General features: G+C 50.7%; 1 protein-coding gene across 1 annotated transcript; it reads left to right on the top strand.

Moving 5' to 3' along the window:
• The first annotated feature begins 18373 nt into the window (after positions 1-18373).
• PTGIS (prostaglandin I2 synthase) lies at positions 18374-50494 on the top strand. Its single transcript, XM_045529246.1, has 10 exons — positions 18374-18497; positions 24251-24374; positions 26224-26402; positions 28923-29066; positions 32830-32981; positions 38007-38188; positions 43474-43642; positions 44626-44807; positions 46271-46422; positions 49116-50494. The coding sequence occupies exons 1-10, from the start codon at positions 18424-18426 to the stop codon at positions 49258-49260; spliced, it is 1503 nt and encodes a 500-aa protein (XP_045385202.1). The 5' UTR covers positions 18374-18423; the 3' UTR covers positions 49261-50494.
• The last annotated feature ends 506 nt before the right edge of the window (positions 50495-51000 follow it).

Genomic DNA, 51000 nt, shown 5'->3' with positions numbered 1-51000 from the left:
CCAGCCAGACAGCCCCAGGCCCTTCTCACGGGGCTTCACATGCTAGTGGTCTCAGCAAACTTGGGTGACTAGTATTTCATGCGTTGTCACTGTTCCCAGCGCTTTCTATAAATGAACTCATTTGATTCTCTTAAAGGATGAGGTGTGGGCCAGTATTTTTTCCATTTAGAGATAAGGGCTAGGGAGGAGCCCTCGGATGGCTCAACTGGAAGGAAATTCCCTCCAGATCAGCTGCTGCTGGCGGACAGGAGGGAGGGTGGGTCTGCGCTGCCCCCGGGGCTGCTGCAATCCTGGGAGGGAAAGCGGTAGGGGCCACGATCTTGCAGCTTTGGGGTAGTTTCTGGGGGCAAGGGGATGGGCCAGCCTCAGGTGGGAGCTGGCCTGCGTGGACACCGCTCAGACACCTGCCAATCATTTTTTATTTTTATTTTCAAATTTTTAAAATTTCAGAATATTATGGGGGTACAAACTTTTTGGCTACATAAACTGCTTTTGTACCATTTAAGTCAAAGTTGTAAGTGTGCCCACCCCCCACATAGTCTATATTGTGCCCATTAGGCGTGAATATTTTTTTCTTTTTTTTGAGACAGAGTCTTGCTCTTTTGCCCTGGCTAGAGTGCTGTGGCGTCAGCCTAGCTCACAGCAACCTCAGACTCCTGGGCTCAAGCGACCCTCCTCCTCAGCCTCCCAAAGTGCTGGGATACAGGTGTGAGCCACTGCACTGGGCCCAGAATCTGCTTTTCAACAAGACCCCCAGGTGATTAAAGATCGAAAAGAATGGGTTTTGGTTTATAAATATCCAGGGACACATTTTTTACCCTTTAAGGGAGAAGAGCAATTGAACTGCTGTTTCTCTCTGTTTTCACGTCTCTTTCAAACACCTTCCAGCACTTTCTACTTTGGTGGGAGAACAAAGAGGGAAAAGAAAATGCAAACACATAGGCAAGTGCGTGCGTGCGTGTGTCCATGCACACAACGCTGGCGATGTCATGTACAATCCGAGTGATTCAAGTGATGGCTAGCAGGCACATGTGTCTTTAATAAACACCATTTCCTACCAAAAACATGCTCAAGGCTCCGTGCAATTCTCCCACCAAGATTTGCAAGCTCTGGGGTCATCGCAGCTTAGAGGTTAGAGGTGATGCTTCAGACACCGAAAGGACAGTCTCCGCAGTAAAACTGTCTGACGGGCCCTTATTGCTTTTTGTCACCTGGGAGAAAGACCCGTCAGAGGGAGCCTGTCGTTTTTGGTGGAGCTCGGAGCCAACTGTGGCTCAACCTGGCAGGACCCTGACTTTGATGACTCGACTCACCCGGGCGCTGCCTCCGTCATAAATCCACCTTCTTTCTCAGCTCAGAGTCAGGCCTTTTTAACAGCAACCATCTGCATAAACAAAGTATTCTGGGGTCTAGAAAAATGGTTTCCTTTCTGGGCAAGACTTTTTGATTTAATTGTCCCCTCCCCTCCAACTCCCTTGCTTACAAAGATCAAGACTGGGCAAAAGAAACATATAATTTTATTCCACATGTCTCTTGGGAAAGCAAAAACACGTTTTGAATTCCATGCCTTCCTCAGGGAGAGGGCTGCGGTGGCGGTGGGTCCCGCTCTGCGAGGCTCTGCACTCCAGCCCGCGGGGACGGAGGGTTATTCCTGTCCTGTGACTGCTTTCTCCTGACCTCTGATCCCGCCTCTTTCCCTCTCCCTGGGTTCTTTCTCCCCAAATTTCTTGGACCCACCTCTAGGCCTCCATCTGCCCACGCAGGAAGGAAAAGAGAGTTCACAGCATAAATATTTAGCCTGCAGGTCTTGGAGAGTGTGTTTGGGAGGCTCCTGGTGGCGGGGGTCCGGGTTCCCTGACCTCACCCAGCTTCTCCTACCGGCGCTATCTTGGTCCTTCCCGCCTGTCCTCGACATTGCATCTCCCTGGGCCCCGCTGTCCAGGGCAATTGGTGGTGGCCCCTAGAGGAGTCCTGGTGTTGGGGGGTGAATTTGGCTCCCCTATAATTTCTGTAATTGGCTTCACAGCCACCCTGAGTAAACGTATAATCCACAGTAATGCAGCCCATCTGCTTAGCAGGTATTTCCGGCTGCCCCTTTGGACCAGATCGCTGTCCCTAAGCCCCTTCCATACAGGACATTGGGTCCTGCCACTGCGTAGATCTGACCTCCTTCACAGCAGAGGTTAGTATCCAGGGCTCTGACAGCCCTGAGTTCAAATCCTGCCACTTCTCAGCGGGGTGACTGTGGGCAGGGAGCTGTGGCTCCCAGAGCCTCCAATTCCTTTCCTGTAAAATGAGAATGACACTGTGGTTCTCATCTAGGGGTGACTCTGGGAAACCTTTGGCAATGTCTGGAGACATGTCTGGTTGTCACGACTGGAAAGGGGGTTGCTGCTGGCATCTGGTGGGTAGAGGCCAGGGGTGCTGCTAAATACCTTACAGGATTCTCCATGGGAATATCAGTGGTGTGCAGGTTTCTCAACCGGGATAAAGTGACACCCACACTGTTGGGTTGCTGTGAGGATAAACGGCACGAAGCCGCCAACACAGGGCCTGGCACCCGCGGAGCACCCAGCCCACGGCCGCTGATGTAGAGTTTCTGATCAATCTCTGCTGACTCTTGTGTGCATCGTAGCACACAAGAATGGCACCCCCTGGCTTTGTGCACAGAGGCCACCCTGCCCGTCACCACTTCCACATCCCAACCACAGGCTTCTGCCCGGAGTCCTGTAGTGACCTCCTTGCCGGCCTCCCTTTCTCCATCCCTTTCTCCCCACTGCCGCCAAAGGGGATCTTTAATGACCAGTGTTTTTTGAGCACCAGGAGCACCTAGATCTATGTTGAGTGCTTTGCTTTACATACATTATCTTCTTTAATGCTTGGAACAACCCAGTGAGGCAAATACTAAGATCGTCTTCATTTTAGAGGAGGCAAAACTGAGGCTCAGAGGGGTGCAGTAACTGGCCTAAAGTCACACAGCAAGTAAGTGGCAGAGCTGGGATTTGAAACCAGGTTTGTCTGAGACCAGATCGTTTGATTGGAGTCTTAGCAGCATCTCTCGCTCACTAAAACAGCGGGTGTGCTTCAGAATCTTCTTGGAGGGGGCCACATCCATGGTGGACCCGAGGAATCTGCATTTTGGCAATCTTCCCCAGGGCCCACTGTAGGCAATTCTGATGCTGATGGTCTATGGAACACGCTCGGAAAATGACTCTCAGATCCTGTTGCTCGTCTTCCTAAAGCCATCAGTGGTTTCCTTTTTCCCCTCAGAATTGAGTCCAAAGCCCTGGGCATGTCACCCCCTTTTCTCAGTCACTGTAGTTTTTGAACTTGTGTCTGGACTCTTTTGCCCCCGGGCATTTGCACATGCCATACTCCTTGCAACACCCTGCAAGCCTTCCTTCTCCCTTCACCTGGTTGGTTCCTGCAGGTGCTGGGCTGGGAATTAAGACTCCTGGGTTTTAGCCTCACTGATCAGTGTATCACAGTATAACCTTGGACGTAGCCTTCACTCCCTTTGAGCTTCGGTATCTCCACTTGAGCCATAAGGATTTTACTAGATGCCGGCTCTGGGAACAGGGACAGCAAGAGCAGGCTCCAGCCGCTAAAGCCAGGCATCTGGGCCACCCCATCTGGTGTCGGGTCAGCAGCCTGTGTTCCTGGCAGGTGCTAAGTGCTAACTCACGCTGCTGAGAAAGTCCAAGGAAGTCCAGCCCCGGCGCCTGGGCTGCAGTTGCTTTGGCCAAATCGTTTCCCCACCTTATCTCTAACGGGCTCACTCATAATATTTAGACACTTGGCCTCAAGTTGAGAAATCTAGTGACTCAGAGAGAGAGCAGCTGCGGCCGGCTCCTGACCCCTGAGCCTTCTACCCCCAATAGGGACGTGCCTGTCCAGAAAGAGAAATGGACTTTCCCTCCCAGCAGCTCCTTGTGCAGGGAGAAGGAAACTGAGGACCAGAGAGGAGAAACAACTTGCCCAAAGCCACACAGCCATGGCTGTGTGCATTAAATATTTACTGAGCATCTACTATGTACAAGTCCCTGCGCAAGTGCTGGGAAGAGAGGGATGAACAAACAGGACAGAGAAGGGATCTGTCCTTGTGGGGATTTTAGTCAGCCAAGACTCTTGCTCCCATTAAAGGTTAACACTTACAAGTTCTTACGTCCTGGCCACCATTCTACGTGCTTTATCTGATTATTTACTTAATCTTCATAATAACCCAATGACACAGCTGCTGTCATTTTACAGATAAGGAAGCTGAGGCACAGTGAAGTTAAGATACTTACCCAAGGTCACACAGCTGGTGTAGTGGGCTGAATGGTGGGCCTCCAGGATTTCAGGTCCTAATCCCTGGAACCTGTGAATGCTGCCTTATATGGCAAAGTCTTTGCAGGTGTGATTCAATTAAGGGTTTTGAGATTGGGAGATTATCCTGGCTCATCCAGATGGGCTCTAAATGGCATCCATGTGTCATTGTAAGAGGAAGGCCAAGGGAATGGTAGAAGTAGACAGACACAGAGGAGGAAAAAGCAGCATGAAGACTAAGGTGGAGACTGCAGTGATGAAGCTACAAGCGAAGGGATGTTGGCAGCCACCAGAATCAGAAGAGGCAAGCAGAGATTTCTCCCCGGGAGCTTCCTGAGAGAGCGCAGCCCTGCTGGTATCTTGATTTCAGCCCAGTGAAACCGACGCTGACCTTCTGGCCTCCAGAACTGTGAGGAAATAAATTTCTGTTGTTTTAAGCCACCAAATTTGTGGCAACCTGTTATGACAAGAAACTAAGACAGCTAGTAAATGGTATGCCAGGATTTAAACCCTACCAGTCTTCCAGTTTTCAGCTTTACAGGTGTGCTTTACTCCATTCCTTTGGCCTCTGTCAGTCCTAGTCCTGTAAGGTAGATAAGATCACTCAAACGCAAATTCTTGCTTTTTCCCACTTTCTGCAGGCTGGGAGGCAGGTCTGAAGGCAGGAGCTGGAGCAGCCACCTTGCACCCAGAGATCGAGGTGGCATGTTGGGAGTGGCTGAGCCACCTCACCAACCCTGAACCAGTGATCTCTACACTGTAATACTAGAGAACGAAATAAACTATGTTCTTAAAAAAAAAAGAAGGAAAGAAAGGAAAATAAAAGAAAAAAGACCTCATTATCTGAGTGTCTCCCAGAAATGCCTGTGTGTGTTATAGGCTATCTTCAACTTTTATAGGGAACGAAAGGAGCAGCACTTGTCTCAACAGCCATTTTTCTGCTAGATTCCTCATGTAAGGACCCCTCACTGCTCCAGACAAACTTGTATTTACCCTCTTTTTCTTCTTTAAAATAATAAGTAAACAGGCTGATGCGACCCAGCACATTTCCCTTTTCACCTTAGCTGCCAGGAAACTCAGCTAAAGTCATCACCCAACCATCATGACTGATTACTCTCAGGTGCATGGTAACATCTGCATCTGTGCTCCATTAAATGAGGTTGATCACTTAACATTTTTAGTTGTCCTATGAGACTTGGTAGGACAGACCAAGATTCAAATTCATTTCTCTGTCATTTACCGGCTAAAGAAACTCTCTGAGCTCCAGTTTCCCTACTTGAGAAATGGGGACAATAATCATCCAGCAATAAATCCTCAAGATGTCTTCTGCCCTATGGTAACAGAATCCACCTCTTATTTTAGAAAGCGCCCTCCCTATGCAGTCATGGGGATTTGGTGGACTGATCCCTGTATCTGTCAGCTATTGCTGCATAACACATTGCCCTAAAACTCAATGGCTTACAAGAGCAAGTATTTATTCTTGCTTATAAGTCACTGGATCCACTGGGCAGTTTTGGTCCCAGCTGGTCACGCATCTGTGGTCAGCTGTGGGTTGGGTAGGCAGCTCTGCTGGGCTCGCTCACAGGCTGGGAGGTCAGCTGGCTGTTGCTGGTCTGGGAGTCTCTGCTGGAGGACTGGGCTGTCTTTCACGTGGGTTTTCCTCCTGCAGCAGACCAGCCCGGGCTTGTTCTCATGGGGGCTATCCAGAGTTCCGAGGGAGGGGGAGAAATTGTGAGGACTGCTGAGGCCGAGGCTGGGAACAGGCAGAGCATCACTCCCCGTGTATTCCATTGGCCAGAGCAAGTCTCCAGGCAGCCCAGATTCGGATCATGTGGAAATAAATTCACATGGCAAAGGGCTGGGGAGCAGGGAGGCCATTAATTAGGGCATCAATGTGGTAAAACTGCCCCCGTTTCCACCTCCAGCTCCAGCAGTGGGCAGGAGATCTGGGCCTGACCGATACAGGCACCTCACATGGCTAAAGGAATAAGTAAAGGGATTTGCATCTGACTTAAATAAGGCCAACCTGAGTCAGTGCCAAACTCTCACTAAGACTATTGACCAAAGACTCCCCTTCCACTGGTGTTGCCAAGCTGGAAGAGTGGAAGGGCTGATACAAGCCATCTCGACAAAACACGGGGAGAGGCTGCATGAGGGGGAAGCCAAAACAGAGAAAAGCATTGCTGAGAAATGGAGAGAAATGAGTCTTGACAACATCCTTGTGGCCTCTGGATCCTGCTGTACCTGAAGCTGTTTTTCCTCAGTTCCCTGAAGCCAGAATTTCATCCCTGGACTTTCTCTGTTTCAGATGGTCAATGAAGTAAAGAGAGAGACTTTTTCCTTTAGGGATTAAGTGACATGGGTCAATTGGAGCATAGAAGCCTCTGAATCTTGTGTCATTACCGGGAGTGGGAACACACAGTTAACAGGAGCAGAGAAGAGCCAGGCTTCCGAGGTGGGCATCCTGGAGTCTAACGCTGCCTCTGTGGCCCGAGCTGCACGAGATCAGTTGCGGGAGTCCTGATTCCTTCTACCCAGGGCTGTTAGGAAGATTCAAGGAGCTTGTGCACCTAGAAAGCTTAGTGCAGAGGCACTTACTAACCTTGACCTTTCTCCTTGGAGCTCAGTTTCCCCGTGACCAAGATGGGGTCCAGGCAGAGGTGGTCTTAGACAGCAGCGGAGGAGGGAGGGAAACTGAACAGCTGAGCTTGTCCCTGAAACACCCAAGTGAAGCCTGTTTTACCTGAACAGACAGTTTAAATTCTCAGCCTGGCTTAAGGTTTGTATTTCCTCCCTTGTGAGGGCTCATGACCGAGATCAGACGAGGGCCTGAGACCAGTCGCAGAGACCTTCGTGGTACTTATTATATGCCAGACACTTGCCTACGTGTGTCCCCCCAGCGAAAACGGAGGCCTGGAGAGGTTAAGTGACTCGCCACAGGCCACACAGTGGCAGAGCCAAGATTTAAACCCAGGCCCTCTGGCTCCAGAACATCTCTCGCTCCTGATGGCTGCTCTAGATGACCTCTGTGGGAAATGTAAAAGGCTCATTTTTTCCTTGCATATCTGAAACCAGAGGAAATCTGCAAGCCCAACACACCGGCGTATCTATGTAAACGGGGCCTTAGTTTTTGTGTGCAGAAAGGAACATTCCAGGACTGACAAACTAGCCATGCTTGGGCTGCCTCCAGGCCTGGACATATTTTATTTGGTCCACACAGTGTCTTACATATCAGGAAAATGCACAGTGGAAAAATAAACCTTTCCCTGCTAGCTCCTCTGAAAAACCATAGGGCTGGAGCTGAGGGGTGAGGCTGGATTTGAAGTGGGTGTCTGTTCACTGGAGGGGGAGGGAGGGGAAGAGGCCTCGACCCCTGAATGCAGCTCAGTCTCACAGGCGGTTTCCTGTCACTCATTCCTGCAGGGAGAACAATGCCCTCCTGTTCTTCTGCCAGCCCGGGTCCCAGGAGGGCAAAGGCAGCCGGGACCTCTGGTTGAAGCCCAGACTCCACTGTCCCCAGCTCTGTGGCCTTGCCAATTTCTGTCTGGGCTTCCCTTTCCTCACCTGTAAAATGGGCACACAGCCATCCCTGCCCACCTTTCAACCCTCCCACTCCACTTTCTGCTCCTCTTTCAGGGAATCATCCTTCCCACCTTGTTTGGCTGTCCATCAAGGTCAGTGGGCGGGCACATGACCCAAACTCAGCCAATCCGGCTTTCTCTTGGGAGAATGGGCTATTTAAGGGGAACAAGACTAAGACAGAAGGAGCCCTGAAGACCAGCCCTCTGGTTCCTGCTTGCCATACCTCTGGCGCCTGCTCTCCATGTCCCTGGAGCCTCTATTCCTGTCCTTTCCAAGTCCTGGCTGGTCAACTTTTCCTTTCCATACCCTGCCTCCCAACCTTTTTTCCCCCTTAAATTAGCCAGGGTTGGTTTCCGTGGCTTGAACAAACCCAAGTACTCTGGTGCCAGGGTGAAATCTCTGCTTCTAAATTTGGTGTGAGGGTCAAATTATATGCACTGGAGTGGAAGGCAGGACTTCATGCCCCCCAAACATGATAAATGGTTAGGGAAACAGTTACAGAACTCTCTCCAGTCCCCTTCTGTGTGTCTGTTACCAGTGGAGGAAGGTCAGAGGCAGTGATAATAATGCTAACAGCCTGCATTTATCCAAGGTTTCCAATATTTCCAGATATTAACTGTTTTCATCCTCACAACCATCCCCATTTGACAATGGGAAACTGAGGCATAGAGACGTTAAGCAACTTGCCTGAGGCTACACAGCTTTTAAGTTTTTAAGCCTGAGTCCATGCAGCCTGGCTCTGGAGCCCAAATTTTACTCTAGCCTTCTGTGGAAACTCAAGACATGTAGACATTTGGGCTACCTGATTGCTGATATGTCAGAATCTGGAGCTGTGAACCACGAGCTGAACAGCCATCTGAAGGTTTTCAATTTTTTAAAAAAGAAATGGAATGTTTGTTTTTTGAGATGAGATCCTATGTAAATATGGAACAGACCCAGGAGCTGATGTCTGGTGAAGGGGGGCTGGGAGTCCGTGCCCATTGGAGGTTCTGGGGTGGATGGGAAGGGAAGAGGGGAACCAAACAGACTCATTGCATTGTGATCTGAGATGATCACTTGTCCTTTTACTCCGCTTTCAAAAAAATTATTGAGGTGTTCTTTGTAGCCTAATAGGTGGCCAGTGTTTGTGAATGTTTGTTATGTTATTTTGACCTTCTAGATCCTTGTACTTTGTCCTCTTGATCTTTCAAGGGCTGAGAAAAGTGACTGAAAGTCTCTTTGCTCCATAACTATTTCTAGCTGGGTTATTTGGTGCACACATGCTCAACCTTTATATTTTCAATGACAATTGTACTCTTACCATTATAAAGATCTCTTCTCTGTCTTATTAAATGCTTTCTTGCTCTAATTCCCACAGAGAGAAGACTGCAACTCCTCCTTTCATTTTGTTTGCATTTGCCTGATTTTTGCCCCTCCCCCTTTCACATGTTTGATTTTTTTCTATTGCTTTGTTTTAGATGAGTCTCTTAGTCTCTGCTATACAACATCAAATCAGGTTCTGCTTTGTGATCCAATCAGAAAATCCCTTTCCTCTTCTTCTTATAAGGCCACGAATCCTACTGGATTAGGACCCACCCTTATGACTTCATTTGACCTCAATTACCTCCTAAAAGACCTGTCACCAAATACAGTCAAATTGGGGGTGAGGGTTTCAACATATGGATTTGGGGGGGGGGACACAATTTAGTCCGTAGCACTATCTCTTTAAGTATTTGTTCTTTATAATGATTTTGTATTTCTTTCTTTTTTTTTTGAGGACTCTGATTATGCGTATATTGGCTCTCCTCTGCCTGTCTCCTTTACCTACCATTTTCTATCTAGTCTGTCTTTACTTCTGTCTCATTTTTTCTCTTTTCTCATTTCTTTCAACTGTGTTCCTCACTGTATTTTCTTCAGGGTATATTTCCTTCATGTTCCTTCCAGTTTTGTCTTAATTTCTGTGTTTTTCTCCCCATTACTTCTTTCTTGAGTGCTACCACTTCCTATCCTTTACCTCCTTTTGCCAGACATCTCTTTTCTGAGTTCTTCAATTTCCTTATTGTCTTTCTTCATAGAGGCAACTGCTTCCCTTTTATTCTTTTTTTTTCTTTTTTTTAGAGACAAAGTCTTACTCTGTCGCTCAGGCTCAAGTGCAGTGGCATCATCGTAGTTCACTGCTGCAGCCTCAAACTCCTGGGCTCAAGTGATCCTCCTGCCTCAGCCTCCCAAATAGCTGGGACTACAGGCACACGCCACTACATCCCACTAACTTTTTAATTTTTTGTGGAGATGGAGTCTCACTATGTTGCCCAGACTTGTGTCAAACTTCTGCCCTTAAGTGATCCTCCCACCTCGGCCTCTCAAAGTGCTGGGATTACAGGCATGAGCCACTGCATTTGGCAATTCTTTTTTGAATTAATGCCAACATGATTTGGATACAATTTTCATCCACTTTGTGTTAACATCCTTTCATCTCTTGGTAGATTTTTCTGCACAACTTATTATAATATCTTTGTATTGAGGCTTTTACACTTTTTTTTAAACTTGTAACTGTAAGGGCTTGTGTTCCTGGGTCAGCTAATTGCTGATAGTTTCTGTGGATGTGGGGAAGACTTAGGGTAGCTTCCTGGGCTTCTTTTTTTCTTCTGCTTCTTTTTGGAGATGTGGTCTCACTATGTTGCCCAGGCTGGTCTAAAACTCCTGGGCTCAGGTGATCCTCCCACCTCAGTCTCCCAAGTAGGCAGGATTTACAGGAGTGTACCACCCTGCCTAGTTCCCGAGCGTCATGACTGAAAGGTTCTCCCCCCTGCTGCCACAGAGACAGACTGCTTCCTGCAAATATGTCTTCTGTCTGTAATTCTCTGTTACATCTCATCTGTTTTCTCGGAACAAAACCAGATTCAGGAGAGCTGCTGCTGCTAACACTCCTCACCCAAGTTCCCCCACTCACTTTTGTAAATAAGGAATGTAAGTTTCACCTCAGGGCAAGGCCTCATCCCAGGAAGGGTATTTTTGCTGAAATCTCTGAGATTTGCCAGCACTGAGCCCACTCGTACTCTCAAGTCTGTGGGTTATATGTTTCTCCGGGCTTTGTTAAGAACTGAGTTTGTGGTTTGGTTTTGTCTGTTTTTCTATTCTCCTTGATGCTTTGGTATAATTTCTAGAAGGAGAAGGGGAAATGTTGCCTTGCGCAGCCATTTTCCCACCCCCACTGTCCTACTGGGTGTTCTTCAGAAACTCTGTGACACAATAAGCAAAGCAGTTATGATTGTCCCATTTTCTACAAGAGAAGTCAGGTTCTGAGGGTTTTGGGGTGCTGTGGGGTGGCAGGAGGGCTGGCACCGGGTGTCTGTCTGGGCAGGGGGTCGACTTGGGTCTCTTTTCTCTTTTTCTCTTTGTTCTTCATGCCAGCCTGGCTCTCAGGCAGGTCAGCAGGGATGGAGGTCTGGCTGCATCATGTTTTCTACTCCAGAGTGTCAAGGCAGCTGGTTGGGAGCCATGGGGACGCCTGTACCTTGGTCCTGGGAAACCAAAGGATGGAGGCCTGCTGGAGCCCCCTCCTGTAGCTCCCGCCCCCCTGGCAGACAGCCTGGGATGAGGGGCAAGACCACGCCTGAACATCATCTCACGGCCCGAGACGAGGTCCAAGTGGAGTTAGCTTGGGAAAGCAAAACACAAGGCCACCCAGCCCAGCCCTGTGTGCACCGCGGTAGCTGCCCCAGCCTCTGGGCACCTTGCCAGCCACATTCCCTACATAATCCCGGATCTGCTGGGGGACGGATGCTGGAGTATGGCATTATTGCAGCTGGAAACCTTGCTCGTTGGAGACCTTCAGCCCTCCCAACACACGGGTATGTCCCCATCCTTAGAGACCATCAGTAGCAGGCCTACACGTCAGAAAAGGGGTCATTTGTTCCATCCCTCTGCCTCTGATCCAGACACGCTTCGTCCACTCCTAGATGAAAAAGACCAGATAAGGAGGTTTGTCTTCTTTTCTTTCTCCTGTAAACTCTTTTTTTTTTTTCTTCTTTTTTTGAGACAGAGTCTTTCTTTGTTGCCTGGGCTACAGTGACATGGCATCAGCCTAGCTCACAGCAACCTCAAACTCCTGGGCTCAAGTGATCCTCCTGCCTCAGCCTCCTGAGTAGCTGGGAGGCATGCACCACCACGCCTGGCTAATTTTTTCTATTTTTAGTTGTCTGGCTAATTTTTTTCTATTTTTGGTAGAGACAGGGTCTCACTCTTGCTCAGGCTGGTCTTGAACTCCTGAGCTCAAGCGATCCTCCTGTCTCAGCTTCCCAGAGTGCTAGGATTACAGGTGTGTAATCCATGCCCGGCCCCTCCTATAAAATTCATGATCAAGAGACCAGCACCGTGCTGATAAAAAGCTCAGTGAATGTGTGCTGAAAGAATTACACTTCTTCCCTTTCTTTCAGTGCCTGCTGCATGTCCTGGACACGACCTAGCATCCTTCCAAGCACCGTGGGAGGGGGGCCCTCTCATCATTTCCTTGTACAGATAAGAAAACCGAGGCTCCAAGAGTAGGAAGTAGCCTATTCTGTATCTAACTGATAGGATGAACATCCGACCACAAAGGACTCAAAAAAGTTCAAAGATAAGGCACACATGAGTCAATTTCTGTTGCATAACAAATCTCAAAATCTCCACGACTTGTGAGAACAAATGTACATTTGTCTCCCGCGGAGGTCTGTGGGTCAGCTGGGGTATCTCCGCGTCCACCTGCAGGTTGAGCTCAGGTTCGCCCTGTGTGTCCGGGCTGATGGCAGAAACCAGGCAGGTCAGATGGCAGTATGTGACTCCTCTTGAAACCTCTACTCAGAACTGGCACACGGTCATTTCTTCACCCTCCACTAGTCCAATCAAGTCCCATGCCTGCGTCCACCATCACTGGGCAGGGAGATGTCCTCTGCCCGTAGTGGAAGGCACCAAAGTCACCCGGCAAAGGGGCTGAGTGTCTAATTCCCACACAGGGAGAGGGTAAGAATTGGAAACCGTGATCTAATCTGCCACGGGACAGTTGCAGGGTGGGTCGATGAATTGTGTGACTTAGCAATGACTCTCCTCAGGCTGCAAGGTGGTTGCCACAGCTGTGAACCAATCTCTGGCCAGACTCGCCCCCTCACATGCCGCAGATGTGTGTCGATAGCGTGACCAACCTTCCTGGTTTGCCCAGGACTGAGGGGTTTCCTGGGACGTGGGGCTTTCAGTGCTAAAACCAGGAAAGTCTGAGCAAACTAGGAGGAGTTGGTCACCTGATATGTATAGCAGATCATTTCTGAATATTTGGGGAGCCGGGGTAACATGTGTGTGTGTGCATGCGTGTGTGTGCATGTGTGTTGCTATGTCACAGTCCAATACAGCAAACAACTAAACGCTCAGCATCACCGATAGAAATGGTTGATTGCTCCTAATTCCATGGGGATTTTCACACTGGCTGATTGTCTGCATACGCCCCCAATCTGCCTTCATGTCAGCCTGGTCTTCACCCCCTCTCTCCAAGCCTTCCTCCTAAAACTCTACTCTTCTTCCTTAATTCTACAGAGCAATTTTGTTCAGCATCCCAACTGCAGATCTATTTTGCTTATCCCAAATGTCTAAACCACTAGCCCTTGGCACTAGACTCCAGGGCTAAAATCAGAGTGCAGATGTTGTTGATCTAACACAGTGTTTTAAAATACACTGAGCCATTATTTCTGGCTTCTCTTGAATCAGGAGACCTGGCCACACTGGCATGCGTTTCTGCATGGCCACAGCGGGCTGGAACAGAGCAGAGGCTGCTTCCTTTTGGATGGGCAGCTCTGTCTAGCTTCCCGCTGTCTCACCCCTTCCCCATTGCCTTCCTGATAGGACTGGCTCGCTCCATTCATTCGCAAAACTTGCTTGAAGACTTGAGTTCGCCACCCTCTCTTTAGGAGCACAAAAACAACCGAAACTTTGCCGTTTTGGTCTTTTCTTCCCTCTACCGCTCAACCCGGTTCCACTTCTGTAAGTGGAAGGACTTACTCTTGCACTGATACGATCTGTGCCTGCAGAAGCAAGTATAGTCAGCTTGTTTGGTTTCAGATTGCAGCTGTACTTCCTGAAACTGCAGCCGCCTGACTACGCACCTCTGAGATCTCCTGTGGGGGGCCCTGGTGGACAGAGGGACGGTGCTTCCCAGGGTTTGTTCCCAGCTAATCCCTGAGGGAGGCAGGCCTGTGACTGGGGCACACAGGGCTCCTCTGGGGGCTCAAGGACATCCTGTTAGCCTTGCCGAGCTTTCTTGGAACTGCATTGCAGCCTCCATCCCTTTCTCTCAGCCCCCTCTGGCTCCCTCCTCACTTTCCTGCCTGGCATTTACCCCAGTAAATCTCTCCTACTACATCTCATCTCATCTTGGCCGTCTCAGAGGACCTGGGCTAACGCACCTCCCCACGACAGATGCGCATAAACGGAGAGGAAGAGAATGAGGGGGCTTCCGGGCAGGCCACCAGCATGAGCCAAGGTGTGGGGGCCTAAGGTGTGTGTGTTCATAGCACAAGGGAGTAAGGTAGCTCGTCCTACGAAGATGTCAAGTTCCCATGCTCTGGTTTATCAAAGGAAGTACTCGGCTGAGTTACTGACCCCCTCTGGGTTTTGGTTTCACCATCTGCAAACTGAGAATAATAATAGTATCCGTTTCACAGGATCCTTGTGGGGATTAAATGAGTTACTACAAAAAAGTGTTTCAAATGGCGTCAGTTACCAACTAAAGTTAGAGCTATCATTGCAACAAATGTTGAAAACTGCCCCTCTCTAATGGGGCTGGGTTTTAGCTTTAAAGAAGGCAACCCACACAATACTCTCCTTTCCTGACACAGTTTGTTTGTAGCCTTTACAATGCAGACATGAATCAGACCTGTTCCCCGGAAGGCAGAAAGCAGGGGCGCAGGGAGGAGAGGGCTGCCCTTTCCCAGGCAAAGTCCCCTGCTCTGATTGGGTTGGGTCTTGACATCGTCATGACCCTGCAGCAGCCAGATAAGAGGGCAGAGGCTGGGCGGAATGGGAGAGTTGCCCAGATGTCATGTTTCTACTGGACAGTGGACATCTGGACACACTGAGCCTCCTACAGGGGAACGTCCGGATGCTTGTCACTGGGAGGAATCGTCCTGGGAGTCCACTTGACATGTGGGCTTCGCATCCCAGATGAAGGCTTAGATGCCGCAGTTGGAACCCCACGGGGTGACTCCTTACCACCACTGCCACCGCCACTGCCAGCTACACACCCATTGCACAAACGAGGTAGCCGAGGCTCAGAGAGGTGAAGTGACTTGCTTAGGGTTATGTGCAAGGCTGAACTTGGCTCCACTGTGGGCTGGAGGGGTCACCTTGGGCCAGTCTTCTCCATAGCAGCCCTGCCCTCAGCAGGGTCCTTTCAACCCTCTCGGGGCAGGGGAGTTTGGAATCTCTGCTACTGCTCAGAGCCTGCCTGTTCCTGCAAGATGCCGCAGCCAGAGAGCTGGATACCCTATTAGGCTGATAAATACATGAACAGAAATCCCGTCTGGTAATAAAGTAAAAATAATAAGACAAAGCAACATTTTTTGAATTATCACCAGGGGCCAGGCCCGTGGCAGGCACTTTGGGTGCATTCTTAGCTCACGTAGGCCTCTCACAGCCATAACTGGAAGGCCGTCTCGGTTGGGAATGTTTTTGGCTATAAGTAAGAGAAAATCTGAGTCATGGTGTCTTAACACAGACATTTGGTTATCTCATCAGCTGAGAAATCTAGAGGTGGGCGGTTCCAGGGAAGGTTAATCTGCAGCCCTGGGCAGGGGGTCTACAGTTTTCCTGAGCTTCCCTCCCAGCAGCACTGTGCCCCTGTCCCATCACATCCTCGCACAGTGGCCCCCAGAGTAGAAGAGAAGACAAACAAGGAACTTTCCAGAAGCCTCCCACAGATGTCCAGAAGGTGCCCACCTTTGGACTTGTCACCAGCAAAGAGGGATGTCCCTGACTGGTTCAGAGCAGTGACAGTTTATTCTCTGGAAAGAGGGTGGGGCCACCTTCCTCAACACCTGCTGACTCCTGAACAAATTCAGGACAAATCCTGAAGAAAGCCCGAGGCACCTTCTCTCTTTGGTGTGTAGGTAGCCACAGCTCCTGGCCTGGGAGCATTCTGCCCCTGGGGTGGCATGGGAAGAGGGTATTTGGGAGAGATTCCTACGGAGGTGCTGCTCTGCACTAAAGCCAGGAGTGGGAGTAGAAGAGCTAACATTTATTGAGCACCTACTGTGTGCCTGGCCCTGTGGCTGGGTGATTTCATTCTCTTGTCATTTAACTGATCTCACAACAGCCCTGTGAGGAAGGAACTGTTCTTCCCGTTCTTCCAAGGAGAAAACAGGCTGAGCCCTGATTACAGATATGGTGAGAAGCTGAGCTGCAAAGAGCACGAGTAGCTGTTAGCTTTCGTTAGGGCTCACCGTGTGTCAGGCACTCAGACGACTGTGTCACCTGCCTTAGGTCATGTGCTCCTCACCTCGACCCCCTAGGTTCTCTCTTCCCCAGCTTGGAGCAGACGGCCTGGGGTCACAGCTGTGTACAGGCTGAGCAGGGCCCTGAAGCCCACTGCGGGAGACAGCCCCGTGGAGCTCCCCAAATTTGGAGAAAACCCTCCAGGCCCGTTCTGCAGCCTTTTTGGGATTGTTGGCTTCACTGGTGGATAAGCTGGATAAATAAACAAGAGGTTCAGGAAACTCCTTTCGCCTCTTGCTGCTCTGAATCTGCTGAGGATACACGAGGGTCATCTGGCTGCCTTGACAGCTGACATTAAGCAGGCAAATAAATGAATGTCTCATAGGATAGCAGGATGTGTGAAGTGCTGCCAAAAACAAACAACAACAAAAACCCAAACCCAGCCCAAACAAAACAAACGCCTTAAGGCAATAGAGTGATGGAGTGACTGCTTTACACCAGATAGTCAGGGAGGGACTTTGAGGATAGTTGAGCAGAGAGAGAGGGACAAGGGGTGTGACAGAAAGAGCAAGCTGTGCAAGTCTTCCAGAGAAGAATCTTCCAGGCTGAGGGAATAGCAAGTGCAAAGGCCCGGGGTGGACGTGAGGTTGGCATATTTGGGGAAAGATGGGGAGATCAGTGTGGCTGGAGCAGAGGGGACCAGGGAGGGGGGGCGCTGAGGCCAGGGAGGTAAAGGTGGGATGAGGCAGACCACACTGCTTCCTACGGGACCTTGGAAGGACTTTGTGCTCTGAGTGAGGTGGAGCCAGAGAAGGTTCTGAGCAGGATTCAGTGACAGGATCTGATTTAGGTTCTAGCAGAAGGCTTCTGACTACTGTGGGGAGAATGGTAGGGAGATGAGGGCAGGAGCCAGGAGACCAGGGAGGAGGAGCCTCCTCCACACTATTGGGAAGATGGAACAAAACCTGCCTATGCTCACCCAGAGTATTGAAAGTCAGTGGGCAGATACAGGACTAGAACCAGACTTCCTGGGTCCCAGCTCCATGTTCAGCCCATTGTTTCATAAAACCTACATGTCCCAAGCACTCAACAGTTTGCAGTTTCCTTTTACTGCCAAGTTCTCATCAACTCCTCACTGCAACCCCTGGGGTGAGTGCCACTCTGACCCCTCTGTTTCCAGGTAAGGAACTGTGTTCAGAGAGGTTAAGTTACCTGCCCAAGGCTTCCCAGGGTGTCAGTGGGGAAGGGGGAGGACAGGGGTGGGAGGCTCGGGTCTTCCAGCTGGGAGCCGGGTTTTCACCAGCACCCTGGGGTGGCCCTCTGCAGAGCACCTGGCACAGGGGATGGCACCCTCAGCACCGGATAGTGGCGCTAATATGCTCCAGCTGCAGGGTGGGTGCTTCACACTCAGTCTGTCCCTACAGCAGGTGACGAAGGCGGGTACTCAGAGCAGAGCCCCAGTGGCTCTTCTAGCGCCCGCGGTAGTTACTGAAGATGCCATACAGTGCGATGTAATCCAGCCCAACCCCCCCAGCCCAGACCGACGGGACAGAAAACTCAAGGTCCGTCGTCAGGGCTGGGGGACGGGCTGGGTGCTGGGGTGGAGCCGTCAGTTTAGGAGGAACGTGGAACGTGGTGGGAAAGCCCCTCTCGGCCCCCTGACACTCCCCCTACGCCCACCCACCACATGCCCTCCTCCCACACTGCCCCTCCCGCCCCAGGGCTCCTTCCGGGTCTCCCCTCCGCCTCCCCACATTCCTTCTCCTCCCCTCTCCCCCAGCCCTCTCCCCTCTCCCCTGCACATCCCCTCCGTCCCTCTCCCCTCCATCCCTCCTCCCAGCCCCTCCCAGCCCGCTCGTTCCCCCTCCATCCCCCTTCCCTCCATCCCACTGTCCCATCCGCACCGGGAGGTGGGGGCCTGTCCCGCCCCGGCTGCGGGGAGGGGTGCCCGCGAGCGCCGCGCCCACCGCCCACCCCGCGGACCCGGGAGGCCCCGCCCCCGCCCCGCGGCCGCCCGGGCGGCGGGTGGGAGGGGCGCCGGCGCGGGGGCGGAGGGCTTTACCTGGGGTGGCCCGCGGTCGCCAGCCCCGCCGCCCCGCCATGTCCTGGGCCGCGCTGCTCGGCCTCCTGGCCGCGCTGCTGCTGCTGCTGCTGCTGACCCGCCGGCGCACGCGGTGAGTGCCCTGCCCCGGCGCGGCACACGAAGGGGGCGCCTCGCTCCTGCCCGAGCTTGGGCTGGGGTCCCAGTGCCCCGCACCGGGGGACCGTCCGGGCCGAGGCGCAAGGTGGGAAGTTGCGGGGACAGGGGTAGGTCCCTGGGGGCTGGACACCCGCCGCGAGACGTCCAGGTCTGGCCCTTAGCGCGATGGCTGGGACCTGGGCAGGGATTCGGGTGAGGACGGGGGTCTGCGAGCGGGGAGTGGGTGCGCGGATAGCCTCGGCGTGACCCGGGTGGCAGAGCCTCTCCTGCTCTTGAGCCTCCGCTGGCGCCCAGCACCCACCCACTCGCTGTCACACTCTGCCTCGCTCTGCGCAGCCCCGTGGGTGGCCTCGCTCCTCAGCCCGTTACACTGATGGGACAGTTGAGGCTGCGGAATGTAGGTGCCCTGGGGGATGTCTTTTTCACGCCCTGGAACCACCTGTCGCCGTGTTCCTCGTCTGGATTGGGGTGGGGGGTCGGTAGGCTTCAGTGTTTTCATTTGGCAGGGGAGAAACTGAGGCCACTAAAGGGGTCCCCTACTGGGGCCAGACGTCGCCACCTCCTGGGCCCTAAGGTTTTCCTGCTCCATTGAGAATCTGTGATTTAGGAGAAAACCCAACACTCCTATGCCTCCAATCAGGGTGATCACAGTTGTTCTTCTTTTCATAAAATATTTTAAAAATTAATTTGAATTGCACAGGGAACAGCAGAATACATTTGACTTAAATATTCATGTGTTATAGATAAGACTGAAGCCCTTTAACCGTCCCCCTGCCCCAGGATTCTAGTCCTCTCCCCTCTTCAGGCCTCTCCTGTTTCTCAGTTTGGGTGGAAACTTCCAGATTCGAAAAACAAAAGTTTTTTATTTTAGACTAGGTTGAGATTTACAGAAAAGTTGCAAAGATAGTACATAGAGTTCCTGTATTCCCCTCGCCCGGTCTCCCCTGTTGTTAACATATTGTTACGGTACATTTGTCACAGCTGAAAAACTAGCAGTGGCCCCGTTACTATGAACTAAACTTCAGATTTTACTGGGATTTCTTCAGTTTTCCATTAATGTCCTCCTTTCTTCCAGGATCCAGTCCAAGGTACCACATTCCTTTAGTTGTGATATCTCCTCAGTGTTCCAGATGTTTTAAAAATTACTCTACAGACATGAGCTTGTAGATAAACCAGAGCAGTGTTAAGAGTGTGTGTGTGTTTACGTTAGAGTGTTTGAAAAATCCAGAAACATCAGGAACTTTTTGGTTTTGAAACAATATGTTAGTTGAATTTTCAGACAATAAGCTCACTGTATTTTTCTTCAGCCTCCAGACACCTTTTCAGGTGAAGTTAAAAATGATGCATTCAATCATTTGCCTGAAGAAAAGAAAAAAAGACAACAAATTTCTTGATGAAGAAATGAATTATTTTTCCTAAGTTGGCAGGCTCTTTCAATACTCAGTAGAGAAATGTTTTCAGACTGTACAGTTCTTTTCTTCACCCAGATTTTAGTTTTGACGTCTATTCAATGTTGCTGCGTGGAGACCTAATCCACTGTTTTGATATTCCATAATAGGAGTAAGTTGCAGATTTCTTTTTCCCTTTTCATTTGTGTTCCTATCGATGGACTTTTATGTTGTTTTCAATGCTTTCACTATTTCAGACAATGAGCTGTGTTCTTCCTGTGGGTGTCTCGTGGTCTTCGCTTTCCTCTGGGGTAGGCGGGGGCAGCGTGTGCCCGGTGCATGGGAGGCGGGTACCTGGGTGCCCGGCATTCTTGGCATATGGAAATTCCCAGCCTGTGGAAATATGGTCAAGTTGAGTACTGCTTTCTGCCTCAGTTTCCCAGTGTTTAAAATGGAGACGATGATAATAGTAGCTAAGAATGGAACTGCTGGGTGAGAAGGAATGCCAATTTGACGTTATTTTGGCCAATTCTTGCTGACTGTCAATCTGAAGAGCAAATTTATCTTTGGGGATGAGCCTTTGATTTTTATGCCTGTGAGTGTATTGGAAGGGTTAACAAGTGAATACTGGGGAGAAGTGTGGGAATAGGGGGTCACTGGCAGCTGGAGGGCAGTTACATGGACTCTGGGGACCCCAATTTAGGTCCCCAATCTCATTTTCCCTTCCCAGCTAGGGGGGCACTTTGGTTACCCCCATTTTACAGAGGAGGAAGCTGAGGGTCAGGGAAGCCAAGCAACTTGTTCAAGGTCTGCCTGGATTAAAACTCTGAACTGTAAGAATTTTTAATTCTCAGGAAAAATGAATTCTCACTCTTCCACACATTATGTTGGTAACCTGACCACTCAAAAATCTTAGAACCGTGGGACCTTAGATAATAAAAGATGTAGCCACAGCAGAAGATTCTTAAGGAAGGACAATCCTGTGGAAAAAGAGGTGGATGGTGCTGTGTGGACAGTGACCCAAAGTTTGGGCTCCCTGCCTCTCTCATCTCATTCCTCTGCTGACCAAGCCCCGGGGTCATTTTCATCACCCCCAGTGTACAGCTGAGGCTTAAATATGTTGAGTGACTTTCCCAGGGTCACACGGAGATTATATTCCACCTGTAGCCAGCTCCACAATTCATGCTTGGCCCAGTAAGAAAACAAAAACCAAAAAAACACTACTTCATTCATTTAGCAACTCTGTCTTTACTTAATGGTATTTTTTTTATATTTGAAACTTTTTAATTATGAAAAATTTCAACTGTACAGAAAAAGAAAAAGAATAGTATAAGAACCCCCGTGTACCCACACCTTGATTTGACAGCTGGAGGGCAGTTAACGTTGTTTTAAAAATTATAGACATCATGATATTTTACTATTTCAGAATGCATATCCAAAAACAACGAACGATACAGTGAGCTATGGTAGTGCCACTGCACTTGAGCCTGGGCAACAGAGCGAGAGCCTATCTCTAAAAAAAAGTGACAATCACAATTCCATTATCTTGCCTGAGAATAAAAAATAATAATAATAATTCTTAATGTCATCTCGTTCCCCACCCAAATCCAAATTTCTGTAATTACGGCAAGATTTTTAAGCCTAGTTTCTCCCAGGAAAGGATAGTGAGCTGAGAGTTAGCCGTGTGACTTCTGGGTCCATTGAGGCTAATGATTTGCCTCGTGGGTATCAGAAACTTTCTTCTTGCTTTCCAGGCCTCAGTTTCCCTATCTGTACTGTGAGGTGGCTCATAGAGGTGGCTCTCAGGCCCCAGCAGCGTCATCAGGCTAGTGCACCTCTCTTCCTCTTTGGGCTTGTGTGGCTGCTGCTGGGAGCATCAGGAGAGGTCTCCTAGGGAGGAGACCCCTTTTCTGGGGGTCCAGAAGCCACAGTGGCATCCCCTGTGGCTCAGTGACTGGTCTGGGCCACTGCAGGATGCAGAATTCCTAGGCACAGATAAATCTATCTCATTCTAACATGCACTAACCAGATGGACCAGATGCTGGTCTATGGCTGCATTCAGCCCTGCATGGGTCTGGTTTGTGCTGCACAGTACAGGGGAGAAAACAGAGGGATTCCACATACAGAAATCCAGATCGCCAACTTGTGAAAAATTAGAAGATCTAGCAACATTTTCCTGGTACTCAGTAGTAGAGCCCTCTTTAAACCTTGCCACAGTCCCCACTACTCCCTATTGCCTCTCCAACATGCTGCTATTCTGTTTATCACTGTACTTCCTCTGCTGTTTTTTTCTTATGGTGAGAAATAATTCTCTGAGTCTATGTCTATTTCAAAAACAAGAAAACAAAAACTAGAGCAAGAGGGTTTTTTCTACACAGCAGGAGGCAATGGGGGGAGGTTTGGAACAGCATCTGGGAGACCCTCTGTTAATGGCAGACAGAAGACCCTAGAGGCCTGTGGGTGAGCCCTGGGGGAAGTGTGGATTAAATAGGTTAAACAGAAGCTCAGGTTGCTCCAACTCAGCTAGGCAACTTGGTCCCCTTTTGTTCCCCATCAAATCCTCTCAGAGCCTGAGGCCCTGCATTAAGTTGAAACTATGGAACAGAGAGGTTGGGCAATCTGCCAGTATTGCACAGCTAAACGATGCCAGCCTCTGCTCTGGGCAGTCTAGAACATGGACTCTGTGTCGGGTTCTTAACTGCGTTGGCTCCCTTAACCCTCTCGGCAGCACTGGGAGGCACGTGCTATTCGCTGGGCACCGACCTCGCACATGATTCACTCATCTGACACATACTCTGTGTCGGGCACTGTTCCAAGGGCTGGAGTGAACAAGGCCCTGCTCTCGCGGACCTTGCACGAAGTGAGGATGCGGTACGCTACATCAGGGGGCACAGAGGCGAGTGAGAGCCCACCCGTGACTCCCTCCCGCTGGCTGCAAAGGGTCAGGTGGGAGAGGGAGATAGGGCAGGTGGCAGGGCTGGCAGTGGGGTCTGTGAGTGAGGAATGGGCAGTTTTTAGAGGAACCCACATCATGGGCATTAAAGCTCTTAGGGGAGAATCAGAGAAGATGTCTTGGTGTCTGGACCAGGATGGGCAGGCAGTGGTGGGCTGAGCGTGCAGGAGCCCCGGACAGGAAGGTCGAGCCTTCCCTCCCCGCCCCGCAGAGCCTGGCAGTGCCTTAAAACAGTGAAAGTGTCAGTGGGCGAGGGCGGAGCCCTCAGACCTCAAAATAGAGCCTCCTTCGCCCCTGCCGGCTGCTGGCTGAGTCACCCTGGAATGTGGCCGGCCAGAGTTGGATTGAGGGCCAGAGTTGGATTGAGGGCCAGAGTTGGATTGAGGGCCAGAGCCTACCACCAGCCCCGCCAACCCCAGCCGGCCAACCGCCCACCGCCCACCGACCGCATCACGCGCCTGGGCTCCCAGCTTCCGGCCTTTGTCTGCGTCTCCTTGGGATGTGTCTGGGGAAAGAGGAAAGCGGCCAGAAATAACACCTGGCTCACTGGGGAGCTGGGGCAGCAACCCGGATAGAGGGCCGGGACAGGAAGCCCCTCCCACCCGCAGAGATGTCTTAGGGAAATTCTCAGGCCTTGCGTTTGGGCAGATGGCTGAAATCTCTCAGTTTAGTGTCCTCATCTGCAAAGTGGGGTGTAAATGTCCAGTTGGGGTGACTGAGGGCCAGGGTAGTGTCAAAAGCATGGACTCTGCAGACCTACTCGGGTTGGAAACCCAGCTCCTCTAGGGTGGGCCCCCTGGCAAATGCCTCAGCCCCTCCACACCTCAGTTTCCTCCTCTGTAAGATGGGCCCGCAGTAATAGTTCCTTCCTCGTCGGGTTAGCGGGAGGATTTATGGAGTTAGTGGGATCCAGGGCTTAGCGTGGTCACCCCACACTGCCAGGGCTCATTCAGTAGGTGTTGGCCGCTGTGACCAAGCAAGGAAACATTCGGAAAATGCCAAAGCATAGTGCCTGCTGTGTGGTTGGCGCTCCGTAAATGGTGTCCAGGAGTCTAACTGGTCCTGCATCTCAGCTGCTGCCCAGCCAGCAGGTGCCAGGTGCTCTGCTAGGTGCCCTGTAACCCCTCTCATCCTCACCACAGCCCAGTGAGGACACACCAGGTGTGATCCAACCTCAGGGCCTTTGCACTTGCTGCTCCCTCTGCCTGGAAAGCTCTGCTCCCAGATACCCCTGTGTCTCCCTCCCTCACCACCTTCAGGTCTGCCCTTACGTGTCCTCAGTGAAGCCTGCCCTGACCTCTCCATTTAAAGTCACACCCCATGACATACATTCTTCATCCCCTTCCTTGACTTATCAAAGAGTGATAAGTGCTGTGGCTTCTGCAGGAGACCTGGAGAGCCTCCCCTGGACCTGGGCAGCATCCCCTGGTTGGGCTACGCCTTGGACTTTGGAAAGGATGCTGCCAGCTTCCTCACTAGGATGAAGGAGAAGCATGGTGACATCTTTACTGTAAGTGCCTCTTGTGCCTCCTGGGAGGGACAGGGATGAGAAACTGGGCCTCGAAGCTGGTGTCTACCAGTTCCTTCCACGCCTGTCCATACGCTGATCCCCTCATCCAACATCCATCTTGTGGTCCAGCCGACTTCCTATCCATGTGTCTACCCAGCTGCATGTCCAGTGCTGACCCAGTGTCCATCCCTTCAGTATCCCTCCAGCCTCTTCCACCATCCAGCTACGCAGTCGCTCAACATCTATCCAATACTGTACCTCCACACAGCCAACCTCCCCACATTCATTCAACTTCCATCTGTCCAGCATTCATCTGCCCACCTAACACCTGTTCTTCTGCCTGTCCACCCAGTGTCTACCCAGCACCCTTCCATCCTAGTATCCATCCAACATTCATTCATATATTCTGTTTCCATCAAACCTTCATCTGTCTACTCATCCATCCACCTTTCCACATACTCATCCAACACCTGTCTATTCATCCACTTATCCATCATCTATCCCTCCATCTATCTACCCATATTTACCCCATGTTCTTCCATGCATGTAACCAACATCCATCCAACTTTCATCCGTGTGCAGTCGGCCCTCTGTGTCCATGGGTTGTGGATCTTTGGATTCACCCAACCATGGATCAAAAATACTTGAAAAGAAAGTTGCATCTATACTGAACATATATGGACTTTTTTTCTTGTCATTGTACCCTAAATAATATAGTATAGCAACTACTTAGGTAGCATTTACATTGTATTAGGTGTCATAAGTCATCTAGAGATGACTTAATTTACATGGGAGATGTGCCTAGGTTATATGCAAATACTATGCCATTTTATTTCAGGGACTTGAGCGTCACGGATTTTGGTATGTGTAGGAGATCCTGGAACCACCCCCCACAAATACTGAGAAATGACTATTCACTTTCTACCAACTTCCATTTTTCCATGTATCTACCCATCTCTCTATCCACCTGCCACTCTCTACCCAACACTTAGCTATATTCAATGTCCAATGTCTGTCCACCCAATGTACATCTATGTATATCTCCATGCATCCATCCCTCCACCATCCATTCAAACAACTGCCACCCATCCATCTTCCATGTATTTGTCCAACTTCCACCCAACCATCATTCATTCTTCAATCTGTTTACCCAATATCTACTTAGCATCCTGTTATCCATATACCCAACATTCATACGTACATTTAGTTTCCAACCAACCTCTAGCTGCCCTTCCATCCTTCTTTTTGTCCAACATAGATGCACTGATCTGTCCTTCCATTTAACCACGCATTTAACATTCCATCCACTAGCATTTACCCAACAGTTCCCTCCCTTCCTCCCTCCCTCCCCTCCCTCCCTCCCTTCCTTCCTTCCTTCCTTCCTTCCACCCATCTACAATCCATCCAGTGGCATTTATCCAACAGCATCCTTCCTTTCATTCATCTGTCTATCCTTCCATCCATCCATCCACCCACCCGTGGTGCACACGACATCCGTCTGCTATCTTCTGTCAGCCTTCCCTCTGGCTGCTGGACATATGGCAGTAACCAAGATAACAATGGCAGGTGCCATTGGTGGTAAAGAACACAGCCTTTGATTTTAAAAAGCCCTGAATTCCAGTCCCAGCCCTGCCACTTGTCAGCCGTGAGATCATGGATACATTAGTCCCTTTTCTTAGCCTCCCTTTTCAGCAATAAAGGGTGAGTCCCTGCCTCACAGAGTGGCCATGAGGGATAGGTAAGAGAACATTGTCTCTTAAGTGCCCAGCGGGGACAGGGCCCTGGACCACTGGGAGCGGCTGCTGTTCATAGTGACACTTCTCACTCCACCCCTGCCGACTTTGCACAGATGCTGGTGGGGGGCAGGTATGTCACCGTCCTCCTGGACCCGCACTCCTACGACACGGTGGTGTGGGAGGCTCGCACCAAGCTGGACTTCCACGCCTACGCCGTCTTCCTCATGGAGAGGATTTTTGACGTGCAGCTTCCGCATTACAGCCCCAGTGACGAAAAGGCCAGGATGAAGCCGTGAGTGGCCGTGCACGGCACCGTGGGCGGGCTGGGCTGGGCAACCTGCTTCTACCTGTGTGGCCCAAGTCTTGGGTGGGCCATGCTGGCTCCACACCGTGTCTGGTAAAGACATTTTGTCTTGAGAACACAAACAAAAGCAAGACAAAAAGAGCCCAAAAGAACTGGACTAAAAAAGAACTCTTCCCCTCCCGTGTCTGTGTCCTTGAGGAGGCAGCCCTGATTTTAGCAGGAGGAGACCAGGCTTTGGGTCCATCAGACCCAGATTCAAGCCCCAGATCCATCTCTTTCCGGCTTTGTGACTTTGGACAAATCACTTCCCCACTCTGAGCCTCTGTTTCCTCCTCCGCAGAGTGAAGGAGAGTAGGCCGGGGATGAATATTTTTGATCTGTACCCTGTGCCAGGCGTCACCTACCAGCTCATTAGTCTTCACGACAACGCTGGAGGCTACGTCACTTACAGGCTCATTTTATAGAGCAGCACTGTGGGGCTCAGAGAAGTGACTTGCCTTAGGCCACATTGCTAGGAGGTGGCGCAGCTCCTGCAGCGTAAGGAACAATTACATCCACAAGAGGACATGAGCACGTTTACTCTGCGTTCATTCAGCAGACATCTGATGACCTACTATGCCCTGGTCGCTGTCCCAGATGGCGGAGGGGTGCAGGAGATGCCACGTGTTTGATAGGCACACTTTCACATCTGTTCCTTAGCCTCAGGAGGCAGGTATTTTTATCCTTATTTTATAGGTGAGGAAACTGAGGCTCAGAGACGTGAAGTGACTTGCCCAAGGTCTACTGCTAATAAGTGGCGGGGCTGGGATTTGAACCCAGGTCTGCTGCCTTCACAGCCCATTCTCCTCCACCTGAGATGCTGAGACGGATGAAAGCCTGTGTCCACGTCTACAGAGTTCACACAGGCTGGTGGTAACCCTCCGTGATCTGTCTCCAGGGAGAATAACCTCCCAGAGTCAGGGAGAGTGTCTAGAATCCTATGTTTGCAGGATAACTAAAGCAGAGGCAAGGCCAGCATTATGAGAGGTGACGCCCCGTCTGACCCTGCCCTGTGGGACAGCTGCTAGGAGTATTTCTGAGCCTGAGTGTCCTGGGTCCTGCCATTCCAGGGGACCCTAGGCTGGATCAGCAACAGGAATCCACAGCTCACTATATCCTACTCCCCCACCCACTGGAATTCTGCCCCAAGAATTTTCAGAAATTTCTCACAAGCTGGCATGGTGTCTTCTGGACACAGCTGCCACATCTGTTGAGGGCCACTGTGTCTGTTGAGGACTAGTGACTGGAGTGGGGTGGGGAGAACAGCCGGGTGGGGGTGAGTCGCAGTGCCAGCTCCCACTTTTGGGGGAGCTTGCACATTTTCAATGTGCCAGGCACCACGCCAAGCCCCTAGCATTATCTCACGTGAGTCGTGTCTGTTGTTTTTCCAACCATGTTCCTACTTGAACATCCCAAAATCATTATTACCGGGGAGTTCATGGACCCCCTCTGCAGGCTTTCCCCTCATGAATTATCCAAGCACCCAGGGGCTTGCTCAGTTTAAAGCTGTCCATCCTGCTTCCCAACAGCAGGTGGTGACAGAACCTGCCGTCCGGCGTAGGTGGAGCACCTGGTCAGTACACCCCTGCTGTTCTTGCTGCTGCCACAAGGTGTCGCTGTTGACATTGGCTGTGCTTGGTCCCGTGCACGCCGTTCACTTGCTGCAGGGGTAGATCCCGCCATCAGGAGCAGAGGGGCTTGGACTTAGACACAGATCCCCCTTTCTTGGCTTCTAACCAAGTCCTCAGTCACGGCCCAATGTGGACTGTGTAGCGTGGAGGCTCAGTACGGGGGGCTCTGGCTTCTGCCACACACTCCCCCAGAGTGGTCATCTCCTCCGACTCTTAGGTCCATGTGATGAGACCAGGTCACCAGCACAGATTTCCTTGTCCTCGTGTCAGGCTCACTAAGGGTCAGTCTCAGTAGCAGTCCTTAGTCAGGGGACACCATAACTCTCCAAACAGGTCTTCCTGTCCTTTTGATTTCAGGGAGAAATGAGTGGCTTTTTAGTTCCTTCTCTTCCAGAAGGCTGTGGGTCCCTCACCCAAGCTGGTGTGGCCCAGGTAGGGACAGACCATCCTAGCTGAGAGTTCAGACTCTGGAGTTGGGCAGAGCTGGGTTTCAGTCTCAGCTGTACCACTTGCTGCCTGTGTGACCTTGGGTGAGTCACTTTCCTCTCTGTTCCTGAGTTTCTCCATCTGTAAAATGGGTGTCAGAATAGTAAGTATTATTCCTAGGTTGGTCATCAGATAAAATGAGATCATTATGCTTAGCACAGTAAGTGGTAACTGCCATTGTTGTTGACGATGATAGTTATAATAGTATCATCTTGTTTGAGCCGGTCTCCCACGGGGCCCCATTGCCAATGGGGAGCTTGAGCTCTGGGATCCTGAGAGTTGGGGAGGAGGAGCATGTGGATGGATATTTCCCTTTGGAAGCCAAACTCTCACACTTTGTCCCCTGCCTCAGGACTCTCCTGCACAAGGAGCTGCAGACGCTCACGGAAGCCATGTATACCAACCTCCGCACCATCCTGCTGGGCGATGCCACGGAAGCGGGCAGTGGCTGGCATGAGATGGGTCTCCTCGATTTCTCCTACAGCCTCCTGCTCAGGTGAGCCTGGGCAGGGCCCAGCGCCTGGCTGTGTGTCACCACGAGCAGTGGCCGTAGGGGCTGGGAAGACCTTGTGGGTGGGGAAACGGTTTGGGACACCCAAAGCAAAGACTTCAGGGAAGTCATTGTATGCCTGGGACCCCAGGTGTTCACCCAACCCAGCCCAGAAGCTGTTAAAGGAGACACCAGCTGAAAATGGGGCCTTGTGGGTCACCCAGAGAAGTAGCAGAGCATGACTTCAGAGACATCTTGTCCTGTGGCTTCCAGACTTTGGGATTTCATAGACCAGAAGGACAGAATGTTTGGGAGACCAACCCAGGACCTTAACATCTTATCAGACCATGTAAACTCCTGTTAAAAACTGCACAACCGAATGTTCCTTCCTGCAGCAGTGTCGGGCACTATTTCCGGGCCCTGGGGATACAGCAGGAACAGGACAGATGAAGTCCCCAAACTCACACAGCTGACGCTCAGTGGGCGAGACAGACTATGGTTATGTCAGAGGGGGATAAACACGACAGAGATCCACAGATGGGGTAATAGCATCTGGGGGGGTCCTTTAGCCAGACTGATGAGGGAGGGGCTCTCTGAGGATCTGGTTTCAGAGCCAAGAGGTAGCTGCAAGGTACCCACCATGCCACCATTCTAGGCGGAGGATACAGCAAGTGCCAGGGCTTGGCAAAAGGGCCAGGGTGGCCGGAGCACCGTGAGCTGTGGAGGGAAGGTGGAGATGAGGTCAGAGAAGTTGGCAGAACCAGGTCTCACAGAGCCTCATGGCTGTGGAAGGCTCTGGAATGTATTCTGAGTAAGACGGGTGACATCAGGGGTTTGAGCAGGGCACAGCATGATCCGACTTAGGAGTTTTGAAGCCCCTTTGGCTGCTGGGTGTGGGCCTGAGAAGGGGGCAGGAGGGCCCATCGGGAGGCTGCCGCAGTCACCCGGGGAGAGGAGGGCGCTGGCCGGGAGGTGGTGAGAGTGCGGGCAGTGTTGGAGGCAGAGTCGACAGGCCCTGCTGGAAGATTTGGCTGGGGCAGGGGTTGGGGAGCGTGGCGTGGGCGATGGGGGGAAGAGGATGTTAAGGATAGCTCCTTGATTTTTAGTGGTATCCACTAAACCCACCAGCGTTTGTAAAAGAAAGGGCATTTCAACCCCTCCAAAACATCACAGCAACATAGTTTCAGGATAGGGGCAGCCACTGTTGACATGCGTGGGCATGTGGGTCTGTTTACGACTCATTGTGTGCCCATGTGTAGACTCAGTCTGTGCCAACTCGTTTAATGCTCACAGCAGCTCTGGGAGGCCAGTACTTTACCTGCCCCATTTGACAGATGGGAAAACTGAGACCATGGGAGCCTAAGCCATCTGCCCAGAGGCCCATGTTGGGGTCCTGGCAGGGCTGGCTCCAGACCCTGCACTCTCAGCCACCGCCCTCGCGTGTCAACAGTCTCATTCTTCTGGGTTCGCCCTGGAGGGCAAACACCGTCCAGGGCTGTAATTGGTCTGGGTGGAGCGGGTCTGGCCACCTGTCATAGTGTGATGGGGACTGAGGGCCAGAGAGAGGCAGCTGAAACCACCCAGCAAGTTCCTGGCAGGGCAACCCCAAGGCCTCCTGGCTCCTGCCTCCCTGTGTCCCCATGTGGGCAAAGAAGTCAGAGAGGAAGCAGTGGGGTTGGGGGAGACAGGGGACAGGGTGGCAGCTGGATCGCTGAGGCCTTGTGGTGCCGCAGGCACAGTGCGGGGGGAGTGGAAGTTGATCTGGCCCTGCAGATCCAGACCTGTGTCCCAGGGCCTGAGGCCTGGGCTGCAGCTCCTGCCTCCTGGCCATCCATCGCCCTGAGTCGGTGGCAGGGAACCCAATGTGGAGGTGCAGGTTCATGCAGCTCAAACTGTGAGGTGACACCTCTCAAACCCTCCAACCTGTCCTGTTGGCCTCACTCACAGTCATATCCGAAGTCCTACTCTGTCCTCATCCTGTGACCCTGGCCTCTTCTCCTCACACCGTCCTCCTCGCTGCCCCTTGAAGAGGCCAGGAGCACCCCCCCCCCGTGGGGCCTTTGCAGTTTCTCTTCCCTCACCTGGGAATGCTGTTCCCTGCACGTCTGTGTGGCTCCGCCTCACTTCCTTCAAGCCTCATCTCGAGTGCCACCTGCCCAGAGGGCCCTTTCTTGACATCCCCTTAACATGACAGCCCTCTCCTGCAACCAGCTTGGTCCAGCTTTAGTTTCTTTGTGGCACCCAGCACCGCCTGTGGGTCGTGTATTTACACAGGTGACTGTCGCCTGTGGCCGCGTTACTTTGACCTGGAGGTACCGTAGAAAGGGCCTTCACTTCTGCAGTGGGAAACTTCGTGGTCCTCTGGGTTTATTTTGGAGTTTTTCTTTTTAAATTGCAATTTTAGGTAGAAATACGTGTACAGGGAAATAGTTCTCCGTTTTAGGAAAAACAATAGTGCAGGTGGGGTGGTGAATGACAACTAGTGTTTGACTGCAGTGTCATGGGGACCACGGGGCCCCATGAGACCACGGCAGCCTGGCACGTGTGTGTCTCTCTGAGAGGGGCAGCCGGGGCTCTGCTCCTGCCTGGGGCTGTCGGGTGGGACTGCGGGCCCCCGGGGAGCCGGCTCCCTTGTTCAAGATGAGATGAGCGGGGAATGCAGATTTTACCTGAGTTTCCCTAAACGTCTGAAGGTAGGTTCAGTTTGTTTTTAGGAAAACACTATTCACTAAAAACAAAAAACAAAAAAACAAAAAAAAATGTTTGTGGACTGCATCCAGTTTAGGGGCTGCACCTTTATAACTTCTGCCTTAAGGAAACTGAGGGCGTCAGTCTGCAGAGGAGGGGCCCAGACCTTCTGGGCCGGGGCAGAGGTTCGAGCAGGGCTGATGGCTTAGTCTCTGGAAGGAGCGTTTCAGCTCCTCTGAAGGGAGGATGGCTTTCTCTTAGTCCATGGGATGGGCAGGTCATGAGCTCTGCATCCCTGGGGTGTGGAAGCCTCGGCTGGATGAGGGGAGGTGAGCGGGATGTGGGGGGAAGGTGGGGCAGTGGCCTGAATGACTCTGAGATCAGAATCCTGGCGACCCCATAATTTTCTCCCAAGATCAGATTTCTCAGGATTAATTTCTACCTGTCCATCCATCCCTTCATTCATCCATCCATCCACCCAACCCTCCATCCTTCTACCCATCCACCTATCCATTCATCTACCCACTCATCCCTCCATCCATCCATCACCCATTCACCCATTTCTTCATCTACCCATCCATCCTTCTATCCACCTACCCATCCATCCTTCTGCCCACCCATCCTTCCATCCCTCCATCCATCCCTCCATCCATCCATGCAGTATTTGCTGAGGGCCTACAACATGCCTGGACTTGCTGATCGCTCTACCTCGAACCCTCCCTCTGGTCTTCCCATGGTGCTCCTTCTCATCCTTCAGGAGTCAGCCTTAGTGAGCCCCTCCTCACCATGCAATGTCAGATTGCCCGGCCTGCTGCCCAGCTTTGTGTCTGACAGTGCCACTGGGCACCAGCTGCACGTTACTCGTTCTACTCATTTTTCTTGTCTGTGGTCTGTCTCCCTGTACTGAGGACAGGGAGTTTTGTCTGTTTTATTCACTGCTGACTCCCAGTACCCAGAACAGTCCCTGGTACATAGTAGGATTGGGTGCTCAGTAAGTGCATGAATGAAGAGAAGCTGCCATGGGTGGTTTTGGCTGTGAGTGTCCAAGGAGGACCCCTGACCTGCTGTTTGTCACCCCCAGAGCCGGCTACCTGACTCTTTATGGAATTGAGGCATTGCCACGCACCCCTGAGAGCCAGGCCCAGGACCGTGTCCACTCAGCTGATGTCTTCCACACCTTCCGCCAGCTCGACCTGCTGCTCCCCAAACTGGCTCGTGGCTCCCTGTCAGTGGGTGAGCACCATGGGGGTCCCAGTGGGCGGCTGGGAGGATGGGAAGACTCAGAGGGGGAATCCAAGCTCGAGGTGAAAGATCAGAGGCAACACAAGAGGAAGGACATCCTAATGCCCTGGGAGGCAGTAAAAGCCACATCACTGGGGGTATGCAAGAGCACAATGATAGGGAGGCAGGGCTTGGACCAGAGCTCGAGTTCCTGGTGAAAATTCTGTTTCAGTACGTCTGGAGTGGGGCCTGAGAATCTTTGTGGTGTATGTTCCTTTGCTTGTTTTAAGATTCAAGTTGCTTTTAAGAATTTTACAAGTAGTTCATATTTGTTATAAAAAATTCAAGTCATATAGAATAATTTAGAGGGAATGATGAAAGAGTTCTCCACTTTCTTCCCGTCCTCAATCTACCACTTCCCTTCACAGAGGTAGCCACTATCGTTAGCTTGGAGTATATCCTGGTAGAGCTTTCTCTAAACACACACACACAGAGAATTGTGTGTCGTTGTATTGTTTTCTATTTTTAAGGATTTTTCTTTCTTTTTTAACTAAGGTATAATTTGTATACAGGAAAGCACACACATCCTAAATGTGCAGCTGAGAAGTAGAGCTAAACATTTCATGCCCTTTCCAACTAATATTCACCTCAGAGGTAGCCACTGTACTGGTTTCTTTCACCTATGATTAGTTTTACCTGTTCTTGAACTTCCTATAAATGGAGTCATACAGTATGTGCCCTTTTGTGTCTGGCTTCTTTTATTCAAACTTAATGTCTGGGAGATTAATCTAGGTTGTTATATGTATCAATAGTTTGTTCTTTTTTATTGCTGTATAGTATTTCACCAGAGTAATAGACCACCGTTTATCTCTCCAGTCCCCAGATGGTAAACATTCCAGTAGTCCCTGGTTTGGGGCTGTTATGAATTAGGTGGTTGTGAACAGTCCCACATGTGCCTTTCAGTGTACATATGCCCTCATCTGTCTTCGCTGTTGGCCCTGTACGTTCATGACATAGACATGTCACGCTGGAAGAACTGTTCTGCCACTTGGAGCTTTCACTGACCTCCATGTCTAGAGCATTTCCATGTCGGTTTGTACGAACCCACCTCATTTGTTTTTGTGGTTGCAGAGGGGACTCGGTGTTGGTAAAGAGCCCCCCGGCTGATTCAGCGTGCAGGGGCCGTGGGCACCACTGGGCCGCACTATCCCCTGGGCCGTGTGTCTCACATTTCCCTGATGGGCAGAATCCTCTTGGGCCTTTGTTGATAATATAGGTCCCTGAGCCCCATCTGGGTCCATTTGGATCCAAATCTCCAGGGAAGGGCCTGGAAACAAAACAAAAAAATCCCAGACATCTTTCTAGCCCTTGCATGACTGTTCTAGTATTTAGTCAACCATCTCCCTCTGGTGGATATCTATTTACTTTCTTTCTGTTTTTCTTTCTGTCTGCCTGTCTTTCTTAATTTTTTTGAAAAACATTTCATTGTACTTATGTCTGTTCTACCATCTGGTGATTTTATTTCTCTCTGACAGTATCCTGGAAGTGGGCTTGCTGGGTCAAAGGCTATACACATTAAAATTTTTATCAGCTTCTTCTACATCATTTCTAAAATCACAGAGCAATTCCTATGCCTGCCTAAGGGGAAGAGTTTGCCCCGCCAGATGTTATCAGTCTTTGCACTTGTTTGCCAATCTGGTGGGCAGAGGCCACAACTTATGGTTTCAGTTTGCGTTTTCCCACGGCCTTGCCAGTGAGCAGCCGTCAGCCTTTAGATCCTTGGCAACCTGGTGGGCAAGAGGGGGCGTCTGGCTCCATGCGGCATTTCCCTAGCTTCTGTGCTGAAACATCTTTCGTTTCACTAGCTGTTTGCATTTCCTTCTTGCGAGCTGCCTATTCCTGTCCCTTTTTAGAGGCAACTCATTATCCTATCAAATCCTGCCGTCAATGCTGGGATGTTGGCAGCCCCACACCTACTTTGCACATAAGGAACTGGGGCTCAGAGAGGTGAGATCACTCACTTCTAGACACACAGCTAGTAGGTGGCACAGCCAGCAAAATGGAAACTTGGTCTGATTGCAAAATCCTGTACATAAAGCACCTGCCACATCTTAGCACTCACGGTTTCTCCAGGAAAAAAGTGGGTTTCTCTACTGCCCCTTCCTCTGTACAGATGCTCCAGGAGAATGTGGATAAATGCAGAGGGACCCTCCATCTTTCTGCGAGCAGCCCGGGGCTGGGTGCCAGAACCTGCATTTCTCCGTGTGGGCAGCAGGTGGCGATGTTGGAGGACAGTTTCTCATCTTAGTGGGGGCCAGAGGCGTGTGGGCAAAGCGGCTCTCAGACCTTGTGGGGAGATGTGTGAAGCAGCACAGCCTCTTTTGCAGAACGTACCAAAATATGAAATGCAACATTTGATCCCGTACTTCCACTTGTGGGAACTTATTCTACGGAAATGATTGCACCTGTACGTAAAGATATTCATTGTCACGTTGCTTGTAATAGCAAATGCTAGAAACAATTTCAATGTCTACCAGTAGAGGTGGATTAAATAAATTATGCATCCATATAAAGGCAAACTATGCAACTGTAAAACAGAACGGGACATACCATATAGGATGAAATCCACTATTACAAAAAAGAGGGTGCAAAACATTATAGTATGCCACTATGAGTATATTTATTAAAACATGGGAGTATGTGTAGATTTTTGCCTTCTGGCTGAGATAGGGTGGAGAGAACATTACTTTTGTAGTATGCCCATTTGAACTCTTAGAGATTCCTTTTCTTTTTATTATTATTTTTTACCAAGTACATGCATTATTCCTCCTTTACTTTTAAAAGTATGAACATATTTTAAAAGACAGTTGACCCTTTGGGGATGCATAGACCGTTGAGTCTGGTGCTTCTCATACAGAAGGGAGCTGGGGGCAGGGGACAGTTAAATAGAGCCACAAGCTAAGCACAGTACTTCTTTCTGGAACATTCATTTTAATGGATCATTTTGGGGGGCTGTTTTATTTGAATATTGTTTTGGGAGACAGGGCATTCTTCTATCAAAGAATCACAGAGTCTGATGTAAAACTCTAAGGCATTTTAAAGGCCTTGAGGGCTTATAGGAGTTTTCAAGGAAACACCTGAGAGGTACTCAAGCCAGGGCCCTCATTTTATGGATGGGGAAATGGAGGCCCAGAGATGGGCAGGCCTCAGCCAAGGCCACACAGCATGAGGAGTCTAGGATTTAAACCTACTTCTGCCATCTCCAGGCCGCCAGTCACATGGGCCATGGGCCTGGCAGCTCTGATTCATGGCGTTGCATCATTGCACTGAGGCTGAGAAATCATACCTTGTTAAGAGTGGCGAGAATGTAGCAAGTACTACTCACCACACTCCTGCCAATAGCAAGCGTGTTCTGTGTTTGATCTTTTTCAATCCTCCTACTGATCCTATGAGCTAGGTTGCCCCCATTTTACAGATGGGGGAAATTGAGGCTCAGAGATTCAAAGTGGTTTGCCCAAGATCATCCTGCTAGGGAGGGCAAAGCTGGGATTTCAACGTGGCTCTCTCTGGCTTCAAACTTGGTGCTCTTTATTTCACAATTTATTATTATTTCTTCATTATAGAAGCAATACGTGAACACATTCTCCTTGGACCAATAATTTGCTAATATCCATCAGGTTTTGTTATTTAATAATATAGCTAACGTTTATGAGGCCTGTGCCAGGTGTCCCCTGCGTGCTTTAGAAGCTAATGCATTCAATCCATACGTCACCCTGTGTGATGGCTTCTCTTATTATCCCAGTGGACAGGTGGGAAAACTGAGGTGCTGAGAGGTGAGGTGACTTGTTTAAGGTCAGGCACTCTCCTTGAGGGTGTGGCTCCTTCACTGGGCTCCCTTGACTCTTTTTTAAGAAAAATCAAATATTACAGAGAAGGGAAATTCTTTTTTGACCACATTCCCTCTAAATTTTTCCCTGAGGTAGCCTTGCTATCGGTTTGGTTTTATCCTTCGAAACCAGTGCTGTTGTGTAGAAACAGAATGCAAACCACATATGTAGTTTTCAATTTTCTGTTAGACACACTAACAGAAAGAAAAACAAAGAGGTGAAATCAGATTTAATAATATATTTTATTTAGCCCAATATATCTAAAATATTAGCATTTTAACGTATAACCAATATAAAAGTTATTAATGAGATATTGCATGTTTTATTTCTCACGTTAACACTTTGGAATCCAGTGTATACCTCACACTCACGTCTGCATTTGGGGACAGCCACATTTTAAACGCTCAGCAGCCCCCTCTGGCTGTGGCTGCCACATTGGGCAGAGCAGCGCCAGGCCTTTCCGCACGAATTAAAACACATCAGCAGCCCAAGTTCTACTGTGGTCCCAAATACACAGCCAGCCCCCGTTTTCCCCAGTGTGAAAGTTTTTAAAATTTTCTCTTGTTTCGGTTTTTTTTTTTTTTTTTTGTCAACCTAAATACTGAAATAATTAGGGCTGGAAATGAAATATTAATAGTTACGTTTCTCCTTATCGATTTTGGTGAACGTTGATAGTGAACCCCCCACGTTGTATAAACTACCCATTTAGAGCTTTGGCTGCCTTCCTGTGATCACATTTCAGGAGTTGGTTTTATCCAGACCCCACCTCTGGGAGTGGGCCCAGGAAGGGGGAGTGCTGCTCAGTGTTGAGTGCTCCTTCCCTGCTACTTAAATAAACGCCATTCAGCTAATGCATATTTATTGAGCACCTGCTATGGCCAGGTGCCGGGAACTAGAGGTGAGTAAGACAGACAAGGCTCCCACTTACGAGAGACAAGGCCCCTTGCTGCTTTCTACTGGGGGTGAGACAGATGACAGGCAAGGGTGTCCTGCTGGGGGCCTGTCCCTTTCTCCCCTGCAGGAACTCTCCACCCCCATGAAGTGACACTCAAAGACCCGTGGCCTCATGGGAGGTCAGGGCTGGGAGGCCCTTAGGGGGAAGGTGAATATGTAACCCACCCCCCACCCTCTGTATGCTCTGTCCCTACAGGGGATAAGGACCGCGCATGCAGCATCAAAGGTCGCCTGTGGAAGCTGCTGTCCCCAGCCAGGCTGGCCACGCGGGCCCACCGGAGCAAATGGCTGGAGAGTTACCTGCAGCACCTGGAGGAAATGGGCGTGTCAGAGGAGATGCAGGCTCGGGCCCTGGTGCTGCAGCTCTGGGCCACGCAGGTGGGCGTGGGCCTGCGAGTGGGTGTGTGCAGGTGTGGCTGTGCATGTGAATGCATGTGTGTGTGTATGTGCTGTCAGGCACATGCAGACACGTGTGTGGGTGTGCACACCGGTGTATGTGCATGGGAGTGTGCACGTGTGCAGGTATGCAAGTGACTGTGCATGGAGATGTGCATTTTTGAGTGTGTGCACACAGCCAGGAGTCACGTGCGGCTGCAGCAGAGTGAGGGAGAGGGTGAGGGACCAAGGGAAGAGGCAGGAGGGCCTGGTGGGTCCTAGTGAGTGAGGACTTGGGGTTTTTCTCCAGGTGAGGCGGGAGCCCTTGCAGAGTTCTGAGCAGAGGAGAGACAGAATCTTGGGGGCAAGGGCAGAAGCAGGGGCAGCAAAGGGGAGACAGAGGTGGCAGAATCAGGTGGTGGCCGTGGAGGTAACAGGGAGGTGGGTAGATCTTAGAGACTTTGAGAAGACAGAGCCGATGGGTTTGGTAATGGACCAGATGTTGGCATGAGAGAAAGAGGACAGCCTTGGGTGCCGCAGGTCCCCAGGCCTGGTTCTTGCCCTCAGCCCTGACCCTGACCTGTGCCCCCTTCTCTTGGCCCCACTTGGGCGGTGACAGTTGCACAGGCTGACATTTCTGGTTGCTCTTCCATCGACTTGCAGCTTATTTTTAGTTTCCTCTCAGGCCCATTAACTGTCCTTGCAGGCAGAGGCTGGCAAGGGCTAGGGGCTGGGTTTAGTCAGCAGGTGGTCCCCATTAGTGCCTAATAACATATTTATGGGCAGAGATGACTTGGCGCTCCAAACTGTCCCCAGAACCCCTTGCAGAAAGGACCTCTGTCAGCAGAACTGGATGCTGGCTGGGGGGCTTGAGTGACAGAAAGTCCAGGGACAGCCTTTGGCAGGGCCAGGAGAGCTGGGCAGGAGCTGGGGATAGGGTGTCCTCTGAGGCTGAGTTGTTGGCAGCATGCAGAGCTCAGGCAAGTGGGAAACCCTGCAAGAGTCCCGAGAGCAGAGCCAGAGGCCATGAAGCCCAGGGGTTGTGGGCACAAATTCTCTTAACTTCCGGCCTGGATTCAAATCCTGATTTTGCCACTTCCTGGCGAGTCAGTTACTTAACCTCCCAGGACCTCAGTTTACTCATCTGTGAATGGGGAACCAGCACCTTCTTCAAGGCATGGCTTGATGAAAGGAAGCAATGCGTGTGAAATTCTGTAACTGAGCCTGGCAGGTAGCAAGTGCTCAATACACGCACCCAACAAGTATTTACCAGGGCCCCGTGTGTGCCGCCCCTTTGCAGAAGCTGTGGTTAGAGCGGTGAGCAGAATAGACAAAAATCCCTGCCCTTTCCCTGATGTTACGTAACCTCAGTGCGTTACCAAAGCCAGGAGTCAGCCCTGGGGCCCGACTGTTAACTGAAGTCCAGGCTTTATTAGGATGTCCCCAGTGTTGCATGATTCCCTCTTTCTCTCCCAGGATGCAGTCCAGGGCATCACATTGCACTTCAGATTTCTGTTTGTTTTAAGTAGATTTTATTTTTAGAGCAGTTTTAGGTTCAAAATTGAAAGGAAGGTCCAGGGATTTCCCACAAGGCCCACCCACATCAGCATCCCCCCGCCAGGATGCTACATTTGTTATGATTTGTGGCCTACATTAACATGTCATTTTTATAATTGGGGTATTTTTTATTTTCTTTAAATTTTTTTAATCTCAAAATTAAAAGACAGATGATCCGTGACCGTGCCTCCCCTGCCCCAACTCTCCTTTTTTCTGTGCCAGCTTCGTCCCCACAGCGATTCCCCTTGTGTGGTTGGTCGGTGGCAGCTCCAGGAAATTTAGCAGCCCCAGAGGAGGAGGACTTCCCTTCCCCATGCATGCTAGAACACATCCCAAGCCTGACACTCCATGGCCCAGCCTGGGTCCCATGTCCCCTCTGAGTGGATCACAGCCCACACCCAGAGTCCAGAACGGATGCTCAGCCCCGGACAGACCGAGAGCGAAGTGGAGGTAGTTCTCCAAGGAAAGTGGGTGCTGCTACCCAGGGGCGAGGGTGCTGATGCCGGGCAGGCGGGGGCAGCAGGTGCCTGCACCCCCCCCTAGAGGGACCTTGTGGGCCAGAGGTGACAAGATGGTGCCCATGAATCACCAAGGGTGTAGCCCCTGGAGGTCCACTGCCGCCACCGAAAAGGTGGAACAGAGGAAGCGCTGCGGGTCATGGAGTTTGGCTGCAGTAGCAGGGAGTGAGGCTAGATGGGACATGCCTTCCTGAGTAAACTGAGGCAAGGCCCCACAGGAGAAAGCTCAACCTCCAGGCTGGTGAACTCAGGATCTTATGGTCAGGTAGGCACATGTGCACACACACACTCACACACACGTCTTTGGGCTTGGGGCACGGTGGTCTTGGTCACCTCCCTAACTTGCCACAGCTTTTTCCTGCAAGCAAGGGTAACCCAGTGCCTGTGTGTTTGACTCCTGCTTGGTAATTAACGAGCGGTGGCCCCATCCGACCATCAGGGCAAGACAAAGTGGCCTTGGCGCTGAGCTAACCCAGTGCTGAATTATTTATTCCCCACATTTCCCAGGCTGTTTGAGTGATGGACGGCAAGCAACCTTGCTGTCTCAGGCCGACCTGAGGGCTGGAGGGGCTGAGCCTTGCTTGTTCTCAGAGCCGGGAGAAGCCTGGGACAGGAGTAACCACTTCTGAGCACCCACTCTGGTCTCAGTGGACCCTTGCAGCCAGCCCGGGAGTGGGCTTTCTTATCCCTGTTTTACCGAGGACGGTCCTGAGACCGAGAGGGGACAGGGACTTGTCCAGAGTTGCAGGAAGTGGGGAGGTGGGATTTGAACCAGCTCTGCCTGGTCTCGCCCCAGGGCTCTTCCAGCCCACCTCCCGCTGTCTTGGAGCCCCACCCCCGACACAAAAGGACACAGATGTTTATTTGACAAATATCAGGGCCGGGCAGTGGGCAGCAGCCAGGGAGCACTTCCTTTTCCTTCTTGGTAACAGGCCTGACACCGGCTGGCTTGCTGGAAACACTGAGCGCGGGAATGTGGCGCCTCCTTGATGCCGAATTCACGGGGCTAAAGCAAAAGCAGACAAATCCTCTCGCCTTCCTCGATGCTCTGGTGCATTTCTTTATAGCCTTTCCCTGCATATTTTTCTTCTGCAGTTAAGATCATGCAGTTCCTGTAATTCAGCCTTTTGTTTGCTTTAATACTGTGTCACAAACATTTCTCATGTCCCTGGAGTCACTATAGAAATCATTCAGATCCCTTCTGTTTCATTTAAAATTAGTATATCCATTAAAAAATTCGAGCAATTTAAAAGGATCTATGCAAAGAAAATCAGTCTCCCACTCCCCGTCCTCCAGTCCTCCCAGCTTCTGTTCCAGCAGCGACCTTGTGCCTCTTAGAGACGGCCTGTGCTTCTTCGTATCCTCTTCAAACAAACACGATGCAGCGCACCAAGCCCCATCCTGCACCTTGCTGCTTGCACGCATCCATGCTCTTGGCTGTGATCCCGTATCAGTGCACACAGAGCTGGGTTCTCTATAACGACTTCCTGTGTCATCATCCTGTGGATGGGTCATCGTGAGTCTCATTGGTCTCCTAGTGATAGACACTGAGGTTGCTTCCAGTGTTTTGCTCTTATGTCAGCACTGCAGTAAATATCCTTGTGCATGTCCTTTTGCCCATGTGCAGTTATGTCTGCAATGAATCATGTTTACCCATGGCTGAGCAAACATGATATTTAATGGCGATTTAATATTCCATTATTATGATTGAATAGGACATTTATAGTAGACAAAAATCTTTCCCCAAATTGAGGTTAGTTGCTCTTCCATGCATGCCTGGTTCCCTAAAGTGGGCCCTATATACATTTCAGCCGCATGTTGAACAGCTGAGGCACAAATGTGTATGAAAATTTTCAGCCAAGGCTGAAGGCTTGGGGCAAGAAATTCTATCCATTTTCCTAATTGTTTGTCTATTGGAAAGTTTTAAATAAGTTTTGTTCAGGCCAGGCACTGTGGCTCACACTATAATCCCAGCACTTTGGGAGGCTGAGGTGGGAGGATGGCTTGAGGCCAGGAGTTCGAGACCAGCCTGGGAAACATAGTGAGACCCTGTCTCTACCAAAAAATTAAAAAATTAGCCAGGCATGGTGGCACATGCCTGTAGTCCCAGCTACTCAGAAGGCTGAGGCAGGAGGATCACTTGAGCCCAGGAGTTGAAGACTGCAGTGAGCTACGATTGCACCACTGCACTCCAGCGTGGACAATGGAACGAGACCCTGTCTCCAGAAACAAAAATTTGTTCAAGAAATTAATGGCTCTCACAGTCATCATTGATTATTGCTGTGTACTTTATTGTACACGTATACTGTGTACTTTAAATGTATACGTATTGTTATGTTGTTTATGTGTACAAAACACATTTATTCTTCAAGTGAGAATAGAATTTTAACCTATGAAGCATATAAGGAAATACTGCATCCCAAACTATAATAAGAATGATTATATTTGGAAGCAAATCCTTAGGTATTGTACCAGTTAGTTATTGTTGTGTAACAAACATCTGCAAAAATTCAGAGGAATATACAACAGTGAGCATTTATTTAACTCAGGTCTGTGAGTCTGGCTGTCTAAATGGGGCTCAGCAGGGTGGCTCAGCTCTGCTGCACGAGTCTCTCATCCTCCTCGTGGGACCAGTGGGCTCGCTGGGCAAGTGGAAACACACAGGGTTTCTTAAGGCCTATGCTTAGAACTGTTGTCCTGTCACTTTCGCCTCATTCTATTGGCCGACGCAAGTCCATGGCTGAGCCCAAATTCAAGGGGCAGGGGAAATGCACACTGCCTCTTTAGTGGGAGGAACTGCGAAGTCACGTGGTAAGGAGTATGGCTGTAGGGAATGGTGAAGACTCAGGCCAGTGGTGCAGGGCAGGCGTCCCCAGATACTAACAGTAGTCTTAATTGACACACCCTGTTCTTATTACTGACAATTTTTTGCTGATTAGCTATGACGATTACCTGTGTGATCTCAGATCAGTGACTTTGCTCATGGTCAGAGATGCCAGGAGTGGCCTCAATGTAGGTATTGGGCCAGGCCAAAGCCACAGAGCGGTTTGGCCACGTCCTGAGGCTGAAGATAGACACGGTCATGCCAGATGTTTGGCAGGGGAGAGAGCCCAGGCCTGCTGGTTCCTACGCCTGGGCCAGGGCTGTGTCCATGGCATAGACCAGTCAGCTCTGCCCTCCCGGTGGTGTAACAGGGGCTCCTTCTCATTGCAGGGGAATATGGGTCCCGCTGCCTTCTGGCTCCTGCTCTTCCTTCTCAAGAACCCGGAGGCCCTGGCTGCCGTCCGCGGAGAGCTCGAGCAGATCCTCTGGCAGGCGGAGCAGCCTGTCTCGCAGATGACCGCCCTCCCACAGAAGGCTTTGGACAGCACGCCTGTGCTTGGTGAGATGTCGGACCCTCCAAGATAGCCTCTAAGACCGGTCATCATGGGCTCCCCCAGACCCCACCCCCCGAACATGGGCTCCTGTCCTCCAGGGTCTGACAATGTCCTCTGACCTAGGGTTTCCCTGAGCCTCCCATCTTTGTAACCTGGCATCTCCATGCCCCCGTCTCCGCTGCCCAAGACTCATGGTCTCGGTAGGAGAGTTTTGATAGCAAGTGATAGAAAACCTAACTTAAATTGGCTAAAGTGGAAAGCGGATTTTATTTGGCACAGGTAACTAAACAGTCCAGAGGGACTGGTTTCAGGCACAGATGGATCCAGGTGCTTTAACAATGTCATCAGGACTACTCAGTCCCTCTCCATCTCTCATCGCCGTTTCCCACTGGGTTGGCTTCAGTCTCAGGCTGGCAAGATGGCTGCCAGCAGCTCAAGGCCGACTTGCTCTTGGCTCTGTGGGGCTGTGCCTCTCTTACGACATTCCCACCAATAGTCCCAAGACTGTATCTCATTGGCCCTCTTTGGGTCATGTGCCCATCCTGAAACAGTCACAGGGCTCAGAGGGATGCTCTGATTGGCCATTTACAGCCCAATCCCCGGAGTTGAGTGTAGAATCAACAGCCCAACCCCTGAGAGTGGGAGGGGGTGGACCCTAGAGGAAAACCAGGGGAATATGTGCTGGGTAGGTGGAAACAAATATTGATGGGCACACTCTCTCCCCAGCCTTATGATATTTGTGTAGCTCCCACCTTCCCTCACAGCTTCTCTTGGAGTCACACCCAGATCCCCTCACATTCAAGGATCTCTGAGGGATGACAGAGATCATATCTCATCCTCTGGCCTTTTTCACCTTGCTGTGTGACTGTGGGCAAGGCACGTACCCTCTCTGAGCCTCTTCATCTTCCGCTGTAAAATGAGAGCCGGGGTGGCATTTGAGTGGGTGAGGGGACAGCCTGTGGACCCTTCCTGCACCCACCCCCTGCAGACAGCGTGCTGAGTGAGAGTCTCCGGCTCACGGCTGCGCCCTTCATCACCCGCGAGGTTGTGGCGGACCTGGCCATGCCCATGGCAGATGGGCGAGAATTCAACCTGCGACGTGGCGACCGCCTCCTCCTCTTCCCTTTCCTGAGTCCCCAGAAAGACCCAGAAATCTACACAGACCCGGAGGTAAATGGCAGGGGCGCCTGGTCATACTGGGGACTGTGGGGGAAAGTCAACGACTTCGGGATCTGCCAGATGTCGGCCGCAGCCCGGCCTTGCCCTTAGTTTGCTGCGTGACCTGGCCCAGGTTGCTTCTCCTGCCAGTGTCTGCATCCTCACCTGTGAGATGGACCTTGTTACAGCACCTGCCTCACAGGGTTGTCGGGAAGACTAAATGAGATCGTGTAAGAAAAGGCTTTCAGGGTGCCTGGCACACGCAGAGTGCTTTGTAAGCAATAGCTGAGCGATTTTCCTTCTTTTCAGAATGTTATAAATGTCAGTTTCCCAACACTTTTCCCTCTCCCCCAGCTTTGAGATGGGGCAAACTTTCCCAATTGCTAATAGGTTAAGTGCTTATTTGTGTGCCAGGCCCATGCTACATTCTCATTCATCCATTCATTCATCCACTCACTTATCCATCCACCATCCATCCATCCATCCACCCACCCACCTAGCTATCTATTCATCCACCCATCTACCCATTTATCCACCCACCCATCCATCCATCCACCCACCCATCTACCCACCAATCTACCCATTCATTCATCTACCCATCCTTCCATCCACCCATCTACCCACTCATCTACCCATCCATCTGTCCATCTGTCCATCCATCCATCTGTCCATCTACCCATCCTTCCATCTATCATTCTATCCACTGGTCCATTCACCTATCCTTCTACCCATCTTTCTTTCACTCAGCACCTATTCCATGCGGAGCCCTGTGTGCTCAGATACAGTCCTTGCCTTACCAGAGTGCAGTACAAACAAAGGAAATTGGCATTCCCTTTTTAAAAAAATTATTTTTAATTTCTTTGTTTTACATTACAAAAATAATATATACTTATGAAATAGAAACATAAATGTATATTTAAAAGCAAAAAAAGAAAATTCTCCTCCTCTTCAGTTCCTGAGTTCCCTAGCCATTGTTGGGAGTGTGCCCTTTAAGTCAGAGGTCCCCAACCTTTTTGGCACTAGGGACCCGTTTCATGGAAGACAGTTTTTCCATGGAAGGTCGGGGAGGGAGACAGAGCTCAGGCGGAACCTGCGGCCCTGTTCCCTGTTTTCCTAACAGGCCGAGACCCGTACTGGGGTGCACTCCAGGGGTTGGGAACCGCAGCTTTAAGCTGTTTTATGCCTTTACAGACATACACACACGCACGGATAGATCAGTGTGTGTATAGGATCATACAGTACATGCCATCCTAAGACTTGCTTTTTTCATGCAGCAGCCAGTTGCAGATTCTTTCCCCATCAGTACACACAAACTTTTTGCAGTAATTTTTTAGCCAGTCCTCCATCAATTGACCTTTACATTGTTTGCAGTTTTTCTCTTGTCAACACGGCTGTGATGAACGGCCTCAGACATTTTTCTTGGTGCAGGCTTGTAGTGGGGGTGGGGTCAGAAATGGACCTTCTTCCTACTTCAGGTGTTTAAATACAACCGATTCCTGAACCCTGACGGATCAGAGAAGAAAGACTTTTACAAGGATGGCAAACGGCTGAAGAACTACAGCATGCCCTGGGGGGCAGGGCACAATCAGTGCCTGGGGAGGACTTACGCCACCAACAGCATCAAACAGTGAGTGGGGCCGGGCAGGGGTGGCGCGGGGGCACTGCCCTTCTCTCCCGAGGCTGAGGGGCTCGGCCAGGAGAATGGTTCAGGGCAGAGGCTCCAAACGGACAGTACATGAGCTGTCTCCTACCCACAAATCTATTTATTTGTGTGTCTTTTTAATGTGCGCTAACCTTCAAGGATCAGAAGAACTCACGTAAAAAGTCCGATTTCTGATTTCTTTTGAAATGATTAGATCTGGCAGCAGGTTCTTCCCTCTAAGACTGGTGTTGGATGCCACGCACTGGACATTCCGTTCAGCTGACCATAGCTGTCCGTCTGCAGCTGCCGTGGCATGTTCAGAACCTCGCGGCAGGAACTGGCTGAACTTCACTGTTCCCACTTGGTTATTGTGACGCCTGCCGAGGCCAAGAGCCTCATACATTCTCTTCCCTGGACCCTAGAGCCGTGGCACCCAGGATTACAAACGGATTGGATCAGGGGTTAGGACATCTGCCCAGTCCTCTGTCTAGCCTGTATGTGATCGTAAGCTGGGTGACCTTTGGAACCTCTCTTTCCTCAATGGTAAAATGGGGGTTCTGATTATAAGTACATCCCAGGGGTGTCAGGATAAATGAATTGGATCCTTCTAAGTTCTTAACCCACTGCTTGGATCATTGTAGCCATTTGATAAATGTTAATTATTATCATAATTACTAATAACATTATTAATGTGCAGATATTATAATATCATTATTACAGTGCTAAGTGAATGGGCACATTACACTATCCTTTTGGCCTTAGTTTTCCCAACAATGAGACCATAATACAGTTGCTTATGAATATAGTACAGCTCATAGGTGTTCCTAAAAATCACCTCACCATGTAAAATTGTGCAAAAAAAAATCACAGGGATTATGGGGAGAAGGAGGCTGGGGCCCAACACTCAAAAACATCATGAGTGACACATAAAAAAGATAAGAACCCAACAAAAAATGGTAGTATAGTTTTACACATGTTGAATGGTGAAGAAGTATGTAAGCACTACAATAAATACAGTTGTAGATGTGTAGGTCTGTGCGTGCATATGTTTTGTGGATTTCTGCACAGCAAGGTTCAGCTGGGTGTGGTTCTCAGTGTTCACCTTGTGTTCCTTGCAAATGAAATCTCACATGAGCAAATTCGGACTTTTTGTGATGTTCAAATCATGCCCTAATATGTCGATCACTCTGGGACAAATTCACTTGTTCAAAACAAGTGTTAGAGCAGAACTGACTGCAGTTCCTGCCTCATCGAGTTTTTGAACAGATAAAAAGAGATAGTGGCCGCTGAATGCTTAGCAGGTGTCTGGCACATCGTGTTTCAATAAATTAGCTAATTTGTTGTTATTTTTATCTTACTTAATTGTCATGGCAACCCTGGCAGGTGGTTATCAGTCTCAAACTGAGTCTATCCAGGTGAGGTGTCTAAATAACAATAAATAATAATAAATAAAAAACTGAGTCTAGACAGGTCAAATCATGTGCCAGAGCCGTGCTGCTAGGAGGTAGAGACGCCGGGATTCAGATGCAGGTGCGGGCACAGGACCCTCCATCCCCCAGGAACTCACACTCTAGTATTCTGCAGCATCCGAGCTGGAAGGATCCATCGACCTTTCCTCTCTTTGACCAGAGGGGGAAACTGAGACCCAGAGCGGGAAAGAAACTTGGCAAAGCCATGTCACTCCCAGGTCTCCTGCCCAGAGCGTGAACGTCCCTCTCTTCACTCGTTCACTACGGCCAAAGAATCCCTGCCAGATGCTCAGCCCTGACCTGGGTGGGGTAGGGCACAGTGATGGGACACAGAGTCGTAAGAGATACACTCCTGACTCTTACGAACGCGGGCAGTGGCAAGTAAGATAAGACGGCTGGGCAGGAACCAGTTAACATCCATCAGGCCGGCCCCACAGTTTGGGGGGCGCTGATTACATCATCGACAAGGCAGCTTCGTCTATTCACAGTTGCCCAGGAGATGGCAGTAGAGAGCGCTCATTCTCGCAGACCGGGTCTGTAGGGCAGTTCTCAGAGACGGCAGTGAAATGTCCTGGGAGAACGTGTCTGTCTCTGATCTCACACAGGCACCTGTGGGCTAGCAGCAGCCCTGGCCAGGACAGCCAGTGGGGGTTCCAGGAGTTTGGTGAAACGGGGGGATGGGGATGGGCAAGAGGGACCAGGAGAGCCACTGTGTTCACCAGCATAAGCTCAGCTGTGCTGCTGGGACAAGGACCGCCAGTGTCAGTGGCTTCTACCAGCAGAGGCTTAGTTCCTACTTGCACAGCGTTGGCTGTGGGTTTGAGGGGCTTCTCCCCTCCACACAGAGACTCAAGGGCCAGGCTCTTTCCGTCTTTCGGCTCCCCCATCTCAACGTGAAGCCTGCACAGCTGCCAGGCAGGAGGGGAGGCTGGAGAGTCACACACCGGCTCCTAAACGCTTTGATGGGGAGGTGACTCATGGCACTTCCGCTCAGAGCCCCTTAGCTGGACTCCCCGCGGGTCTGCCTGGCCTACAGGGTGCTGGCAGAGGTGCGGGAGCCCGTGGCTTTTGGGTAAGCTGCAACTGCCTTTGCTCTCCCCTCTCCCCTCCTCTTCTCGCTTTTCCCAAAGTGGGGGTTGGGGTCGGACTCAGAAGGAAGCCATTGTTCCCCTGCCTCGTTCTCACACCTTCAACGCCACCTCTCTGCAGATTTGTGTTCCTCGTGCTGTCGCACCTGGACCTGGAGCTGATCGACGCGGCCGTGGAGATGCCCGAGTTTGACCTCAGCAGGTACGGCTTCGGGCTGATGCAGCCGGAGCACGACGTGCCCGTCCGTTACCGCATGCGGCCATGAGACGGGGGCGCAGACGGGCCTCCGCGCGCCCCTCCACCCGCCCGCCCCGGCCCGGCCCGGCTCTCCTTGCCTGCACTCCGCCTGGGTGTGGGTGCCAGCATCACCACGTCCCCATTTTTCTCCCAGAAGGCTGTGCCAGGGCAGGGGAAAGAGGGGAAGCCAAGAGAAGGAGAGCAAAGAAGAGACGTCAGAAGCTGTATGGAGTCTCTGCTGTAAAGTTTTATTCCCAAATCAGGCTCTTTCTGCTTCCAGCTCATTGTGCCTGTGCTATGTGCAGAAGCTAACACGGACAAGGCAGAACAAGGAGCCCTCACGGCCATGCCCCCAGTTCCCAGAGTGGTCACCTGCCAAGTTCTTAACAACTGATGTGCTCCAGGTCTTGTCCAGCTGGAGCAGGTGCTGGCCACAGAGGGGCCACTCAGAACCCAGCATTGAAATTATTCTGTCCCCCAGTTACTATGAAGTTAGCTAAAGCCAAAGGAGTCCCTTAGAATATCTGCTTCCCTGGGAGCTCCATTCGCTGGACACTTCCCACATCGCTCTGTTCACACTGAGACTTGAGAAAATGCAGGTTTCCCGAGGCCGGGGCGCCCTCTGAACACTGGGCTCTGTTCTAAAGTTACTGGCGTCAAGAGACCCAGGTAGGGAGCTAAGGAAGACGCAGCCCTGATGGGACAGCTCCGGGGACTGGGCAGACCAACACAGAGGAGGTGCCAGTGTCATCCACGCTAGTGCAGACGCTCCAGCGCTGGGCAGACGTGTTTTGTTTGGCCTTCACCTGAAAAAATTACCTTAGTTGTCATATCTTTGGGAGAGTTAATCCAAAATGTCTGGCTTCGCTTGAAAACTTGGTAGATCTGGCCACACGGGGCCCATGTTCCCGAAGGTAACCGCTGACCAGGGCTGGGTGGCAGCCGCGGGGCATGTGCTCTCTGGCTCCCCAGGGTTCTGATGTGGTCTGACTCTCCATTCACAGTCACTCCTGGCCCTGAAGGCATTTGAGTTGCAGACCCTGTTCTAACTCTTAGAAGTGATATCGTAGGAGGTGGTGGGGACCAGCTAAGGTCTAAAGACAAACTGTCCATCGCAGCCTGGGTGCACCACCCTTTGAACAAACAGATCAGTGATGAAAACTTGCCTTTGCCTCAATTTTAGAAAAAAGCAGCTTAAAAAGAAAAATTGTCTGGGCATTCTGGCTCACACCTATAATCCCGGTGACTTAGGAGGCTGAGACAGGAGGATGGCTTGAACCCAGGAGTTGGAGGCTGCAGTGAGCTATGATCATGCCACTGCACTCCAGCTTGGGCAACAGAGCAAGACCCTGTCTCTTAAAAAAGAGAGAGAGAAATTGCCTGCAAATCTTTAATATGATGGTAAATAATGTATTTTTATTAATATTAGGTCCTGTTTATTGAGTACCCTTTAAATGCCTAAAATGGGCACAGCAGACATAGCATCTCCACTCCTCCCAGCATCTCTGTGGAGAGAACATGGTTATGCCCACTTTACAGATGAGAAAACAGACTCAGAGAGGTGCAGTGACTTGCCCAGGGTCACACAGCTTGTAAGCTAGTAGAACTCTTCAAACATACTTACTGTCTCAGGAGCAAATGCGGGATGGGCAGCTGTCTCTTCCCTCGGCTCAAGAGGGGTGGGGGTGGGCGGTTCTCTATGACTTGGGATGGCTGATGGAGGCCGAGGCACCCAGCCTGGGCGCATCTCATGAGACACACACACACA

Source organism: Lemur catta, chromosome 17, assembly GCF_020740605.2.
Source record: "Lemur catta isolate mLemCat1 chromosome 17, mLemCat1.pri, whole genome shotgun sequence".
In the NCBI taxonomy this organism is placed as follows: Eukaryota; Metazoa; Chordata; class Mammalia; order Primates; family Lemuridae; genus Lemur; species Lemur catta.
Note: the sequence above shows the minus strand (reverse complement) of the source record. Positions and strands in the feature narration are given on the sequence as shown.

What these genes read in the sequence shown, in the direction of transcription:
- PTGIS (XM_045529246.1), top strand. Translation starts at nt 18,424, where the DNA reads ATGTCCTGGGCCGCGCTGCTCGGCCTCCTGGCCGCGCTGCTGCTGCTG. An exon ending in GAAAAGGCCAGGATGAAGCC is followed by an intron (nt 26,403 to 28,922) that starts GTGAGTGGCCGT and finishes CCCCTGCCTCAG; the next exon opens with GACTCTCCTGCACAAGGAGC. An exon ending in TGCAGCTCTGGGCCACGCAG is followed by an intron (nt 38,189 to 43,473) that starts GTGGGCGTGGGC and finishes TTCTCATTGCAG; the next exon opens with GGGAATATGGGTCCCGCTGC.